The sequence below is a fragment of the Falco punctatus genome (assembly GCF_963210335.1).
Source record: "Falco punctatus genome assembly, chromosome: Z".
Classification (NCBI taxonomy): Eukaryota; Metazoa; Chordata; class Aves; order Falconiformes; family Falconidae; genus Falco; species Falco punctatus.
Window position 1 is genome coordinate 85,115,824 of NC_137586.1, and position 59,810 is coordinate 85,175,633.

General features: G+C 49.7%; 3 protein-coding genes across 12 annotated transcripts; 2 read left to right on the forward strand and 1 right to left on the reverse strand.

Moving 5' to 3' along the window:
- Positions 1-636: 636 nt before the first annotated feature.
- GRHPR (glyoxylate and hydroxypyruvate reductase) lies at positions 637-17,909 on the forward strand. Of its 5 annotated transcripts, none has more exons than XM_080371506.1 (10): positions 637-780; positions 865-995; positions 1,114-1,186; positions 1,572-1,688; positions 2,193-2,281; positions 2,631-2,735; positions 3,911-4,046; positions 4,729-4,859; positions 7,189-7,234; positions 7,503-17,909. In XM_080371506.1, exons 1-10 carry the CDS (start codon positions 716-718, stop codon positions 7,759-7,761), a joined length of 1,152 nt encoding a protein of 383 aa, XP_080227632.1. In that variant the 5' UTR covers positions 637-715; the 3' UTR covers positions 7,762-17,909. The 5 variants fall into 5 exon arrangements, with proteins under 5 accessions (XP_080227632.1, XP_080227634.1, XP_080227633.1 ...); XM_080371508.1 differs by having other exon boundaries at positions 7,375-7,646; XM_080371507.1 differs by lacking the exon at positions 7,189-7,234.
- ZBTB5 (zinc finger and BTB domain containing 5) lies at positions 15,404-33,515 on the reverse strand. Of its 6 annotated transcripts, XR_013924779.1 has the most exons (4): positions 33,331-33,515; positions 23,834-23,911; positions 22,869-23,038; positions 20,395-22,282 (listed from the first exon to the last, which is right to left on the reverse strand). XR_013924779.1 is itself a non-coding variant. In XM_080371503.1 (3 exons), exon 3 carries the CDS (start codon positions 20,382-20,384, stop codon positions 18,360-18,362), a length of 2,025 nt encoding a protein of 674 aa, XP_080227629.1. In that variant the 5' UTR covers positions 20,385-20,388; positions 23,834-23,911; positions 33,331-33,515; the 3' UTR covers positions 15,404-18,359. The 6 variants fall into 6 exon arrangements, 5 of the variants coding, with proteins under 5 accessions (XP_080227629.1, XP_080227630.1, XP_080227628.1 ...); XM_080371503.1 differs by lacking the exons at positions 20,395-22,282; positions 22,869-23,038 and adding an exon at positions 15,404-20,388; XM_080371504.1 differs by lacking the exons at positions 23,834-23,911; positions 33,331-33,515 and adding an exon at positions 15,404-20,388 and having other exon boundaries at positions 21,998-22,282.
- A 113-nt stretch (positions 33,516-33,628) lies between these two features.
- POLR1E (RNA polymerase I subunit E) lies at positions 33,629-49,262 on the forward strand. Its single transcript, XM_080371511.1, has 12 exons — positions 33,629-33,841; positions 33,926-34,029; positions 35,709-35,785; positions 37,945-38,030; positions 38,752-38,807; positions 39,199-39,343; positions 40,923-41,030; positions 41,475-41,571; positions 42,607-42,740; positions 43,909-43,990; positions 45,433-45,564; positions 48,864-49,262. The coding sequence occupies exons 1-12, from the start codon at positions 33,781-33,783 to the stop codon at positions 49,021-49,023; spliced, it is 1,242 nt and encodes a 413-aa protein (XP_080227637.1). The 5' UTR covers positions 33,629-33,780; the 3' UTR covers positions 49,024-49,262.
- Positions 49,263-59,810: the final 10,548 nt, after the last annotated feature.

Here is a 59,810-nt window from a genome sequence, read left to right on the forward strand (position 1 = left end):
TCAGTGATGCCTCAGGAGATAGAAGTGAAAGAGATCAGAGCTGAAAAAAATAAAATTCCTGATGAGGGATGAGGTTGGGTGACCACAGCAAAACAGAACCTGGGAGGACCCATCACCCTGTACGCGGTCTGGAAACCCAGCAGCTCCAAGCAAAAGTGGTATAGGTCATCACCAACCTCTTTAATGACCTTGGCACAAAGCCGTGGCTAAAAGCTGGTTGACGTAGTAGTTCCTACCCCACCTTGCTTACTGATCGGTGATGATATTAGACAGCGTTACACCTTATAGCATTACAGCAGTACTTCTCCTACAAAGGCATGAAGGTGTCACCATGCTGATGGACCCAGTTCGGTGTCACAGTTTGCGATATTTGGTATGGCCTCTCTGCCAGCTCTGGAGAAGACACCAGAAGGACAAGAAGACATGTCACCTTGATGTTGCAAGGAATCTGAAAAAAAAAAAAAAAAAGTCAAAAGGAACCCAAATCAATGGATGCAAACATATATACACATATATGGGTATGGGTATGAACGCACACACGCTCCCACCCGAGCCTCCCCGAGCGCGCCTGTTCCCGGCGGGGCGGGGCGGGGGGCGGGGCGCCGGGCCGGGGGGCGGGGCGCGGGGCGGGGCGCGGGGCGTGGCGTGGCGTGGCGCGGCGGCCGCCCGGGGTCGCTGCGGCGGCGGCGGCGGCGGGCGGGCGCGCGGCGTGGCCATGGCGGTGTTCGTGACGCGGCGGATCCCGGCCGAGGGGCTGCGGGTCCTGTCGCAGGCCGGCGGGTGAGCGCGGGGCCGGGTGCGGGGCCGGGTGCGGGGCCGGGTGCGGGACAGGCGGCGGGGTGACGGGCCGCGCTCCCGCCGCAGGTGCCTCGTCCAGCAGTGGGACTCGGAGGAGCCGGTGCCGCGGGCAGAGCTGCTGGCCGGCGTGGCGGGGAAGCGCGGGCTGCTCTGCCTCCTCTCCGACCGCATCGACCGCGAGGTGCTGGAGGCCGCCGGTGGGTGCGGGCTGCGGCCCCGAACCCCCCCCAATACCAGCACGTTCCCCCCAACCCGTCCGCGGTCCCGCCGTCCCGGGGCGACGCTGGGCAGCCGCGTGCTGGTGGTATCTTGCAGGACCTGGCCTGAAAGTCATCAGCACCATGTCCGTGGGCTTTGACCACCTCTCCCTGGACGAAATCAAGAAGCGGTAACTAACCCTCCGGGGGGGGGTGGGGGGGCAGCGGGGAGGGAGGCGAAGCTCGGAGTTACTGATGGGGCGTTGGCACGGCCTGGACCTGCACCTCCCTCTTGCTAGGTTGGGGTTGGGGTCACCCCCGACCCGCCTGAGGTCACCCCCGACCTGGCTGGTGTCGCAGGAGCCTTTGGATGCTAGGGAAGGGCTAGGCTGACCCAACCGCAATCGGGAAGAGTCTTGAGAAGGAGGAAGGGCTGAGGGGCCAAAACGGGGGTTCTTTTGCTCGTGGTGCTGCAGGTACCTAGAAGGAGGTACAGCTTCAGCAACCTGCCCAGAAACCTGTCGGTAGCACCACGAGGCTGGCGGCGTTGCCCCCGAAACCTTCCTTGCCTTGCAGAGGGATCCGGGTGGGGTACACCCCCGACGTCCTGACCGATGCCACTGCAGAACTCTCGGTGGCTTTGCTTCTGGCTGCGTGCCGCCGGCTGCCGGAGGCAGCGGAGCAGGTAAAGAAGTGAGTATCAGCAGCTGCCAGCTGGAGCAAGGGCCTGGCTTCTGAGCCTCCCGGTTGAGAGCTGCAGGAGAAAGCATGCCACACCAGACAGGTGAAGGCCAGAGTTTCACCCGGCTTGCACCAAAACATCTTGCAGGCCCAGGCTGAGTCCCCTGCAGTTCTGTGACACTTTGGAGATGCGCTCTGTGGGGGCTGTGAGAGGTGCAGAACTCCCCCTCTCTATGCTAGGTTAGCGGACCTGTGGCAGACAGCACCCAAAGCCACCACAGATCCCTCAAGGAGGACACACGTGGAAGGTCTGGCCATAGCTTCTAGGGCTGTGGTTAGTGGTGCCTAAAGTTGGCCCCAAGGTGGCTGCTGTGCGCCCAAGGTCCAAACAGGTTCCTGCAGGAGACCACCGAGGTCACAAAACGGGAACCTGAGAGAATGTGGCTGGACAAGGCTATGAGCAGGCTCTCCCCTGCTGCTGTCTGACGTTTGTTTCCGTCTCACGCTCTCTGCCAGTGGTGGCTGGACAACGTGGAAGCCCTTATGGATGTGCGGCTATGGTCTGTCTGGTAGTACGGTGGGCATCATAGGTCTGGGGAGAATCGGTAAGTGCAGGTTGGGCTCAAGGTTCGTGTGTTGCTGTGGTGGCAGGGGGGGTGGGAGATTCCGCTGAGGCAGTGGCCCTGGCACTCGCCTCTAAAATCCAGGAGAACAAGGGGAGATGTGTAGGGCCTCCTCTGAACAGCGATCTTGACTCACCAGGCCCAAACCTTAAAAGTTTAAAGCGTTCAGACATGTCTGCTACCTGAACGCTACAGCAAACTGGACATCGTCCTCTCGATTTTTAGTTAAACGAATGCCCTGAACAAAGTCCAAGGTGACGTGCCTGTCATCCGTTCCGTTGTGAACTTTGTCAGCCGATGGCTTGTGTCTTTCCTTCTTTCTTGCTCCTAGGACAGGCAGTTGCCCGCCGCCTAAAGCCGTTTGGGGTCAAGAAGTTTTTGTACGCTGGCACTTGTCCGAAATCAGAGTGCGCTGCGGAGTTTGCGGCTGAGTTTGGTAAGGAGGGCGGCAGAAGCGGGGGCGGCTGTCGGGCAGCGGCGGCAGGGCAGCGCGGAGCACTGTGGCTGGGTTGGCTCCGGGGGAAGTGTCACCCCACCAGGGCTGGCCCGCTGCACAGGGAGGGGCGAGCAGGAGGTTCTGGGGGGCTCCCTGGTGTAGCTGGTGTGAACCACCGTGGTGGCAACAGGGGAGGGGATGGCAAATGGCAAACGTTCCCTGCGCAGCGTCGGGGAGGGGCACCTGCTGCCTTGAGCCGGGCAATTCCAGCCAGAAAGATGGACACACCTGGCCGCGAACTGGCTGCCCACCGTAATTGTGGGTTGTGGCCGTTCCTGCTGCTTTTGCATTTCATCTTCCCCTTGTGTCCATCTGTGTGTGACCCCCAGTTTTATCCCCGCAAGGAAGTGGAATGGAACAGACAGGGAGGGGACAGTGGCAGCTGCCCCTGGGAGGAAGGGAAGGGTCTTGTGGACACACACCCCCATCCCCCACGCGAGATGGGTACCGAGACATCTGTCCTGCACGGAGGAGGGGACAGGCTGAGGCTGACCACAGTTCTTTACTGAGATGCTGGCTGCTGGAAACAAACGTCAACTCTAACCTCCTGCTTTAACATTCGTGTTAAATTGATGTCCGGCCAAGCCTGGGAATGTCTCTTAGCTGCGGAATGGGACTTTTCCATGGCCCTGTTAAAGAGTCCCAAAACTTGCATCAAGTGCTAATTTTCACTCCAAAGCCAGTGCATTTCCAGTTGGTACTTTTTTGCATGAAATTATTGGCAGAACTTGTCTGTCTCCTTGCACTTTTCCTCTTGCTTCCAGGAATGAAAGAGAGATTTAATGCAGGTGCAAACTGCTGCTGCCTTATTTTGCTGTCTAAACATGAAATACATACCAGAGCCTCCTTCGGGCCAGACGGCTGAAGCATCACTCGTTTCCCCTTTGGCTCAATTTTAAATCAAAAGTGAAACAAAACACTGCAGTGCTATCTGCAGGAATGTGCATGGTTTCTCATGTTTTCTGGTCTTTGCGTCTCCCAGTCTGTGGAGGATGGTCAGCCAGGTCTCTTCAGAGCAGCACTTGCTTTCTGGTGAACCTTATGGACAAGAGGGTTGCTGAAGTGGGTTGGTGACATACCCGAGCAGAGCTGTGACCTCTTGTTTCTCCACTCAGTCCCACTCACGAGGCTGGCCGAAGAGTCGGACTTTGTTGTGGTGACTTGTGCTTTGACTCCGGCCACCCAGGGAATGTGCAACAAGGACTTTTTCGGCAGAATGAAGAAGACCTCTGTGTTCATCAACACGAGCAGGTAATTGCAACCTAGCTGCTGCACGGGGGGTGACTGCCACGCTGCCGACAGCTGTGGTTGCAGGGGAGAACTGGTAGGCTCTGAGGTGCGCTCCCGCTGGGACTCCAGACAGCCTGTACAGCCTTCATGGCTGCAGCTGCCGGAACCGTTTGTCCAGCACGTTGTCCATCCAGCCCAAGGTCTCTTGGGATCAAGGCAAAGGCATGGGAAGTTATTCAGGGGGCTGCAGCCTCTGTCTCCTCCCCAGGGCCCCGTGTCCCACCCCGGTGAGGTGGACGGGCGGTGACAGTTGGGTGATGTGGGGCTGAGGGCTTGTGCAAGAGACAGATGCAACCGCCAGAAGCCTTGCATTTGAGGTGGAGGCAGCTGCAACAGGACTCCTTGGTGGGGTCTGGCAGTAGCCTCCCGTTCCCGTTGCCTCCCACCGTGGCTGCCCTGGGGTCATCCTGTGCTCCAGCACCCAGCTCTTCTCCCTGCTGGTGGGCAGCCTGGAGCAGGAGCAGCTCATTGCAGTGGGAGGTTCAGGTGCATCCCAGAGAGGGTCTGACCTCTGCTCAGGCCGCCCTGGGGACCTGGGGGCCGGTGCCCAGGCTGTCTTACGTGACCCAAGCCCTGGCCACGCACTCCTGGGAGCCCACGGGACCCCTCAGCAGCAGCTTGGGCCTCCCTCTCTTTTTTCCAGGGGGGCCGTGGTGAACCAGGATGACCTGTACGATGCGCTGGCCCACGGGCAGATTGCAGCAGCAGGCCTGGATGTCACGACACCGGAGCCACTGCCCACTGCCCACCCCCTGCTCTCCCTCAAGAACTGTGGTAAGTGGGCAGCAAGGCCCCCAGTGTGCTCCAGCAGCCTGTGCTTGGGGCGCCTTGGGTGCCCACGGCTGGGGACCCACTAGCTGGTGTGACGAGGATTCTCTGTCCCCGTTAGCCTGCCAGTGCAAGCATACGCTAAAATGCAGAAGGACAGAAAGGTCAAGTGTATTTGAGCAGACTGTGCCCACTGTACAATGCAGGGAGCTGCCAGAGGGGAAGATCTCACCAATGTGATGTCAAACTAGTACGGGAAGTATTATAATTCTCCAGAAAGCAGTTGAGATCAGCTCGTTTTTTAGCACCTTCCTGATGGATCTCCATTCAGGGGGCCGAGGCATGGGGTGAAATTCCTGAAGGGGTCTGATACCAGCAGGTGCCTGAATGGGAAAGCAAATGCCTGCTGGTGGCCTGCCAAGTTCTGTTATTCTGTAAACTCCTGGGCATATACTCGGTTAGAAAAGCTTCCCATGCGGCTAAACAGCTGGGTGCTGAATCTACCTAGAGGAACCTTGGCCTTCGGAGCGCTGCAGCCACTGCAGGGCTCGCCCGTTAGCCCACCCGCTGTGAGCCTGGTAGGGGATGAGCAAGGGTTTCTTTGCAGGTGGGCTAGCTGCATCCCCTGGACAGCCCGAGGCAACTTTCACAACAAGGCATCAGGCCGCTGGGAAGGTGCTGGTCCCAGGACTAGTGCGTGTCTTCTCCAGAGGAGGTTAGGTCGGAGGAGAAAGGCTGGTTAGGAAGGGGCTTGCTCAGCTGCTCTTGTGCTTCAGCATCGCCAAACCGCTGGAGGCAGGAGCACCTTCAGCCAGGGGCCAGTAGCTGATCGCCGCTTGATTCACCAGTGCTTTCCCGAGACCTTGCTGAGAGCTGCTGTGTGGGGCAGGATGATATTTTGGGGCAGGACGATATTTTAGCGCAGGACGTTGGCAAAACCCTCAGTCTTAGTTCCTGGGATCCTCGTTGGTGAAGGGTGAAGGGGCTGTGCTGGGGGCTGCTTCTCATGGCCTTGCCACGTACCAGCACAGTTCCATCCTCACAGGCATCACAGGCTGGCCAGCAGCCTGGGACAAGTTAGGGATAGCTCCTGGTGTGTTCACTGCCTTCCCTGGTGTGGCCTTCAGTGAGTATCTTGGCCTGTCCCCTGTAAAGCCGGAGCAGGAGCTTTCCTCCTCCACAGGCTCGCAGGTATCCCTTGAGGCAGAAAAAAAACAAAGACAGAAATGCAACACCGAGCAGGCAGTGCTTTCTAGTTAGAAAGTAACCATCTTGTGATTGTCTGCTACCCCGTCACTGGTGCAGGGGCAGGGTGCCTGTTCCTACCCGGGTGCTGGGCTGTGCTGGGGTGGCCAGCCCTGCTGAGAGCTGATGGCACCAGGTGGGCCAGAGCAGCTCCCTCTTGCACGATCGAGTGCCTTGGCTGCTCAAGCTGCCCCCAAAGCGTGCGAGCCAGCGCGTGCATCTTCACTTGCACGGGCAAAGTACTGGAGTGGCTGTGCAGGATGTTCTCTCTCCAGGAAGGAGGGTTTTGGAGTAGGAAAAGGCTGTTTCAAAAAAAAAAAAAAAAAAAAAAAACCAAAAAACAAACCATAGAGGCACGCATGACGATTGGGGATGGCCTGTGGCCAAGCGTTCGTTTCTGAAAAACAGGTTCATAGCTGTTGCTCTGGTTATCTTTTTGCTAAAGAATATTTTTTATTTGTTTGCTTTGGTCCCCATAGTAGACAGTGTGAGAAACTATAAAAGCAGAGACTTTCTGGAAATACTTACAGGGCTTCTGAGATCTTAGGAATATCACCAAGCAAGGGAAAAGCAAATACATACGTATTCACGGAAATGAGGCTTTGATAATTCTGAAACTATTCGCAGCTTTCACCCAAACCTGCCAGATAGTTTCAGCAGCTGGAGGAGCACGGAACCCAGGCTGGTGGCCTCACAGTCCTTCTTGGGAAGGCCTTCTCTCCCCGGGGCAGCAGCCTGTCAGGTTTCTGCATTGTCGGTAGATGCTCTCTGTTAGAAAACAACCAGGGACTGCAGTGCAAGTACCACCCGCTACTAATGTTATAATAATTTATGACTAAAGCAGCTTTGGCTTGGTCCTTTCTACTGCCCTGACCGTGCCACAGCATGCCAGCTCTGTTCAGCAAGGGCAGTTTGCCTCCACACGTGCCTCTCCCGTGCACCCAGGGGTCTGTAAACCACAATGTTTCACAACAGTATTCAGGTCCTTGCCCGCAGAGGTGCTGGTTCGTGCTCGTCCATGAGCAAAACCTCCTAAAGCTGTGTGGGAGTCAGGTGGCAGCGTGCAATTTTCAGTGCGTGCTTGTTGCAGGGATGGTATCTGACATCTACTGCCAACTCTCAGTCCGTGCGGGAAGGTAAGTACCAAGCCTGAACGCAGAAAGGAGGACCCACTCTTGGCTGACTGTTTTTTTGCCTGAAGGACTTAAAAAATAGCTTAGTCAGCCGTTTATCAGATGTTTTTTCCAGTCCTCAGTGGCTGATGATTTTCTTTCAGGCTCTATGGCTGATGTAATCCCGGTGTAGCTGTGGGGGGCGCAGGATGCAGGTTGCCCCCCATGGGAAGACCCCTGTAAGAGGTCAGCAAAGGTAAGAAATGAGCAAGGAACTCCCTGTCCCCTGCAGTGATTCTGCCGCACATCGGGAGTGCCACGTATGCCACGAGAAGCACCATGGCAGTGCTGGCAGCCAACAACCTGCTGGCCGGGCTGCGAGGAGAGCCCATGCCCCACGAGCTGCTGCTGTGACGGCCAGAGCCCCGCTCCCTCAGAGCAGCAGGACTTGGCGTTCCCTTCCCTGGAGAAGCCTCATGGACCAGTCCTGTGCCTCCTCGCCTCTGCAGCAGCATGCCAGTGGTGCCTGCGGTGAGGGAACCGCGCTGTAGCCATTAAAGAGAAGCAGTGACCGCGTTGTGCTCATTTCATTTGATAACAGGGCGCGGGGCAGAGCGCACAGCGCTGCGGGGTCTGCAGGTCCATCCATCAAGGCGATGGATGGGGTTTGGCCCCAGCTTGGAAAAACACTCTCCAGCTCCAGGAAGGGCAGAGAGGCAGGTCTCGGCACAGCCCACGGCCGAGGATGTCTTGCTGAATTGGTGCCAAGGTGTGATGCTTCTGTTCCGCAGGTGTCTAAAGAAAAGCAAAAAAGCTTGCGTGCCCCCCCCCAGCATCGCCAGCTCTGTCTTTTGTATCTCTTAACTAATTCTGGGCATGGCTCCGAAGGGAATTGCAAACTGCAATTCATGCTGGGAGGTTCTGCAGCCCCACACTGGTTCCTCCCCTCCCCAGTTCATTTTTTTTCCCCAGACACGTGTTAGTGCAAAGGAAAAGCTGAGCGGGGTGCCAAGCCTCTAGCTGCCAGGAGAGGCCTGGCTGAGCACATCTGAGCCCATTTCAGGGGCTTTTGAGGGTTCTGTCCCTCCTGCAACAATTGTGCCGCTTCTGTAAATGGGGGTTGGAACCCATCTCTCGCTGGTAGTCCTCCCCAGCAAGCTTCTGCTCCAGCTGGTGAAACAACTGGTGAGGCGTGCCCCTTGGATTGCACCTGCACGCTCTTTACCATGTCCTGTTTGAGGGATGCGTGCTCCGATGACGTTTCCTTAAGGAAAAGATAGGTGGCTGTGACATTGCATTGCAGCAGCAGGAGAAATGTTAACACATTGAAATCTGGTCAGAAATCCTGCTTTCAACGCGTGTGTGTTGAGTGTGATCCCCCAGCATCTTCCCGCTGCAAGGGTGGAAAGGGTCAAGGAAGTTTTCCAGTTTTGTACGGGGCGTGCCCATAAGCTGTCTGCAGCAGGATAAAAGGCAAGGATTTGACGTATAGGATTGTTGCATTTGGAAATAAACACCGAAGTGGGTTAAACAAGCAGTCACGTTACTTTGCTGGAGTTCTACCAGAGGCTTGTCGTGCGCCCAGTCTTGCAGTGACAGCGCTGCCACAGCTGGACACAGCTGCAAATTGTGAACTTGTGTTCCCATGTGTGATGAGGGAGTCCGTTAAATTGAACTTCTCACGTTCTACCTCTGTAGAGTGGTCGGGGAGCCTTGGCAAGGGCAGTCTGCTCGGGCTGGTGCGGGGGGACGAGACCTGGGTCTGGTCCATCCCTGCCTGGCGGTGGTGAAGCTGCTTGGAGGCAAATGTCGACCTCACCGTGGTCCCATCCCTTTGCGCCCTCCTGGCACCTACGGCCACAGGACAGAGGGGACAGCCCTGCCGATCACGGTCACGGCCGCTCCGGCCAGCTCCGTGGGTGCCCTCACTGCATGGTGTGGAGATGGCTCTCACCCATTTCAGACCAGTCTCCTCCCAGCTCCGTGTGCTCCCAGTCATGCTGGGGAACAAGGTGAAAAGTGGACCTTGACTCGAGTCCCCTTTGAGCTGTACTCTCGGTCAGGCCCCCTCCTCTCCCAGCCTCATTGCTCTTCTGCTCAGGTTTCAACATTCAGAGCAGCGTATGAAACCGGGACAGTCTTGTTTCCAAGGCTGCAAGAGGCGTGGAGAGGAGGAGGAGGTGAGTGAACATTTCAGTTCACTTGATCCCAGGGGAGTTCCATCCCCCCAGACACAAAACACAAGGCGTGCCCAGTGTGTTCAGCCAGGGCAGGTGCGGAAGGTGCGGAGCAGCGATGAGCTCTGCTGGCAGCAGAGCACCTGCACCAGCCAACCAGCTGCTACCAGGTCATCTCCACCCTGTGTTTCCTCCAGAGGCAAGACTGGACCAGTTCGGTTGGCCTCACGGGCACGGGAACCACAGCGCAACATGTAAGCGTAACCCAGGAGCTCGTGGCTTTGGAGGAGCCGCCTTCAGTCAGGATTAAACATGACTAGAGACGGTGCCTTGCAGCTTGAAGCAAGGTTGAAAAGCTGTCCCTCATCCCCGGGCAAAGAACTGGGATTTCTGCTTGGTGCGTGGGATGGATGAGCATGGGCACCCTGCTTCCAAGCCATGTGGGCTCCAACGTGATCTCCAGACCAGCCCCCTCTCTCATCCCCCCAGCTCTGCTTCTCTGTAGGCATTGGCTTGGCTGTTGCATTGGATTTTGGTTTAGCGGAGTGATAACAGCAACGCACCGCAACGGCAGGGCAAACACAGTACCGCGATTCCAATACATGGTGGGATCGCAGCAGCAAAGTGATGACCACCACCAGTCTCTGGATGCTCCACTGTCACCGTGCTGGGCAAGCACGTGCCCTGGAGCCAGCTCAAGGCTGTTGCTCTCTTCTTGCTGTTTAGTGCTTGTGCTGGGCTGAGCCAGGTGAACCTCCCTGTGGTGGCCAGGCTCATGCAGGAGGACACCCGGGCTCCTTCTGTGGTGGCCAGGGTGAATGGTGGCACAAGTGGCTGATCCACCCAGCTGAGAGGTGTGTTTGTACAGCAAGGGCTGCTCAGCTGTGGCCACCCGTGCCCTCTCCTCTGCGCCTTCACCTTTGCAGGCGTTTGCCAACGTGCTTTTGCACCGCGGAAGGGGAGGTGTGGGCTCGGTATTGTCCCCACTCGTGCCCCCCCATTCCCAGAACCAAGTGATTCTGCAGCCAGGCAAATGCCTCTGGGCTGAACATACGTCCCGGCTGAGGTTTACCAAGTCTCAGCAAACGTCAGCCTTCAGCAGTAAACCGGGGTGAAGCTCAGCCACCGGACCATGACCCAGCCTCCCCACCAGCCATCCCCGCTGTGTCTGTCCTGGGAGCAGCTGCCCTGACAGCATAGCATCGGTCTCACCGACCCAGCCACCTCTCCCTGTCCAGCAGAGCGAAGGTCTGAGCACCAGAGACAGCCCACTCCTCCCCACCAGCCAGCTGCCTCCTTTTTAATAGCCACTGAAGATGCCAGATGGGATCTTCAGCTGGTACAGACCATGGTGCCTACCTGCTGTGGCTCTGCCTGGCCATGCCACACGCCCAGGGAGGAAAGACCCTTCCTCCTATGGTCTGAAGGCCCCCAGCACACTTGAGGTCTTGCTGAGAGCTGCTTTGCTCATGCCTGTAGAAATCACCCTGAAAAAGAGAGACACAAAGCCTCAGCTGCTTGACTGATGCAAAACCAGCACTGAAATGCTGGTGCAAGGGGAGGGGGCTGCACAGGCAGGAAGGGAAGCGTCTCCTTCCCAGCTCAGGAGCTTGCTGCTGATGCTCCCAGCAGCGATGCTGACAGCCCCTCTCCACTGAGCTCCAGGAGCCAGGAGGAAGAGCCTCGTGGTTCCCCACACAGGGAGGCTGCCGCCCAGCCAAACCTCTGCTGGCAGGTGCCCAGTGCCCAGCACAGCTTCCCCGCTGCCATCCCAGCCAGCCAGCCCAGTCTGCACTGTGTTTTCCAGCTCTCAGCCCATATAAAAGCTGAGCAGGGTGCTGCAGAATAGTCCAAAATACTTCTGAGGGGTTGAGAGGGGACGGCAGCAGCTGCCAGTGTCCTAAGCCTGGTGCAGGGAGGGAGCTGAAACACACAGAGAAAAGCCTGTGCTTGGGAATTAAAGTTCATCTGCTCCTCTTTCTGTCCCATGGCAAGTGTTCTTGCTAAATTCCCAGCTTGATTTCCTCTTGATTACTACGATAGGAATGGTAGCTATTGAAATATGTTCATTAATGAGTTGCCGGTGCTGGCTAGTTAAAGGAAGACTTTTGCTTCATGCCTCAGAGAGTCTCTGACATGTTTATCAACGTGTTTTGATTCACAAGCCCTGCTGATCACTGTATGCCCACACATCAGAAACGGAAAGTGTCTGGGAAGTTTTTAATGAGAACTCTGCTGACCAAGGAAAGGCTTGTGGCCGTGGTGGTAGGGAGGAAGGACTGGGCTCCCAAACATCTCAACTGGCTGGAAATTTTCCAATTGATGTAACAGAAATCAGAAGGATTTACTTCGATGTGAAAGTCTTGGCTGTATTACATGGGCGCAAGCCCGTCAGGTGAGTTTGTTGGTCTGTATGCCTTTTCAGTTTTGATACTGAAGATTCTGGTATTAGCGAAGTTACTGTAACGCTGAAGGTTATTGACTAAATATTCAGCAGGTTATCGTGACCCCTAACAATGTGAGAAATAGTTAAGCGCAAATGAAACGGTATCTGAGCACTTGTATTAGATCCCCCGATTACGTTAAGAAATAAGATACAAGCTTGTAAATAAGGCTGCCAGAGTGACTGGAGCACATCTCAGGTGTCACATCTTAAAGAGTACCTTCTGCAGCTGTCTATCATTTTGCCAGGCACAGAAATTAGATATTAGGATTATCAGGAAGAAATTCTTCCCTGTGAGGGTGGTAAGACCCTGGCCCAGGCTGCCCGGAGCAGCTGTGGGTGCCCCATCCCTGGGGGGGGCTCAAGGCCAGGCTGGACGGGGCTGGGGGCAGCCTGGGCTGGGGGGGTGTCCGTGCCCATGGCAGGGGGTTGGAATTAAGACAGTCTTTGAAGTCCCTTCAAGTCCAAGGTGTTCTGTGATTCTACGAGAAAGCATCGATAAGCCCTTTCTGAAAAGATTTTGTTTTCTAGAAATACTTAAAACCCTGTAGGTAATAAAATGTTAACCTTATCACTCTGCTCCTGCTTAAAGGAACCTGTAGTTTTTTAGGCAAGTCCGAGCGTGGCTGGTCAGAGCTGAATGTACTGACAGCAAAGTATGAGTAAGTCTTGTCCGTCCAAGAGGAAACACCTCTTGACAAGATTTCTTGCTCAGTAAGTTCTGGAAATACTCCATACCAGCAGTCACTAGTCAAAACTTTGTGCCACCAGCAGCTAAATAGCTAGCCAGTGTGGCGAGCTGCAGCAGCTCCCAGGGCAGAGCAGCATCAACATCTTCCCACAAGGAATTCAGAGAGCAACAATGACAACAGATTATGGATTTTACAGATGCTGCATAGATACTAATGCTATTTCAGCTTTTACAAAAAGCATATTCTACTAGGGCAAAATTCTTACTGAGTGACGTACAGGCTTTTACAACTAGCTTTTGCTAGAACAAGTATTTCTTTACAGGTTGATATGAAGAGTAATTATCATTTTGACCGTGCCTTTCAAGCAGCCTGTTCTGGTGGTTATTTGGCTGATGGTGCTGATGAGATTCACGCTCACCCTGCCATGGGGGAAGGAGCTTTTCACACCAGCAGGGCAGCTGCTGCTTTCACCACACGCTCACAGCAGAAGGAAGAGCCTAGGGAAGAGGCGCAGGAACGCAGTCCCTCTGGACAGGTGGCCGGTGGTCATGCTCGCTCTTTCGAGCTGCTGGCAAGGGTCAGCCCCCAGCATGTAACCCAGAAGCAGTAAAAGGTGGTAAAACTGCCACAGAAGCAAGAGGATTTGCTGCAGCAGTTCGGCACTTGAAGTACATAATGATGTTTTAAACAACCATTGCCAGGGGACTTCCTGAACAGAAATATTCTTGCTGGGGTTTGGTAGCATTTTACGAGGCTGAATTATGAGCAAAGGGATGCTTGTGGACTGACCTAGTGAGATTGCAGCATCCTGCTGGAAGTCGCCGACGCGAGTGAACAGCGCTGGCTGCCCGCAGACGCAGCTGGCAGAGGCCAGAGCAAACAACCTAGCCTCTGTGGAAGTTTTCCAACAGGAAATTTGGCCACAGTCTTCCCAAGACTTATTTTCTCTGGCAGGAACAGCAAACCTTCAAAAGTGGTTCCACAGCGCAAGCAAACACAAGGCTCCAGCTAAGCGTGCGCTCCTACAGTTACGCAGATGCGATGTTGTTGTGTGGCTTCTACCGACTGACGTCTTCCATTAGTTCAGTCATTCCTTTTCATAGGAAGCTCCAGGCTGAATATTTTCACGTAATATTAAGAAAAAATTAAGGGAGTGCAGTATAGCATTTAAATTGCAGACTGCTACTTTTATGCCTTTTCAAAATCTGTTTAACTACCCTGAATGACATGAATGATGCCATCATGTCATGCAATTTGGTCCCGGCGGCACTAGTACATTGTGTTAAGCAAGTCACCAAACCAGCCTTTGTTAGTTGCCTTATGCGGCAGATCTGGAAGGTCACCAATGAGAATTTAGATGTTGTCACCAAAAAATAATCGCCCCATTACCTAGCCCCTTAGCCTTGCTACCTTGCCAGCACGAGCACCTGCACGGTCACAAAATGACCTTGTCAGGGAACTGATACTGCTAGGAAAATAATGTCTGTAATTTCCATGCACAAGTGGGGATGCTCCCAGGATCCCAAGGCTTTCCAGCCTTCATCTGGTGAGGGAGAGGCAAGCAACGTGCCCCTTCCCATCAAGGCTGCGGCAGGAGCAAGAATCCCTTCAGGGAGGTCAGCCAGCCATCGGACGTCTCAAATGGTGCACATGAAACATTTTTAATGCCGCTTTCAGAGCAGAGAACTAGCCAGAAGACAGCCCACCGCACCGGGACGGTGGTTCCATGAGACACGAAACCAAAGCCACCACGGTGAAGTCCAGCCACACTCTCCTGGTTTGGACTAGCTCACAAAGCATCGATGGGACAACACGGAACTTCAAGACTTCATACTGGCTCAAATGTGGACCCACTTCACATTGATTAGCTACGACATCATGATGTCCTTCTATGAGACGATGACCTGCCTAGTGGATGATGGAAAGGCAGTGAGTGGTGCCTACCTGGACCTTAGTACAGCCTTGGACACAGTCTCCTACAGCATTCTCCTGGGGAAACTGCCTGCTCATGGCTGGGACGGGTGTGCTCTGCGCTGGGTTAAAAGCTGCCTGGATGGCTTGAGGAGCGGTGGTGAACGGAGCTACATCCCGTGGTGGCCACTCACATGTGGTGTCCTCTGGGCTCTCCGTGCTGGGGCCAGCCCTGGGTAACGTTGTTATCAACGATCCGGACAAGGAGATAAGAGTGCGCCCTCAGTTTGCAGATGACACCAAGCTGGGGGTGAGGGAAGAGTGTTAACGTGCTACAGGGCAGGAGGCTCTGCCGAGGGATCGGGGCAGGCTGGGCTGATGGGCCAAGGCCGATCGTACACGGTTGAACAAGGCTCACTGCCTGGTCCTACACGTGGGTGACACCAGTCCCTCAGGGCTGGGCCCCCTGCTGCAGGAGGCTGGATACTAGGATATTTTTTTTTTTTCTTCTTCATTTCTTCACGGAAAGGGTGGTCAAGCATTGCCACAGGCTGCCCAGGGAGGTGGTGGAGTCACCATCCCTGGGGGAGTTTAAAAAAACCACGCAGATGCGGCGCCTGGGGACATGGTTTGGTGTGGGCTTGGTAGTCCTGGGCTAACGGTCGGATCTTTTGATCTTAAAGGTCTTTTGCAACCTCAGTGATTCTATGATTCAACGTGTCCTCTCAGAACTGGCACAGCCACAGCACAAAGCAGGCGGGCAGCCGCGGGCAGCAGCGTGTGCTTGGCCTCGTCGGACAAAAATGCCTACGTGCGTGCCTAGATACCAACAGTGGATCATTTTGCACTGCCAAGTGATCTAGTAAGATCTCACCAAGAGCCAAATCAGTTAATACACAAGCATTACTTGTTTATAGTCAATCCATTGTACGGTTTTGGCAAACACACCAGGATAACATAAACAAGTAAATCAAGTCAGACACAGCAGCACAAAAACGTAGGGTTTATTTTCACGTTTCGTAATACTAACATAACTGACTGCTTCACATGAGCTCTCACTGTAGCATTTGAAAGTTAAATTCTGAACAAAACTCAAGAGCGATAAGCTCTTTGACAGCGTTACCAGGCTTTGAGATGAGATACTCTCAGTTTACAACAGGGGATAGCTAAGTGGAGATGCCACTCTGAGATATTGCTTCATATTGGAAGACCAGGAAAGCGACAAGCCAGCCACAGGCTCCTAGGTTTGCAGTGTGCTCCTCCAGCTGCACTAGATGGCAATGAATAATGGAATTGAAAGTTGCTACTTCCAAAAATGCTCCCAGTTGATTTTTTTTTCTTAAAGACATGAGTCCTCCTGCACAAGGTCTGATATTTCCTAATAACATTACAATTTTAATTTCATTCAAAAGGTACAGTTAAATATGTTCATCTGCTCGTATTCGTTCTCAGTTACTCTAATCTCCTCATTTGCGTAGATGTTTTATCCCTATGTGTTGTAAGAATTCAAAGAATTCAGATGTGCTATAGGAAACAGAAAATGTAATAAAAAAAACCCTATTTTTAAAACTACATGCTAGAAATGCAAGGAAGATGAAACCATCAGAATGTCACTAATAAGGCAACACAAGAAAATATTAAAGTATAAAATACTGCATTTTATTGACATTTCAGTGAGATTGTTTAGTATAGCTCAATGCTGTTAGTCCCCTGATATCAAAATCATTATAAAACAAATTGTGGCATATCCTAATGCTTTAAAAAAATGCAGCACATTTCCTTAATGCCTATAAAATCAAGAGCTAGAAATATGACCATTAAATAAATCCTGTAACAAAATCTTAACATTTTAAAGGAATTAATCCATTCACTATGTTTCCATGTTCCTGTTTACCTTGTACGCTCGAGGCGCAAGTAACACATTGACAGACATTTGGCTTTTTTTTTTTTTTTTTCCATGTGAAGCACTGTAATTAGAGATGAAGACACATTTCTTCATTAGTGGATTACTGTTTCACATAAAGCCAAGTACAGAAAAATTTCCGTATTTCCTTTGGTCTGACAATGACTGTTTGGTTTCTATGCTTCCACAGTTTTGATAGTTCATCCCGCTAAATGACCTACAGAACTATGGATAAGGATTTTATTTTCAGTTTATCCAAATATAAATCCAAGACGTTTAAGAAGGCAAACTATTAGGTAGCACAAACTCCATAAAACTGCTGAATGTCATCACACAAAATGCATTTGCTATACAGAATAAAATAAAAGAGGGGAAGGTTTGCAATTTATTTTTTTTTGTATTAACGGAAAGCTGTTGTTCTGTGACTTAAGATACCAGGAAATGCAAATCCTCTGTCTCTCCTAAGCAGCAGACATGCTGCAGCCTTGACCCAACTCCTATATGGTACAGCAACATTTATCAGCACAAGTGCTCCAAAATTTTATTCAGAAACCCAACATGCTGAACACCAGTAGTTAATTCATTTGCATCTTAAAAAAAGACCGCAGACAGTACTAGTTACAATGGTATCAAAGAAGAGGAAATTAAAATAAGGTTTACACAATTCACTTGAAGAATAACAATCACTGATTTTTTGCCATACAAAGTGCTATTTTTTAAAATTAAATTTATGCGCTTTTTTTTTAATTTATGTGAAAAAGTACATTTGTGACACTAAGTGGAAAGAGTGTGTTTAACAACTACATTTTATAGCGGCATAAATAAATATGGCAAATAAGGATCATTCCTGACTGGTTCGATACGAGGAACAATCTATAGTTGTGAAGGAAATTAAGTAAGTGTACAGAGGAGGAAATTAAAGCCAGAAGGTAAGCGTGTCCGAAAAGGACAATATGCTTATGCAATATCGGGGATCAGATTGACTATCAGCATCTGGAAACAGCAAGAGACTATCTTACACAGTAAAAAAAGCCATCACAAATTCTCTCTCTCCTTCAAAATAACAAAACAGACAAAGACAAGCTCTTTTTCAGACTTCTGTGGATAGATAATTTTAACATAGGAGATACAAATCGGTTAAAATACTGCTAAGAATAGCACAAACAAGAAACAGTACTTCACTTACCACTTAATACAAGTTTCTACAGAAAAAAAAAAAAAAAAAATCAAACATCCAGATCTTGCTGTATTCGAAGTATCTATATACATTTGGCAGTCCAAAAGTTACTTGTCTGGGATTTAATTTAAGCACCTTCCTTACACAGTGTCCTTTACTACAAAAGAGCCTAACATACATTCATAACCCTAGAACTATTTTTATAATTAGCATATTTTAAAGCATTATGTCAAGACGGGTGCATCCAAAGTTGTTCTTCTCTTTTAAAGATATGCACTCTGCGTTAGTTCCAGTTAACAGCTCTGCCACTACTGTCCATACATAATGCAGCAACTTGTTTTACAGGTCATTTTTTAAAATGATTTCACTTTTACAAAATACTTTGGGGGGGGGGGGGGGGGAGAAAAAAAAAAAAAAAAGAGGAAATTTGCACTTCAGTTTCTCGTTGTTGAAAACGTGCTACTTCATGAGATAACTACTACGTTCTCACCCCTCTGCCCTGCAAAGGAACTGCTTAGCTTTAGGGATTGTATCCCCAGCAGCCCAAGGCCTGAATGTACGTCGTAGCCAACACTTCACCCACCTACAGTGCGACTTCTGAAGATCTCCAGGTTCTTTGCTTTACAGCTGCTTAAGCCTCACAACACCCCTGTGAGGTAGGTAAAGTAATATCCCCAACTGACAGACCCAAGACTTCTGTGTGTGTGGCACAATCACACGGGAAGCGTTCACGGACCGACAAGAGCAGCCTCCGAGCCTGCAGCCTCGAAGAAAATAGTGTTCACGCTCCTGTGGTGCTTCAGGGAACTAGACTGGCATTTTCCTTTGGGCCTGCGGTGGAGAAGATTAAAGCAAAGTGCTAGGCAGATTGCTGCTCTGCCACCTCAGGCAGGTTGTCTTGGAGTGTTTGTAGAGGTGGCTGGACTGGCTGAACCGCTTGCCACACTTCAGGCAGGCGTAAGGCTTCTCTCCCGTGTGCACACGGATGTGTTTCTTGCAGTCCGTCAAGGTCAAAAACGTCTTGCAGCAGATCTTGCACGCATACTTGCGTGCACCTTCTACAACCAAGACATTATGCTCAGATAAGGCCTTCTTGCATTTTGAAAGGACATCTGCGGATGCCCTTGTCAGCTGTGGCGGACCAGGTTGTGATGGATGCCCGTTTTCAAAAGAAGTGGTCCCATTCATAATCAGCTGGGAACTGGATGAGTTATCTTGCAGCTGGGAGCTCCTGACTGAAGTGACCACAGGCATTTTGGGGGCTATGCGGCGGTACCCAGGAAAGCTGCTAGCTCCACCTCTGACTGAGCCCATCATTGCCCTTGACAAGGAGTGCAAGCCCAAGCCTGACCGCGGAAAATCCATGCCGAACTGTTCTGCTGCTCGGTACCCAGATGTTTGTACACAGGGGAGCCCCATCACATCCTGCATTGGTCTAACAAAATGAGAGTCTGCAGGTTCACTAAATGGGTTCTCAACATGGGAGACTGTGGCAGATGAATGGCCGCCAGCGGGCCCCGACTCTGGACTCATCAGATAAGAGGCATCACTGTCCATTCTGCAGTCACTGGTGGTATTTGGAATGTTATCATCACTGTTTTGACTAGCGCTGAAGCCACCACCTCTGCTTTTATTTAGAAAATTAGAGATACTGAAAGTAGACTTGTGTTCCAGGTTATTTGACACCTCCATAATATGGATGTCTCCCACCCTATCAGTACTGGATTGCGGGTCAGAAAAGCTACGATCACTGCTCTCGGGACTCAGTTCTATCTTCTCTGCACTCACTACTCCTCCCTCCACTTCAACAGACTCGCTGCCCTCTGCTTGGGAAGTGACATCGCTCACCTCGTCTTGAGGCTCTGGGGAACTCAAAGGTTCGGACTTCACCACCACCCTCATGTGCTCTTTTTCATTCAGACTGACCTCTGGGTTCTCACATGGGAAGTTGTTCTTCTCAGAAGCAGCCTCCTGGTCAAAGCTGGTTTCTACCTGTGTTGCCTGGGATGCCATGGACATCTGTGCAATGTTGCCTCCGCTGTTGTCAGACTGGCTGGGCACTTGAGCATCTTCCTGAGCACTGAAAGACTGATCAAACATAATAGTATTATCCTCCTGGTTATCAGCAACAGCATCGGCCTTAGAGTTGTCCACAATCTTCAGTGAATCTGGTGAGAAGAAATCTTCCCGTGAATGAACTACTGACTGCCCACTCTCTGCAGTCACGTCAGAAACAGACTCGTCCATGGCAGGCCTGATGCGCTGTCTGGCCCGATCTTCAGAAGACTGTTTACGTTTGTGGAGACGACGGATAGGAAAAGTAGTGCGCTGCTCAATGTTACTTCTCATCGAGGAGCTCATAGTATTTGGCTGCTCCTCTGCACTCTGAGTGGAATTTAAAGCAGAGCTCACAATGCTCAGTCCAAGCTGCTGGAGCATGAAAGACCTCTGCATGCGTGCATTTTGCTCTTGAACTCGATCACTCGGTGGAGACATTGGCAGCGTCCTGGTAGTAAGGTAGTGTTTGCATGCTTTCACAACAGAGTTCAAATGTAAGTGAGAAGCAGCCAGCAAGACGTCCATAACGTTGCTCTCCCCAAGCATTAGTGTGGAAGTATACATCATGTCTATCAGAGCAGCAAAAGCTTCTGCTGTCACCACTTCGCTGTCCAGCTGAATCATGTTCATAGTCTGATCTCCTTCTGCTACAGTAAACAGAGCTCGGAAATGCGTGCTACATGCTGCCAAAACAGAGCGATGGGCTTTGAAATGCCTGTTGCCCACCACAATGACACAGTCGCAAAGCTGGCCATGAAGCCTCTGGTAGTTGAGCTGCTGAAAGATTTGCTCAAAATGTCCTGGAAAATCCATGATCCTATAAAACAAAAGAGAAGAAACTATAATACTAAAAACGGCTGAAGCACCATTCAGACCACAAGAAAACCAGGTTTAAAAATGAAAGATGACAGCCGAAAGACAGATAAAACAATAACTGATCTTAATTTACCACTGCCACATTGGTACTGTATCAAAGCTGACAATCTTGTGGAGGACGACAAGGAAGAAAATACAGGTTCTGCCATGGAGCTGACCTAGCGCAACAGTCACATCAGCATCAGATGTGTCACAGGGAGCTCTGCTGTAAACTGAATAACGCAGGTCATTTCACCTGTCCAAACTAAACCACACTCTTTAGTAAAACATTTAATCCTGTGGGTGGTTTTTTTTAAAAAAAAATTGTGAATAATTTACTGCAGCCTTTGATAAATGGCTCACGTTATTAGATAACCCCCCCCCCACTGAAAAGTCTGAACTTTAATTCTCATCTCACGTAATCCAATTTCACCTTCTGCAAAAGAATTTCTGCACGCTTTCTCAGCTACTGTGCAGAACTGTCATTCAAGTACCTGCTTTCAACACAGACACCCAGAAAAGAAGAGTTAATGGAAAAGAAGGGAGACACTTCTGCACTGGAACGAACGGTCAGCTCTTAACGCAAACTGCCACTAGCTATCAAAAGTGCAATACAATTTTCTTATTGACTATGGTTTATCAGCTAGGATACACTAAAAGTCCTCAGTTTTTCCCACAAAATAAACCCCATTTCTTATTTTATTTTGCAGTGAGACAGAAAAGTCTGTCAACGTTAAAAGCCGTCTCCATACCTTTATTTTGAAGAAGTTTCTTACAAACCTTCTTGGTCTGTGCAAAGTCACAAGCTATGTGAATAATCTGCATACAAGGTTTCCCATAGTCATGCTGGACCAGGAAAGAATGGTTCGCTCAGAAATAACATTTTCTTTCAAACTCTTCCCAGGTGTTTTGCTTTACACACCAGCTTTGCTCAGAAGGTATGCTCAGGCCAGAGACAAGGGCTGCCAAGCACGCACATTCATTCAGAGGAAAGCAGGTACAGCTGTTGATGTAGATTGTTCATTACTTTGGAATTTTGTTCACCTGGAGGGCTGTCTATTAACTATTTACTTGGAAGGATCAGCAGAAAAAGCAAAACCTCAGCTATCGAGATGGCAGGGATGGAGGAGCAGCAGCAGCACGTGGCCACTAAGGCTCCCTCAGCCTGCAGGAACTCAAGGCTCTGTACTCTGCTGCGCCGCAAGGCAAAAAAAGGCAGGGAGGGAGGCAAGGCGTGCTGGTAAGGGCCAAAAAGCCAAGCAATACACACGAGATCACACCAGATTTACACATTTCCGCATATGCAAGCTGGCAGCTGCAGAATTAGAGGAGATCCCTTGGCTTCTGGCAGCAACTCCGCTCAAAGGAGGGAAGTAACTCTGCAATCTTCCCCTGCCTCGCATTATCACCACTAGCATGTCAAGTGCTAGGAAAGCAGGACAGTTCTTGATCCTCTGTTATGAAGAAGACACTTCTTTGGAACTTGTTCAGGAGTTATTCTGCAAGCAGCACGAGGTTAGGTTTTTGCATTTGGAAATGAAGTAAACCCATGCGGCGTGTGCCCTCACTACCTGTGTGTCCTGGTTTCAGCTGGGATGGAGTTAATTTTCTTCTTAGTAGTTAGTACAGTGATGTGTTTTGGCTCTGATGGGAGAACAGCGTTGACAGGACAGTGACGGTTTTAGTTGTTGCTGGGTGATGTTTATACTAAATCAAGGGCTTTTCAGTTTCCTGGGCCCTGCCAGCCAGAGGGCTGGGGGGGCACGGGACATGGGGAGGGGACACAGCCAGGACAGGTGACCCAAGCCAGCCGGAGAGGGATTCCATACCGTGGGACGTCACGCTGAGTATATACACTGGGGGAAGGAGAAGGAAGGGAGGACATTTGGCATTATGGCGTTTGTCTCCCCGAGTACCCGTTACGTGATGGAGCCCGGCTGCCCTGGGATGGCTGAGCCTGCCTGCCCGTGGGGTGTGGGGAAAGAATTCCCTGCTTGCTTTTGCTTTACCTATTAAATTGTTCTTATCTCAACCCTTGAGTTTTCCATTCCTTTCCCATTCTCTTCCCCATCCCTCTGGGTGAGGGGGAGAGAGAGCAAGTGGCTGCGTGGCTGCTGGCCGGGGTTAAACCACGACACTGCACACCAACCCCACTTGCTCCCTCTCCACAGCCTGTCAGACCGAATCCCCCCCCCCCCCCCAGACCCCAGAAGAAGCTCAGGCTGGGCCTGGGGTGGAGTGACGTTTCCCAGTCACACCATCCACTGGCAGAGAGTGGGACAAGCACGAGCTGAACACATGCTGGGTAACTATCAGAGCAGCAAAAAGCAAAAAAAAAAGTAACAGTAAGGTTACAAAGCCAGGCTCCCCCCTTTTCTAGCAGGCCCACAGCTATAACCAGTGCTGGACTTAAAATACTTAACCTCCTCACTCAAAACTTACCAGTGCCTCCAATAGCTATGGAAGGGGTGGCCAGAGCAACACTTCTTGTCATCAACACGTACTTTGCAGCTCTTTGCCAGAAAAAGATTTAACCACCTAGTCCACTGCACAAAGACCCCTGCCCCCTCTCCAAAGGATACAGGCTCGTGAAGAAGAGTTTTACCTAAACGCTGAAAAGGCAAAAAATTCTGCTGGCAAAAATCTGTAATTAGTTCCTGTGTATTTTAAAAAGACGAAATAAATAAATAAATTACAGTTTATGCCTTCCAGCAATGGTGAGGGTTCCGGCTTACCAGCAGCATCAAAAATCCTGTAATTTGGCAGCACTAAGGCTATGATGCCTGAAATAAGCACCATAAATAGATTAAATACATCTTCCTTATCTCTATATAGTTATGTAATAAAACAGAAGAATTTGAGCTTGCCACTTTTTTTAAAAAGAACAAATACCAATACAGATAACAGGTGATTTTATTTATCTTTCAATACCAATGTGTATTTGACATGAAAAATAAGATGACATTTTCAAACAAAAATATGTTAAGCAAGACAAAACCTTGGAACTGCGGAGTTATTATTTCTACGCATTTTCTCCAAGAGAAACGCAACACGAGGGAAAGTGAGGAAATGCTTCTTGGTGTCGTAGGAGAAGGGAGGCACAAACTGAAACTCGGTGACCTCAGGCAGGCAGGCAGACAAAAGGAAGACGGGGAACCTGTGACAACAGCCACAAGTCCCGGCAGGAAGCATCTGGAATGTGGCAGAGGCCAGGGCTGTTTTGTGAACAGTGCTGCCACATCGCTGTCTGACTTCTCAGCTCCGGCACACCTGGTTAAAAATACTCCTGGCCTCCTTCGTTCCAGCAAGCACCGTGCAGGGATGACCTCCTCTGCGAGGAAAGCTTCCTCTCAGCCGGCCGTTTCTGGAAAGTTGAGAGGAGACTGCCGAACAATTCTTTCGCTCACCTCTGAGATGGGCCAGGTGTTATGTGAGTGATAACACTTTGTCCTTGGCTTCACAGGAAAGGGACTAAACCACAGCACCTAGGGGGAATGTGGAGACAGGAGGAGGAGGAGATGGGGGATAGGGGCAACGGTTGCCAGAGCAACAAAGAAACTCTTGCTCCGTTCACAGTACCATCACTATAGCATCAGTGAGCTCTTGTGGGGCCTGGATGCTGGTCAACTTTCTTTTCACTTCATTCTCAAGACAAGATCAACAGCTCCAAAGAACCATTTCACACTTGCACGGCTACCCGTAGAGCAGATCTGCACAGCATACAATGCTACAGCCCGCTGGCAGACACCCCAGAAAATGCCAGGCACCCACCACACCAGGAGAGGCAAGGGATCTCCTTTCCCTAAGGAGCAGAACTGGCAGACGCCGTGGTACTACTTTCCAAAACGTGTCAGTGCTGAACCATTAGCACCACCAGCTAAAAGGCAGGTCAGTAAATCTCCATCCTGCGGAAAAAAGCACAGGGCCCAGCAGAGACCGTTCCAGCTTCAAGGGTTGTCAAGAAGCAAGCTGTTCACGAGCACCCCAGCAGTTCCCAGTCTGTGCGCTGCTTTAGGTCATTCTAGGAAATGCACCGTAAAGGATTATCAAATACTCGAGAGCTCGCTCATGCCTTGCCCCTATCGAGCCAATCCCAGGAGGTGGTAATACAAAGGTATTACAAAATGCTTTGTAACAAAGCCTTTGAACCAATGCCCAGAGAAGACTGGAGGTGGAAAATGCTGAACATGAGGACAGGATCTCACATCAGCAAGAAGATTGAGCCAGACTCCTAGAAAGGAAGCTAGGTTACAGGGATGGTCCGATGTCTTCTTGCCCACACAGCAACGTGTACCCGAACCCGAGAAAACAGCCAAACCTCATTCTTTTGAGCAATGATTAGGGACTTTAGAACTCAAAGAGTACTGGCTTACAGTCACCAAAAGCGAGTGCATCCTTCATGCACCTGAAACAAGACAAACCCCACTTTTGCTTCAAATAACATTAATTTGGCTTGGTATTTAACTTTTACTACACTATAAAGGCTGAAGTCCTTGAACCAGAATCAACAAACGGACCGCAGAGTGGAGCTGAGATCTTGCACAAGATCAATTAAAAGTTATAAAACTAGGCTGAGCGGTATATACTACATTATATCCACAGACCACATTCGGTGAGATATCAGCTGCTTCAGGTTACTAAATACATGCAACGCACCTAAGTCAGTATCAAAATAAAGGGGTGGCGTATTTCTGGAGATGCAGATTCAGTCTGTCTTTCCCTCCTGCTTCAGTGATAGCCCGTCTTTCAGCAAGAGCTGGCCATAAAGACTCCGCTGAACCACCTGTGGGCTGCACATCCTCATCACTCCCCTTTCAAACAACCCAACACCTCCAGCACATGATGGGTGACATCCCATCTCACAGGTGTGTGAAAGCCCATTCAGATGAAAGACAAGAGATGCTCCCAGTTGAGCAGTGAGTGGTTTCAGCGGCCAGCGTGCAGCTTTTGTGAGGCTCACAACCAGCTCCAGTTCACATCCTGGGGACCCAGGGAATGTTAGATGAAACCTTCTGCTGAATCAGACCCAGTCAGTGCGACTCAGGGGAGGCATCAGTGGTACAAACGGCAGACACTGAGTCCCAGCAGCCTTTTGAAGAGCAGCGGGAGAGGGAACAGCTTAGTTTTATAATCAAATTACCACAAACAAAAAGAAACTACACCAAATTGTTTAGTGGCAAGTAGTTTTCCTACAAATACAATTAGTCATGAGCCAGGAAAATTTTAAGGGCAAGCAATGAAAAACCATCTACGAAATACTGACTGGAAAACAACTGTTCTGCCTCTTCTTGGACTAAGGCTTAAGAAATTAAATCAGCAAGGTCAGAACCAAAGAAACACTCCTCCACGTAACACAGTAAAGCGACAAAACTCTTCGCCATGGGCAAGTACACGTGAATACATAGAGTCACTGAAGAAAAATTAATTGAGAGCTATTAAATATTCAGACACCACCTCTACCTGGGAAGGCACTAAACCACAAGTCACCGGAGGCATGGTTTTATATACACGAGGTTTACCTGAGAGGCTTTCTATTTGACAGTTTGCTTTGGTAATTTCAGTAGAGTTTGACAAAGGAACAACAGATTTTTTTTAATGTAACATTAATTGGCTAGAAAACAAGTAAAGCAGCGTTTTCTCCCTAGCATTTGGATTACATGCTTAAAAAGGTAATTAAACTTTGATAAAAAGCGTGCTCAATAGATACTGAAACCGCTAGTGGAAATCGTATCACAGCAAATCAAACAGCCCATGAGAGGCGAGGCTGCTGCTGCTGCTAAATATCCCCAGGTCCCAGCAGGAGAAGACAGCAGGAGAGCAGGAGAAGACGCATCCCCAGCAGGCACAAATGCACAGAGCACATGTACACACTCCAAGAGACGCTCGCACTCACACACGGGCAGAACCAGAGGCCTCGTTCAGCTTCCCTCTCTGCCTGGGCAGGGTGGAAGTCCACCAGTGCGAACATCCATACAGGCATACGAGGTAGACCCCCTCCGGCAGTTGGCCCTCCCAGTAGCTGCCCGCTGGGCCCCAGTCTCCCCATCCCTAGCCTGCAGGCAGGCAACAACCTGGCTCCAGTTGCTGGTATGGACTGTCACAAGTCCACAGAGCCAGCCAAGACTCCTCTGGCCCCACAACTGACCCCACCATGGTGCTGTCCCTGTAGACACAGGCACTCTCACACCCAGTGCTGCCCTTAGGGATCCATGGACACCTCCCCCTTTGCTCCCAGGCCACTTCACCGGCTCATCCAGGTTGAGCTTCACTGGCCATCAGACACCCGCACAGCTGCACTTGCTCCAGTCAATACCCCACGGACAAAGGGACCCTCTGCCTTGTGGCTGTGCTCGTATCGGGCAGAGAGACCTCACCCAGGACACAACCAGGAAGGAATTTGATAAGGAGCAGGACAGACAGCACTGACCAGGTGCAGGACATGGCCAGGCAAGTGCACTGACGAGCCAACTGCCTACACGCAACGCGACCTGCCCTTTTTATTGCTTTACCCCTCTCTATTTCCACACCTGTTCCTCCCCAAATCCCTTAACTCCTCTTTTCCCTCACTTTTGGTTTCACCCCTAACCATCCTGCGGGATCCCAACCTGGCGTTCCCCGCAGCCCATCTGTCCTGACAGCAGGCAGCATCTCCCTTAGCACAACAGGACACTGGGCAGAGGCTGTGCTGGGACTGCCCTGGCAGGGGCTTGAACAACGTGCTCCTTTTCTCCCTTTCTCAGGGGGGGATCCCACCTGTGCCAGTGCTCCTCTGGGCTAGCAGAGATGGGCCTGTGACGGGCTAGCTCCAGGAATGGGCTTACAAGCAGCCCCACGGGGCTCCCACTCCTGTCCTTGTGTTTTCAAGCTCCTTTGGGGCTGTGCAGAGGAGCTAGAGCCCCGTAACCAAACATTCCTGGTGGCACATTCCTCATGTATGCAGATGGAGATAGTTTAAGAAATCTAAGCCCTAAGATTTCCATGTTAAGAAAGCATCAGGATTAAAAATACCTAATGGGGAAGATGATGTGCAAGCGTTCTCAAATTCTAGGGAAAAAAAAAAAAAAAAGACCTACGCTTTACAATCACACAGCCGGTTCATTAATTTTCCATTAGATATTAACCTCTGGGTCTGTCTGTCAACTCCAACCAATTTTACAAAGTGGAGACTAGGTGCTGAATTCCCTTCTTTTTTTTGCGGAAGTTGGTGTCTGGTTACAGAAGCAGCCAAATTTATAAGGACTGCTTTTCAGCGAGTCATGCTTAATTCCCTTATTCTCTTAAACAACACAAAACACCCAAAACCAAATTCAGCCAGCTGGCCAGTTTGCACACACAGCCCAGGCAGGCAGGTAGGCGACACAAGGGACAGCTGGTAACAAAACCACGTGGCAGGAGAGAAGGGACACTATCGATTTCTCCAGCAGAATTCCAGGTTTTATTAGCACATATTTCTACTACTTTTAATAGTAATTGTTTCTTCCTATGATTTCTTTTTATTTCTTGAATGATGAGCACTGACAGTACTATGCAGACTTACAGTCCCTTTTCCCAGCAAATCCCCCTGCTCTAATACTTAAGCTGCAGCAAGAGGAGACACGGCAAGTATTTAAGTACACCTGCACTGAAACTACTGCAGAATCAAAAACTTTTTCTCTCATTTCTTTAAAAAAAGTTAAACTCACTATAAAACGGTGTGAAAAACAGCAACTCTGTACAATTATCTATTTAAGTGTTTTTTACTATGTCCCATACTAAAGGGCACGGTTTAGATTACACTGCAATCCTGAGACACTGTCAAGAAGTCAAACAAACAAAAAATTCAAAGAGAACCTCAAGTTGCTCCCTAAAGAAGCTTTTAAAAGTCTGTGGAGCAATTCATTTTGTGTGATTAAACCCAACAATAAAAGCTGCCTCAGATATACCATTCAGCAGAATGGTATCAGAAGAAATCTTACATACAAACACAGTACTGCAGACTTTGGACTAGGCATTTGGGTTTTCCTTATCAGATAAATGAAGGGCAATTTATTACTTGCACCTCAAACCTCATTTCCAACAACCTGTATTTAAACGCATTCGATATTGTAGGTACTAAGCCTGCAAGAATCCTTGGCATATAGTCAAAACCTGAGAGTACGCCAATATAATATTAGTAACTGCTTGCCTCTTCGCTTAAATTACATTTTACAAAATGTTACAATATACTTGTACTGTGTTTAACCATTGTGCTTGGAATAAAAAAAATCTTTAAAAAAGCTCCGCTGAAGACTGAAAAAACAAACATAAATCTAGATAGGAGTCAGCGATACAAATGTTCCTTTTGAAAACTTTATATCGGTTCTATGCGTTTTTTTAACAAGTCAGCGGGACAGTGGGAGAGTAGAGGAAGGAAGAAATGTAAATCTTCGCTTTCTTTGACACCTCCAGCAAGTTTTGTCACTTTGAAACACGCAGTGTGTGCATTCTCTGCTGTAAGAGTGTTTTCAAGCCAAACATACGGTGGAATTTTAGTTAACAGTCAAAACGATTTCTGGATTTGCCCCATACAACTGAAGTAGGCTTCAGTGTTACACTGCTTTCATGCATGTGACAATGTTGAGTGCCAGCCATGAAAGGCATTTTTTGTGTGCGTCTGATGAGACACATCTGCAACTAGTGACTTTCTTGACTGACACTGAGCTTACAGTATCTCATTTTAGGCATTTCCTTAGCCAGGTTTTATATATAGTTTAACTCACACAGTTTATCTCTCTATTTATTGTCAGGGACAATGAGTTACAACTCATGTAAGAATCAGAAAGGATAAACTGCACTGCAAATGCCGCTGCAAGTTGCATCAGCCCTCCAGAGAACAGCAAGAGATTAGCACATGGCTTAGTATTTTCTCATCATCCGAATGGTACTGTAAATAGACAGTCAAACTCATGGCAACGCTAACTCATTAACAAAGAGTAACAGCACAGCTTGCCAGTTGCAAAGAGCATCTTTGAAAGGAGCAACAAAAAAAAGGAGCTTCCTAAAAAAAACGACGAGTTTTCTTGGACACCTAGTTACGTGAAGAAAGGGACACCACCTGTGACAGGGCATCCTCCTGCTTCCTGACATTTCCACTCACCTCCTCCCAGCCCTGTGACGCATCTCTCTGCATCCAGATCCCACAGCACAGTGTGATACTTCGGAGAAGACACACAGGAGGAAAGTGAAACACCCCACTCCTGCATTTTGATGTGCCATCTCAGCTTGTCACCAGGGGGGCTGTTTCTCTGTTGTAGTTCCACTATTTAACACACCTGTAATGCTGTATATTCAGAACAGACTGAACACTTGTTCCCTTTTAATTCCTGGCGAATTCCCTTCACCAATTGGACTTCAGGGTCAGTACCATAGCTTTCACAGGCATCGGTCTCTCTTAAAAAGGGCTGACATGCTTTTCTGGTCAACTTATAAAAAAGCAGTGTTTTCTAGGTATCATTAAGAAACAGTTCATGGATTCTGTCCTTGACCTTAGGAAGTTAAAAACCTGCGTCTAATATGAGACAATTCCCAAGAGCAACACAGGTTTTTAGGCATCGCACAGTGAAACACCTGAAGAAAGCTGTTTAGGCAATATCCCTATTTGATTTATTTACAAAGGGAAAAGCAGAGAATGCTGCTTCACAGAACTGGCAGTAAAGCCATTTAAGGGTACGGGAAGGTGAACTACCACCACCAAGGACTGATCTAAACTCACAGTTACGTTATCAGTTCAGAAAACCTCTCCTGAGGTTCATGACACCACGTCAGTCTCTGCAACTGTCATCGTCCTTTCGCAAGAATGGCCAGCACTGCAAAGGAAAGACATCTGCCAGCTGCTTCTGCCTGCCATCACCCCCCATTCAAGAATCAAACCACAAACACCACGCAGAACCAAATGTGTGCAGGCAAGGATGCCACAAGAAAGGGCAGCTACAGACAGCTCAGTGCCAGCATGCCGTCTTCTTGCTCAATACAGCGATGATTTCTAAATCTAGCTCTTCAACTTCACTATGTACCAGAGATTCAAGAATTTTAAACAACTCGATCCAGCCATGCTCCTTGGTGACTCCTTTGCCTAAGATTTTAACCCCAATGAAGCTAGGGTTAACTGCGCAATGAATACATCTATTTTTGCCAGGAAATGTTTTAGATTGAAGTAACAAATATTAGTTTGCCATGACCACAATGGATTCATTAGTATTACATATCTTCAGCTTAAGCAAATAACTCTATCCACACAACTGATTCAGTAGGTGACTACTGCATTTCAAATGAGACCTGTTGAATTATCCGCTTCTGATCTTCCCAACCTCATTTAAAAACCTCATTTTCTAACATTATCCTTTTACCCTCGGAAGGGAAAATATCTACACAGAGGCACCGCACAGTTGTGTTTTGACATTGCGGAGGGCTGATCAGACACCCACCCAGTCACTCTCTCGCTCCCTTTCCCCAGCAAGACAGTGGAGAAAGTAAGATGAAAATCTTCCAGGCTGAGATAAGGACAGGGAGAGCACTCACCAATTACCATCCGAAACACTCTACTTGGGAAAGATTAATTTTATTTATTGCTGATAAATACCAGAGTAGGATAGAAAGAACAACAAAACTAAACGCACCTTCTCCCTCCACCCTTCTTTCTGAGCTCAGCTTCACTCCCAACTCTTTTTATCTCCTCCCCCTGAGCACCACAGTGGGGGTTGCGGTCAGTTTGTAACACTTGATCTCTGTCGCTCCATCCTCCTCACAGTCTTCCCCTGCTCCGGCATGGGGGCCTTCCCATGGGAAAGTGTCCTTCACAAACCTCTCCAGTGCGAGTCCTTCCCACAGGCTGCAGTTCTTCACCAACTGCTCCAGCGTGGGTCCTTTCCATGGGGTGCAGCCCCTCAGGCACAGCCTGCTCCAGTGTGGGTCCCCACGGTTTCACAAGTCCTGCCAGCAAACCTGCTCCAGCCCGGGTTCCTTTCTCCACGGGACCACAGGTCCTGCCAGGAGCCCACTCCAGCGTGGGCTGCCCATGGGTCACAGCCTCCTTCGAGCATCCCTCTGCTCTGGTGGGGGGCCCTCTCCGGCTGCAGGTGGGGATCTGCTCCACTGTGGGCCTCCACGGCCTGAGGGTGGACAGCCTACCTCACACCGTGGGCTTCACCACAGGCTGCTGGAAAATCTCTGCTCCAGTGCCTGGAGCACCTCATGGCCTCCTGCGCAGACCTGAGTGTCTGCAGAGTTGTTCTCCTCGCATATTCTCACTCATCTCTCTGGCTGCAATTTGTTGCACAGGCTCTCCCCCCCCCCCCCCCCCCCCTCCTTAAATACGTTATCCCAGAGGCACTACCACTGTTGCTGGTGGGCTTTGGGTTGGCCTTGGCCAGCAGTGGATCAGCCTTGGAGCCAACTGGCACTGGCTCCATCGTAAAAGCCATGGGGAAAGCTTCTAGGTGCTTCTCACAGAAGCCATTCCTGTAGCTCCCCTGCTACCAAAACCACGCCATGCAAACCCAATACAAGCAGAGACGAATGAATGTCAAAAACCACCACCTTAATCACTGCTTAAAAGTCACGCTAAAGGATAACAATTTCTGTGATTTGAACATATCACGCTAAATTAACTAAATTACTGCCGAGTAATTTTTGAAAGATGAAGGAAAAAATGAAGCTGCTTTTTATCAAGTTCCAAGGTGGTGATTTCCTTCTCCAATTCCACACAGACGCCACTTCAGGTCTACCGTTTCTTTATAACATATGGGTTTACAGCACAGTGCAACACAAGCTCCAGTCTGACCACCGACCCCCGCGGAGTTTTGCCTTCACTAGCACAACCATGAGAAAAACTGGAAGCTAGTGAAGTCAACACCACAGAGACAAGACATCCATTCCAGGGCAGCAACCGGCGCACACGGAACTTTTGTACACCAACAGTACGTGTAACGCCACTCCATCTGTATGCTGTCCTCCACAAAGATGAGCTACGAGTCAGTAATTACACCAAGCGCAAGAAAGTAAACCCCAATTTATAACATGTCATCTGAACATGCTTCTCTGAAAATTCCAGAACATGAAGTTAACAGACAGATAAGAAATGCTGTTGTTCCTGCACAGAATCCTGAATGCATGGGACGCACTGCTCTGAAAAACTGAGTTATGCCTTTTTTTTTTTTTTTTTTTTTTTTTGATATTATCACCTGGGATCTCCAACATTACGCCCCTCTCAAGACTGGCATCTCAGCATCTGCGCCCCATCCTTGCATCCCCAGCTGTTAAAACCACATTTCACGTATTTCATTTCTTATCTTATGCGGGCATCGCCGTGAACACAAGGTGGCCCTCCAGGGATTCCCTGCCGAACGCAGCATCTCGCACTCCGCCACGCGGTTTGGCGTGCCGTGACCAGGCCGGGGCCAACGAGTCCCGAGGCAGAGGCCAGGCTCCAGCTCCGTTCCACCGGCTCCTGGTGGAAGGCCCGAGCGACCACCGCCGGGCTCTTCACGGGACGGCCCGGCCCTGCCCGCCGCAAGCCCACGCCTGAACAAGCCCCACTGAAACCTCCAGTGCCCGGCAGGCGGAAACCCCGCGAAGGGAACCGGGGGCCCGGGAGAAGCGCCGCCGCCACCGGTTCGCATGCTGTCCGCCGGCCTCCCCCCCAACACAGCACAGCCGCGCTCCCCGCCCCGGGCCGATCTCCTGCACGCACCGGGGCGGCGGGCAGCCCGCCTCCACCCTCCCGCGGGGCTCCCAGGTGGCTCGGGGCGGCGCGGCGGAAGCCGGCAAGGGGCAGCGAGGGCTCCCCGCTCCGCCCGGCCCGGCCGCCCACGTCACCCGCCGCGCCCCCCGACCGCCCCCCCGGTGTCTTGCGCCGTCGCCCGCCAGGCCCGGCAGCGGCCCCACTCACCTGCGGTGCCCGCCCCTCCCCGCTGCCTCTTCTCTCTGGGCGGGAAGGGCCGGGCAGGGCCGGGCGCAGCCGTCGTCCTCGGCCCTGCAGCCCCGTCCCCCGCTCCCGCGGCTCCGCCCCCACGGGCCCTACGCTGCTGCGGCGGCCGCGCCGGCGGCCGGAAGTGACGCCATCGCGCAGCAGCCCACCCGGCGCCGCGACCCCGCCCACCCGACCGCCAACCAATCAGCGGTCTCATTACTGATAAGCGACGGCACCGCCCTCCCACACTCCTCCCTTCACGACTCGGCAGTAACTATAGCCGTGATTGGGCAGCACTGCGGCCGCTGGAGCGGAGCGGGCCCGGTGGCGGCAGGGAGCAGGCCGCGGCCTGCTGTGGGCGCCGGGCCTCACGTACAGAGCCACTCGGGGAGGCAAGGCGGCCCGGGCCGCGAGAGAGCTCCCTCCGCTATGGCCGCCGCCACCTGGTGCTACCACGGGGACCCCGAGCCGGAGCAGCCGGCGGTGCTGGGTGAGGCGGGCGCTGGGCTGGGCTGGGCCGGGCGGGAGCCACGGACTGGAGCGGGACTTACGGCCTCTCCCCTCCGCCTTGCAGTGCAGTTCTCCAACGGCAGGGTGCGGCAGGCCGACTCCATACGGTTCACCGTCTACCGAAACAAGGACACGGCCCATCCCCGGAAGAAACACCGGAGGATCCTGGTAAGGGCCCGCCAGGGAAGCAGGCTGCCTGCGGCCGGTGCTTCGTGTTGGCAGCGTCGGCACCTCCGCTAAGGGTGGCCGCGGGGAGCCCGGCGCTGCGCCTGCCCCAAACCGGGCCGTGACATCGGTGCGGCTCCGACACCTGCCCGCTTTCCGTGTGCGTGGAGCACCCCGCTGCAGCACGGAGGGAGCGGCGCCTGGGAGGCTGCGGGGCCTGCCAGAGACCGGCGTGAGACCAGCACCCCGAGGCATGCCGGCAACGCTACCCACCTCAGCTAGTGACGAAGGGTTTGCGCTTCTTCTGATCTCGCTCCCGCCTTTTATGTCTGTGGCCGTGGCCGCTCCTGCAAGTAGGGATTGGGAACCTGGGTCAGGCATGCAGGCCCTGTGGTCCCGTTTCAGGGAGACTGCTGTTGCCCTCAAACAGCTGCCCTGCTCCAGCTGCCCTCCTTACTGTACAATGAACAAAGCTCGGAAAATCTGCATGGAGTTTTTTCTTTGTAGCAAATGTATATATAAATAACTAGAGTTTAACCCCAGCCTCTGTCAAACGTTTCGATTGATACATGGTTACGTATTCTCAGATGAAGGTTCATTCATTTACTGAAGTTCTGTGTGTTATTGATTTATTTTAATAACCTAAAGGGAAATAATGTTTGAAAGTGACATTACTTAACAACTAGTCAGGTCTTCATGATCACAAAATCTGGTGTGTTATGTTTACATAGTGAACACAGTGAATTCTTCACCCAGATTTTTGTTAAATTACATTACGAGGAGATTTCTGCTTCTTTCAGTGAAGAGGGAACCACGATTAAAGTCAGGAGATGCTTTCTGCTGGTATTGTTAAGTCTTACAGCTGCTTGCATGCATGATTTACTCAAGGAATAAATTACTTCAGTACGTTTTCCCTGAGGCTTTTGTCTGAAGTACAGTAGAAACACAAAGTTTTGAAGTACATCTAGGTGATTGAGCCATTCCTGATAGTGCTAGCTCTTTGGGTTTGTTGGTTTGGTTTTGGTGGGATTTTTTTTTTTTTTCAATGAATTGCGGTCACTTGGAGCTTTGAGCGGATCATTAGAAATTATATCTTAAACAGTTCCCCTTGTCTGTAGTAGTGACTCTGATCAGTGTTTGCCTCTGGCCCAGGCTGAAATCTGTAAGGTTTGTCCTGGTTGGAAGCTTTAGAGAAGCTTTGAGCGGCTGTGTTAAGGACCCTAAAGCATTGGGAATAGTATCTTAAATTCTCTGGCAGAGAGGCCTGATCTCTATTCACTGGCAACTTTGTGACTAAACCTATTACTTTCACAAAGTTGCTTCTGGACTAAAGTACAGCAGTAAAGACTGCATGATGTTTTAAGTGTAGTGGCACCCAACTGCTACAGTGATAAAATCTAAATTCAAATTATGATGCTCATCATTTCTTTGCAATGGTTCCTCATCTTCTGGCCCAGTGAAAGCTGAAGTAGAATCATGGGTAGTTTAAGCTTCAAGAAGTGCTGTCTTTTAAAGATTTTGACTTGCTGCAACACATACCCAAGTTGGGCAGTGAAGTTTGTATACACGACTAGTGTCTGATGCCTGGGAATGTAGAGCTTTGTGGCATCAGGGATAATAAAGCAGATGCAGAGAAGGTTATTTACAGCCCTGTACTCAGGTAATTTTTCTTTGTTTTTCAGGTCTCGGAAACTGAAAGGCTTTCATATGTGGGGAATAACTTCAGCAGCGAAGTTAGGAAATGTAACTCCCTATGCAGGTATGGGTTGCAGGCAAAGTGGGGGCAGGAACATGGAGGTGGACACAGAGGAATTACTCAGATACAAAGTTCCTGGTAGACTTTCTTAAAGCTGGCTCAGAAGTCCCCACAGAGGCTGTGATTTTAATCAAGAAGATTTTGACAGGAGGCTCTAGCACCTAGCAGCTGCGTTGTTTGTGTGTTGCGTCCCTTTGGAAGTTGTGATGTTACATACAGATAGAGCGTATTTGTAAAGATCTTGTGAAGGGAAGGGTGAGAAAGTGGTTTGATGTAGCTGCAACCTAGGAATAACAGCTTTGTTATTAAGAAACTAAAAGATAAAGAATTTTCAAGATCATCTGCTGCTGCCCAGGAAACCCCTGGGTCATTAATCATCCTTTAACTTCAGGGCCACAGCATGATGCTGCTATATGAACTGATAAGGTGTCTGTGCCATGCACTATAAAAGGAAGTGTCGGTGAAATCATCAGCCTTTACATGTCCTAGTTTAAGAATATGACCTTTGTGGCACTGGCGCAGATCCCACGGTCCTCCTAAGGAGTGTTTTATATGGGAGATCTGTCTCGTTCTGGAATACAAGAACCGCCAAATGGGTGGAGAGCTAACGTGAAATTTGCAAATAGTCTATCAAAACATGCTAATACTAATAATCTTTGTTCTTTCTGAGAAGTGAAACCAGGAGCACTGGACCGTCAGATATAACAGCCTTCAGTTTTAAGATGCTGTAGCGGAAAAAAAATGAACCAAGGGGCTTTTTCTTCCTTACTTCGGAGAGATAAATTTAGTTTAATGAATGTATGATACAGGTATTGCAGTGTTATTTCTAGGGCGATTTAGTGCTCTTATCTCTGAACATTAAATAAGAGATGATTTTAGCGGCTTAAGTGGTTCTTGCCTGCACCTCTGGAGATTCTGAGCTGTGGTAACTAACAGGGCAAGCTAACCGCTGATATACATTCAGCTTCAAATACTAGTTTTGCATTAGGTGTGCATATGCCTCAGGATCTCCAGAGATGCGGGCAAGAATTAATAAATTAATTTCTTGCTTTTCTTTCAAGTTTTCCTACCCTTTCCTTCTGTCCCTTTCTTCCTACGTGTGCTTCAGCTACATGTGTGAGGATTTCCTACAGTGGATCCATTCCCGTTGCTCGTGGCAGCTGTCAGCCTAAAACTGTGCACTCGTAACGGCTATTGTTGGTATAACACGGAGCAGAAACCACCTCTGAACAAACAGTCCAGTTTTTTTTCTGAGTCGATGAGTTCAGCAAACCTCTGGGCTTTCTGGAACAGCAGGAACTGCCAAGAGATCCTTTCCTGACCAGCGAAGTATGGTCATTTGCGCTGTACTTGGGCAGTAGTTGCATGGTGTGTTGCTCCCACTGCAGCAGGCATCCTGTTGTGCTGGTGGATTTTGTCTTCAGGGAGCGTGTCCTGAGTTTTAGGAAGATGTGTTGTGGAGGAGAGCAAGTTTGGGCGCTAGTCAGAAGGGATGATGTGGAACGAACTCTTCTGGCCAGATAAAAAACTGGTGCTGTTGATACCCCTGATCAACTTCAGACGAGGGTGCTCTGTTCCTGTTTCTGGTGGGTCATGAGGCACAGTGAGGAGCAGTACAAACCATTTGGGCTTGCCCCACTGAAATGCGGGCTGAAAAGGAATTTACCTGAGAGAAATTACCCTGTTCTAGAGACAGCAAAGTCATGTTTCTGAGAAGCTCTGAGGACTTGGTGACTTGTACTGAGCAGAGAACTGGCTGCAGGGAACCCAAGGTTTAAAAACACAGGAAACTGCATAGAAGCACTGAGAAACCAAGGGTCTTGGTGCATCAAAAAAGACAGAGTAGCAGCTAGCACTCCAGCACCTAGGCTTCAACTGTGCGTTTTGGAGTTAATTTGGTTGTCTTAAGGCTTCTACGTTTACTTAGAGCAACAAGTCTTTAGATATATATATATTCACACACTTGTGTGTGTGAACTATGTGTGCGTGCCCTGAAGATAGCTTGTTTTATTTTGACGTCCTGAAAGCACTTGGAAGACTTGTATTCGCAAGGCAGAGGGTTGGCAGGGAGTGGGGAGTACACGTGGCTCTGCACCATATATTTTAAAACATCACTTCCACTGATCTGTCTCTCACTAACCACTTGCTCCTGTTCTTCCCAGGTATTTTGTCGGCGTGTTAGACAAGGACTCTGGGCAAATGCAAGTCTATAATGCTGAAATATTCAGCCTGCAGCCCTTACTGTCAGGTAGGAAGATACTGTGTGTAACTCCAGCACCAGAGTCACAGTGTGCTAGACCTACGTACTCGTTGAATTATGGACTGCTTGGTTGCTGACAGCAGTGGTCTCTGTTGTCTCCCTGGCTGCTTTACTCCTCGTTTTTGCTTTATTCCCTCAGCATCATCTTCCAAGGCACTACATGATGCGAAAAATGGAGAAGGAAGCAAGGTGAAATTTAGGGTGGAGGATAAGCAGAGAGTGTTATGGATGGGAGGCTGGAAGTGCTGGAGTCAGTAACAAAGCTGTCACTGTTCAGAATAAGCGCAGCCTTGTCTAGGTGCTCTCGACTGAGGGAAACCTGGAAATTGTCAGGTCGAGGGACTGGATCACTGAAAAACAAAACCAGTTTTCTTCAGCAGAACTGCTTTTTGTTACTGACCTCAGGAGGATAATCCAAAGTCTTTGGGGAGTTTATTTTTAACCTGTGCAGCAGGAGCCAGGTATTGCTGCAATCCACGCAATTAACACTTGTTCGCTTTATAGCAAAAATTGGCCTGCCTTTCCTTTTTTTGTTTACGGTACATACTCTTGTGTATTCAGTGTTTTGTTTAATTGACCAGCTCCTGTGGAGGAGATCTCAAGTGATGTGCCAAGTCTTTCAGTGATGCATTAGAGCTTCAGGAATACGGAGTATGTGTGCTCTCCTGGCTGCTGCAAGCCAAGCATGCTAACTTTTGTTCTTTTATAGATAACTTAATACCTGATGACACAAAGGATTATCAGAAAAAATCCTACAGGGAGAAGGTAAAGTTGAAAGCCCATATCATGTTCTTCTGTGATTATACAGCTAACAGTGGCAGATGATACTTGTTTGAGACTGTGAGGTTTGGTTTACTGCAGGGTGTACGTGCAGGTTCAGCACTGTCTCTGTGCTTTGGAGGTCCGTGAGACAGTGCATTTTCAGTGCCTGACTTGGCATTACTTTCACAATTATTTTAGGCTTGATTACAATCCCAGTTACCTCCTGCCCCTTTGTGCAGATCAGTTCTTGTTGCGTGGTTGACTTGGGCCCAGGGAAATGTTTAAAGTTTTTTTAGGGAGTGTGAATGTGGAACAGGTGGTGGTTAGCAGCTGAGTTTTCTCTTGGATGCAAAGTGTCTTCAGTGTGTTTTAATCTCTTGTCTACCTTGCACAGATGGATTTGTGCATTGAGACCTTTGGTACCAGCAAGCAGAAACGAGCTCTGAACTCTCGGCGAATGAATGCAGTGGGCAATGATATTCTGAATACAGCTGTGACAGAAGCAGCAGCAAACATAATAGATGCAAAGGGAGTAACAGGTAAGTATTGTCTCAGAGTTTAATTAATGTCATCACAAGTACCTTTTTCTGTCTGTTACTTGCCGAGTATGGTAGGAAGAAGAAAGGGCTTTGCTTTTCTTCAAGGAAGCAGCTGGTCTAACAGCTGAGAAGGGTGCAGGTGGAGGAACTTGCAGATCTTTCTGGTGGAAAGGGAACTGCTTCCTTCTGATCCTGCTAGACTTAGTGTCAGAGTTGCCTGAATTAGGGAAGGTCCCTGTGGCACCACTGTCCTTCCCTGCCCGTTGTTAGGAGCTCCTCTGGGGGTCTCTAGATACCACTTTATTGGGATGAAGGTGGTACATTCACCTGGTCTGAACTGAAATGCTGAATGTTCATTAAGGTGAACTTGTACCCTGGCTTCACAGTGGCATGGCTGTGGAAAATGGTCCGTGCCCTAAACCAGGTCACAGCCCCATCAAGTGCCATCCCCGGTGCCGTTGTGAACCAGGCTGATGGACTTAGGCTACAGGGAACGTTCACTCTCCGAGGCATCACAGTGAAGTGGTGTTTCAAGGACAGTTGGCGACCCCACTACTGAGTGCCCTTGAGGCTGCATCTGTACTGTGTTGTCGTGCCTCTGCCGCCCCCCCTGCACCCTTGCCCTGATCAAGAAGGAGGTAAAAAAATGACAGAGGAGGATCTAACAGCAGCCCCACCGCTACCTGAAAAGGCAGTCGGAGCCAAAGCCGCCTCAGCAGTGCCAGCAAGGGGTCAACAGCACAAGTGGCAGCGGTCGCCCCACCTTGGGAGGCCCAGGTGGGAGGCTGGGGGAACCTTCTTGCCTCGGAGGGTGGTGCGGCCCTGGGACAGGTCACAGAGGTGTAGGGTCACCGTTCTTGGGGGGGTTTCCAAGCTTTGGAGGACAAAGCCAGGGTTGCCCTGATCTGGTGCTGGAGACAGTCCTACTTTGGGCAGGAGGTTGCACAGTAGACCTCCAGAGTTTCTTTTCACCTCCATTTCTGGGATTCTGAGCTTCATTGGCTATGAATGGAGGAGATACCTGTTGTCAGGCTTTCATGCATTCTCTTCTGGGTTGGATATTGCTCTCAGAGCTGCTTTGTACCATAGGCTGCCAAAGCCATCTTCTGCCCGTCCTGCAAGCAACAGGTAGGTGCAGCAGGGAGCAGTTTGTCTTGGTGCGCTTCTTTCCTCGGTTTTTCTTTAGTCTGGAGTGACTTTTCTAAATCTTAAGGAACACAAAGTTTTTGGTAGAACTGATGGCACCAGGTTAAAACCCAGCATGCTGATCACGTAGCAGGCGTATCAGAAACTCCTGGCCTTTCTGTGCATACTGGAATGTTTTCGACGTCAGCACCTACGTGTGGCAGTAACAAACAAAACGGGGAAGAGCGGTAGCCTTTTCCTTACTACTGGCCCAAGTGAGACAAACTGGAGTTCTAAAACTTTAAAACTCCCAACTGTGACTGAACTGGTGTTGACAAAAGAACCACCATTAAGTAGACTTGCGTTTAAAGGAAGGATTTGGGTTGGGGTCATGTTCTCTGTGGTTTTGTTTGCGTGGTCCAAATACTGTCGTCTTTTTTGCTTCCTTCCAAAGCTTTGATCCAGGATATGGTCCAAGATGATGTACAGAACATCTCCATCTTCCTCCCACCGTGTAATGAAGATGCTGACAAACCAGAAGATGTTTACAAGTTTGAGGACAGTATCTTTTTCTGTGGTGGAGTGGTTTCCCACACCTCTAAGCCTTTGGTGTCAATGGTCTGGCACATGGGTGTGAGTGCTGGCAGGTGTGTGAATGAGCTGAACCTCATCCCCTCGCAAGCCAAAAACTGAGAGCAGGGAGATGCTTTGTTGAGGTGGTTTTTTGTTTGGTTGGTTTTTTTTTTTTTTTGCCTGCAGTTTGACTGGGAATAGTAATGAGGTCAGAGCCATGTAGGAGAAGTGACTTGGGGTCAAACCACAGTCCTTTGTTACTGACTGGCTTCCAAGTTGTGGTGTTATGTCCTACCTATTTCGAGTTTCTTTCCCTACTTCCCTACCCCGTGCTTCCTAAAGTGAGAGTGGATGGGGCGTATCTCACTGTGGGCCCTTCAGTCTGGAAGGGTGAGCAAAGGCACACTTGTTCTTTTCTTGAAAATCCTTCCAGTTCTGTCCCCAGCAGAGTATGAAGCGTTGCGGGTTCCAGCAGCGGTCTTTGTTAACATCACTGCGGAAGAAATCGCCAAGAAAACGGAAGATAAAAGGTAATGGCTGCTGCAAACAGCCTTGTAATAGTGAAGGTGGGCCCTGTGAAACTGTAGTTTTTCTGTGGGGCAGGTTGGCTACTGCTGCCAGCTCCGCTGTACCCAGGCTGATTTTTTCAGTACAGAGGGAGGTTATTTGATCCAAGCGTGGCTGAGCTGCACCTACCTTGTGGACCACGGGGTTTAGTTGTGTACAGGTGAGGAAGCTGCATGCAGAGCAGCACGGCTGCCCTTTGGGGAGCCAATTGGCAGAGGAAGAGCATGGAGAAATCCAGAGTGGGCTCTGAAGGCACGTGCCTAGAAGGTACACCACAGAACTGTGCTGAGCACAGTGTGCCCATGGCTGGGGACTGTCACAGAATCGTATCACAGAATGGTTTGGGTTTGAAGGGACCTTAAAGACTATCTAGTTCCAGCCCCCCCCCCCCCCCCCCCCCCCCAGCCATGAGCAGGGACACCTTCCACCAGCCCAGGTTGCTTAAAGCCCCGTCCAGGAACACTGCCAGGGATGGGGCACCCACAGCTGCTCTGGGCAACCTGGGCCAGTGGCTTTACCACCTGCACAGTAAAGAATTTCTTCCTAATATCTAATCTAAATCTACCTTAAATGTCCCAGCCAAGTACTGACTTGCTGCAGAGGTTGCTCTAGCCTGGCAAGCTGGCAGGGACATACACTTAGAGCTGTCAAGCCTTTGTGCTGGGGGGGCTGAAGTGAGCAGGAAAAGCACCGTGCCTCACTCCCTGTACTTCGTGGCAGCCTGTGCTGAAGCAGAAGTGTGTCTGAGTGCCGCGTTGAGAGCCTGCGGTGTGGGGACCTTCTTAGCCACACACTGAAACGGGGCTGGCTGAACGTGGGCGATGTTGACAGGAAAGTGTGCTCACGAAGCAGCCTCCTGAGCTATCCTTTCCTAGGTGTCCAGGGGACTCTCCTCAAACAGCTGAGCACTGAGGTTAAAGGTGTGTCTTCTTCTGAAGATGTAAACTAGTTCCTAGTTCTTTGAGCCTCATCCTCTCCCTCTGTCTCCTTTGTTTTAGCCATTGCTCCTTTGTTTTAGAGGAGCTGAAGTTCCTGCCTGCTGATGAGAAGAGTAGAGATCACAAAGCCCGCTGCCTCTGGTTCCTGGACACCCTTATTAAGTTCAGCTACCTGAAAATGATCAAGAAGAAGCGTAAGAGAGTTTTAAGCTACCTGCTGAGACTTGGTTTGTAATTCCTACAGTGGAAAAGAGTAAAGCTGCCCAGAATGAGCTGTGTGGTCAGGCAGCTAGCTGCAGCAGTTGCTTTCAGCCTGTACCATGCTGAAGTTGAGGATCTCCGCGTTGCTGAGGGTTGTTAGCTCTGTGTCTGCTGAAGATGTATGCCTCATCCTTTTCAGTCTCTTTGTAACTGCTGTGCATCAGGATGGCACCGTGACATCCTCTTGATAGAAGATAAGGTAGCTTAGATTGAAAATGTTGAGGTTCTTTCTAGTCTATTGATAGTACTGTGCTTACAAACATGGTTTATATTTTCACTTTAGGCCTAAGCCGAGAGGCTGGAAACTGTCAGCTCTCACTATCCAGCCTCCATATTCCAGGTGCAAGAGGCGTACAGTGTGTGATACATCCTTTGTGTCTCTTTTTGTGCTTTTGAGAATGTTTTCATCCTCCTTTGCTTATTAGCTCAACGTGTGAATCGCAATAATCCTGTGTTCAGGATCTTGCTTTTAGAATGGCAGGAACTGCTGTTCTCGAAAGCACTGCACAAAAGATTTTCCTGAAGAATTCTGGGATTTGCTGTCTCCTATAGAACTTGCATACCTTGAGTCTTGTCAGTGATGAAAATGTCGCTGTTAGCATTTTCAGTGACTGGGGGGGTGGGTGGGTGATGGAGGAGATGGCAAGCCTGGCTGTAAATATTGTCCTGCGTTGCTGGAGACACAGGAGTCGCCCTGCAGGATTTGGTCAAGGAGGATGTGGAAATGACCAGTCTTGGTGCTAGCATGAATTTGTTAGTGTGGTTTCGGTTCTAATACTACTTTGTGACAGGACCATCGATTGAAAGGCAGGTATCTATTAGGAGAAACAGGCATAGACACACACATGCGTTGCCAGTTGTGTTGTGTTGAAGTGAGAGATCCCATTTATAAAGAAAATAAAAGCTGTTAGGAGCCTCTCTGACCTGAAAAATTATGAGACCTAGAAATGAAGTGCCCAGGCTCCTTCTAGGTTCTCAGTATTCCTGGAAAGAGGCACTAAATGTCCTGGTAGCAGACGTGCTATTGTGACGGCTGGAGGTGGGCAGTACGAGAAAGAGTATGTGTTTCTCATTCCACTGCAAAACCCCTTTCTGTCCTAGATCCGATGGGTCCTGAATGCCCACACATTATTAGCAGGAAACTCATGAAGAATTTCACTTCACTGACCTACAACAATGGCAGGTAAGGAACCATGTGTGTTTTGAATGTCCTTGAGGCAGAGAGATGCCCGATTCAGCTTGAAGGGCCGTGAGCACATTATCTATCGGGAAACTTCCTACCAGAATGGAAGGTAGCTTCCTTGCTTCACACCCCCAGCCCTTTAGAACACTGAGTTGTGGCTGGTGATGGTCCATTTTAGACAGTGCAAGTCTAAAATCTCACTTGGAGAGACAGGATCATGTGTGCAAACGCAAGCCTGCACCTATGGATATAAGCTGGCTTGACGAAATGGGGTGCCCAGCCGTCTGCCTGATGGTTTCTGGATGGAGGATGGCAGAATGGGTGCTGGCTTTGCAGCTGAACAGGCAAATGTCCACGCGTATATTTTCACTGTGAACTGAGGCAGCTCACGGATGCGTCGTCTCTTCACCGTCCCAGAATGCGTCAGGATGGAGGTGGTGCAGTGGCTGAATAGTGGTGCTTTTTTTCACACTTGCATAGTTTTATTAGCCGAACAGGGGTGCTTTTACATCAACTTTTAGGCATGACTTATTTGAATTCTCTGGTGAAACCTACACAGACAAAACTGTGTAAAGATTTGCACTAGTTAACTTACCCTGGGCTGAGACCCACACCAGGAGAAGCTGCCATTCCGTGACTGGAGCGGAGGCTGGGAAGTTCCTGCAGGTCCTTTCCAGCAGTGTCAGGGCCACTTGTGGGATGCTGAGTGCTGCCTTACTGCAGTGAGGGCCTTGGGCAGCTGGTGGAGGTGCCTTTGACCGGGTGGCCCTTGGCTGCAGCCTTCAGATGGATGCCACATACATCTGAGTGGCTAGAAATCTGAATAAATACGCATTATTCAGCCATCCCGATGAGTGGAAGCACCAAATTACAGGCAAGGGTGAAGAGTATCCTCACTCTTGCCAGAGTGCCTTCCCCACACTCCAGGAGCCATCAGCCTCTCCACCTAGAAGCAGCGTATAATGCTGATGCTCCGCTAGCACAGCTGCACCACCACTGTTGATGTGGTGGGAGCAGAGAACTTGAGCCCAAACGGGCCAGCTTTTGTCTGAAGTCTCAAACCAGTGACGAACAGTGAAATGCTCCCAGAGGATCACCAGCTAGCTGTCTGCTTTGTCTGGATTATGTGTTTGAGGTGCCATTACTAGTTAGGCCAAATGCGCTTGGAACAGCTTCCCTTTGTTTCCTCTCGCAAGGGAGCAGCGTGCCAAAGAGACTGAAGTGGCGTTAGTTGGTGGTTGTACCTCTGAACAGATATGGGCATGTGAGGGCAGAGGAACCTGTTAGGTCCCCGTGCTCGGAGGTCTGTGTTGCTTCTTTGGTGGCTAGGAAAAGTCAAGTCCTGTTTAACTGGGGCTCCGGTTCTGTCTGTGCCTTGTGCGGGTTGTGTTCTGCGTTCATTGACTCTCCGGATCTCATATGTTCTCCCTCCTGCCATCCAGTGTCCAGAATTTAATCTCTGCGTCCATGAAGGCTAAAATCACAGCGTATGTCATTGCATTGGCTCTGCACATCAACAACTTCCAAACGGACCTCACTGTTCTGCAGAATGACGTGAAGCTCAAAGAAAGCAGGTGAGTTGCTGCATGTGTTCGTGCTTGCTGTGATCCTCCTGAGGAGAGAGCTGGGGAGCTTCTCCGGCCCCTGGGTGGCATAGTAATACCTACTAGTTGTAAGTGGACTCTTGCCTTTTGTGTGTCGAAGCTTTATTTTGAAGCCTTGGCGTTCATAAAGGAGGGGTGGTTACACATCTCAAAAGACCCTCAGGTGCATCAAGAGGCTCTTCAGCTATTCTGCAGGAAAAGAAGCAGAGGCAGGCAGCACTGAAATGGCCAGCTGGGGCAGATGGCAGGATGGTCTATCCACTGCCGCCCAGCTGTGTTTCTTGCCTGACAAGTCACATCACTTTTCACCTTCCTGTCCCCTGTATCCCTTTTTCCTGCAGAGCTGGAAGGTACCTGTTAGGTACCAGTCTGGCTGTAAGTGCAGGTTTGTAGCCGACTGTAACAGGCAAACTAGAAACAAGAGGGGTTTGTTCTTACAGTCACACTGTGGGCATATAGGTGGTGTTTACATGGAAGAATCCCAGCCCCCTGAAATTATTTACTCTGCCCTTGGCTTCTTGGTTCTTGTTTCTGAAAAACTGATGAACCTGGGGACTTAACAGCAAAGCTTCACGGGGAGAGGTTGTAGGCAGAACTGCTGGCCCCAGGATTTGAAATACAGATTTGTCACATCCGGGTTGGTGGTGGTGAATGGGTTGCAAATTCCCAGATTGAAAAGAGATTGCAAAATAAACTTCAGGGCAAACGACCCTCGCTCCGTTAGCTTTTGGGGGCGGTTGCTCCCTGGACTTTTAATTTTCCGTGGAAAACTGTGTACAGAAGCATCGTGCACCTGCTGCTAGCTGCAAGGCATGCCTTTCCCAGCAGGTGTCAGCTAGATCCTGCTGCCAGCTCCTCTGGCACTTCTTCCACTGCAGCTTGTGCTGTACTGTCTCTCTGCCTCTCCCCCCCCCTCCCCCCCCCCGGTAAAATAAATCAGGAATTGATCAGAACTGCTTGAGCAGCCCACTGTGCTGTCTGGGGAGTCTCCCAGCAAGCAGACATCGACTCAGCAGGCAGCTTCTTAATCCTGGCTGGGAAGGGATCAGGTGGCCCCGTTTGTGACTGTCCAGCCGTGCTTATTAACATCTCTTTCCTGCCCTGTCCTGTTCTGTGAGTGATGCTGATGCCAAGGACATGTCCTTCATAACTCGGTCACCTTGGTCTTTCTTAACGGGATTATTTAGTAGTCGCGTGGCTGAGCGGGAGCCGTGGAGGGACACAAACCCTTCGCTGCAACCGAGAAGAACGTTGTGGACTATCCTAGGGTTTCTTTCTGAGAGCTTTATGTTAAGGTCTGGTCATAACTGGAAGTTATCAGAGCCCTTAGTCACCTCTTGGTTTTGCAAGCTCCCTTATCAGCCTTGCTGCAATTATTTCTGATTTTGCCCCCAGTTATGCTCTTTACTCTTTGATGGGTAGTAGTGGGTTTAACAGCAGTGTTTGCTATTGGTTTCTATCCCATTTTTATTTAGGGTTTGGTGTTTTTTTTTTTTTTTTCCTTCTTTTCCTTTCGGGACTAAGCTTTTTAGGGTATCCACATAGATTTTTGCTCCCGGGTTTTGTTCTTGTGTACTGGAGCTAGGAACGTGGGCCATAGGATGCTGTTGAGAAAAGGGGGGAGGAGGCTGGGACCTGTTAGAAAAATTGAGGAGATACACATAGCCCTGGGCCACTTCATGGAATAATTCTTTCCTGGAGTGGGAGGTTTGACTGAAGAACCCTTCCCAACTGAATTTTTTTAGATTTCAAAGATAATAAAAGTCAGCTGGAAGGATTCTGGGATTTGTGTGTTCTCAGGACCCCACCTGAGGCTGGGACACTGTCGTGTTAAGAAGTGGGAGTTTCCTTGAACCATTTATATTTGATCAGCCCGTCGGTTTCCCGAGAAAGATGAGACCCTTGCATCCAACCAGCCTACCCGCTGCCTGCGTTGGAGGGTGATTCAACCAACCTATTCGGGGACCCCCGTTGACAGAGTCACTGAGTCAAATCCCTTTTATCAACTACTCAGATCTCTGGAGACTTACACAAAAGGGACTTCAGCTGAGGATTTTTGTTACATAAAATACAGGTTTGTGACAGAATGAGGTTCAAAGATTGCTGGTGTTAATACACTGACTGCAAAGCAAACTTAAAACAATACAGGTACTAACAGCTAGCATGAGTTAAGCATAGGACAAAGTTTTTTACCCAGGAGGTGTCCCTACAGGGGAGAAGACAGTTTGGCCTGTCAGCTGATCCCAGAGGTTACAATGAAGTCATCCCTAACTTCTCCCCTCATTCGTCCACGTTTTATACTTTGCAGTACATTGCATATTCATTTATCATACACGGGATCAGTTACAAGTTTCTCGTTTTGAATGCAAATTAGTATGCGTCCTCAGACAGCGCTACTGCAGTTCTTTACTGACTCTGGATGCTCCCCAAGCAGGGTTTTGCCCTTTTTCGGGGGGGCTGTTTTGAGTCTGAGGTCGTGCTCTCCCACTACCGCTGTTACCTTTGGCCTGTTTTCAACTAATTTTCTCTTTATGTCAGTGGACTGCAACACCTTATCAGCCTGTCTCCTCTTGTAGACAGAACTTTCCTCACTTGAAGGCTTCTTTCTGCGTAACTTAGATAATGGTGTTCCTTTTTCACTATCTGTTCTTTATTTCTCATCCTTCCCAAGGCTGACCCCATTGATTAGAAGCCCTTTCATTCATAGAGGGTGGGTCATCCTGACCTAACCTTATGCACGGATTTATATATAATTCAACACTAAATCAGAGTTTGGTAATTTAGGAGTTTAGACAACAATTCCCACCCCCTCCCCCACCTTTGGACTTATTTCAGTCCAGGGCTAGTCTGTTTTCTTGTACATTTAGGTGGAGCTTGAGTGACTCCAGTCATACGTTATTTTGTTCTCCCTAACTGGTATTGCGTGCTGCCAGCAGCAGCAGCTGGACACAAATAATGCCTGTTCTGCTCTTTGGAGGGAAGTGGAGAGCAGCATTATTATTTCTCAAGGCAGCTGGCCACCGAGTAAGGCAACAAGGGTTCATAACGCTCTCTGAGGTGGGGGTGCACAGCTCGGTAGCGTTCTGTAGCCTTTGAAGACTTCCAGCTTCTGTCTCCATGGTATCCTTGAGATGCAGAGAACGCATCCTGCTTGCTGGTGTCTCCTGCCTTCTCCCCTGAGGCAAAAGGCTGTTGATCTCTTTGTGCAGTATTGTGGTACAGGCGGCTTGTGCTCCCCACTGACATAGTGTTCCTCTGCTGTTTTCAAGGATGATGGATATCGCAAAGGCCATGCGGCTGAAGGTCTCCAAGGCAAAGGGGCTGCCAGGACTTGAGAACGATCAGAACCACAAGCTGGGCACTCTCTCTCTCCCCTTGCCTGCACAGAAGGCATCAGGGAACCAACGGAAGCGCAAGAAAATGAACTAAAATGGCTCAGAGGTCTGAGCAGGGGCAAAGGAATTCCTTTCTCAACTGCCACTCTGCACACAGACCAGCACAGGGATGCTTCCGTCTGTCTGTTGGATTTGGCTGTCTAACATCAGCACGTGACCCTGTTGAAACCCTGTCTTGAGGCTGGCTTACAACAGATGTTCACTCATTAAACTGCTGCTTTTTTTGATTTATGTGAAAAAAGCTACAATAAAACCTTTTCTTTTTTTTTTTTTTTTTTTTTTTTCTCCTGTCTACAGGTGGAGAGAAATACGTAGGATGTGCTGCTGTACAGGATCATGGTTTGAAACTGCAGGTCCTCCACCGACTACGGTCTGGTTCTAGGAGTGACCTCGTGGGCCGTGGCCCGTTCTACCCCTTTTTCACACGTGCAGGGTAGAAAGCGCAGAAAGAGACACTGAGCAAAGAGTTACTTACAACTTTTTGGCTCTGTGTGTGTCTGTTTCACTGGAGGTTCAGTGTAGTTCTGTGGTCAAAAAGTATAAGGATGCAACACAAACAAAGTATTTCTACCACTTTTCCTGTCCTGGAGGGAGGAGGGAGAATTGTGGTGTCTTAGAGCTAGTGTCGCCTTCAGAAAGGGTGAAAAGCTGAGGGTCACATCCAAGAGAAAAAGCTTATGTGAAACAGGAGCATGGGATGGCAAGAGCAATCTTCTCTTTCAGATGTCTTTGTTTCAGATGGTAACCGGGGTTTAGTACATCATTTAGGGATTTAAGAGTAACTCCTTGCACACCCTCATGCCCCACTATTCATAGCTTTCGTTAGAACTGACACAAAAAATCCAGTTTTCTGGGTGGAGGATAATTAATGCCAGGGAATTACAGGCTGCAGATAATGCGTAGGAATGTTTTTATTACAGAACGGTTGCGGTTGGAAGGGGCTTCTGCAGGTCACCTTGTCCAGTACCCCTGCTCAAACAAGGCCACCCAGAGCCAGGTGCCCAGCACTGCGACTATTTCCAGTGACAGAAACCACAGCTTCCCTGAGCAACCTATGCTAGTATGTGGTCACGTGGTAAGAGAAAAAGTGTTTCCTGATGTTCAGAGGGAGCCGGTATGTGCCCGTGGCCTCTGGTCCTGTCACTGGGCACCACTGGGAAGAGCCTGGCTTGTTCTCTTGGCACCTTCCCTTTGAGTATTTATAGATATGGATGAGATTCCCCCAGAGCTTTCTCTGTGTAGTCGCAGCTCCCTCAGCCTTTCCTCGTAGGAGTGATGCTCCAGTCCTTTCAGCGTCTTGGGCGCCCTTTGCTGGATTCTCCAGTATGTCTGTGTCTCTTTGATACTGGAGAGCCCAGAACAGGACACACCACTCCAGATGTGGCCTCACCGGTGCTGAGCCGAGGCAAGGGATCACCTCCCTCGACCTGCTGGAGATGGTCCTAATTCCGCTGAGACAGCGTTAGCCTCTGCTGCAAGCTCGTGTTCAGCTTGGTGCCCACCAGGACCCCCAGGTCCGTTTCTGCCGAGCTGTTTTCCAGCTGAGCAGCCCCCAACATGTCCTGGTGCCTGGGGCTGCTCCTCCCCAAGTGCAGGATTCCGTGTTTCCCCCTTTTGTCCTTTGGAAGCCCCTGACTTACCCGGGCCTCATCTCTCGAGTCTTTGGTACAGTGAAATAATGCTCAGGGAGCTCCTCTGGCTGTAGCCACTTTTGTGAGTTTTTGTAATTCTCCTTGGGATCTGGTCTTCTACATAGCAGAGCCAGCAGCTCTGACTTAAGACTGGTATGAAACTGTATTCGGAGATACACCAGTAGTTTACCCTCTTTATCTGAGGTCTAGCTTGTTGCTGCTGTTTCGGGGAGTCGATACAGGGCGTGAGGAGGGGAGCAGATGTGGATTGCCCTGACAGCATCATGGGTTCTTGGATGAAAAAATCAATTGCTTTTGCAAAGCTGCTTCTAAGCTGCGGCAAAGGCAAGCAGAGGAGTAGAAAGCGCAGGTGGTTGCCTGAACAACCGAGCAAGAAGTGATGCTCTTTTCCGTAATACGGAGCCACTTGCAGCAGAGATGAGAATGTTAATTGTATCTCTTGACATCAGTGCTGTGTGCATCAGAGCCTGTCGGACTGTGTCTGAGAGCAGCACCGCTGATTCGGGGGAAAATGAGTGCTAATTTAGTCCGAGTGGGTGAATGACTCATCTGCGGCGTATGTCACCGTTCGCTCTTGCGCTTTGCAAAGCAGCTGTTCACCTTGGCGATAACGCAGTAGAATCCTTTGCTTGAGGGAAAGAAGTCCCAAGGCAGTGATAATGGCAGTGGGGGAAGGGGACCGGAGATCCCATCTTGGGGTTGGAGATGAGACACGCAGCCCCCACTGAGGGAGACAGGACAGGGTCGCAGGGAGGTCCCGCGGAGGGGGCACTCGCCAGGTGGGAACACAACGAGGTGTGGGTGGCCAAGAGGGACTCGGAGCCCCCAGTCAAGCGTGCCTGTCGCTGGCCACATCGCGGAGTAGCCGGGTTGCCCCCTGGGCCACCGACGCGCAAAGTGAAAAGAAGAAATCCAGCAGCGGTGGGAAAGATGCCTTGCTGGAAATGAGGTTCGCTAAGACGCTGCTCAGCTTTCTGGGTCACCTCACTCGAGGGGACATCCTGGACACTTGAGGGTGCAGGAGGGGCTGGGAGAGGCAACACGTTTTCTCTCTCAAGGCGCTCGTGCGGGTTTGCCCAGCGGGAGACTGACGGGCACGGCAGCTGCTGGTTGGAGAATGCTAGCCCTCGCCAGACGGGCTGCCTGGGAGCAGGAGGGTCATGGCCAACATTTTTCTTGGACTCCCACTTGACCGCAGCTGCCCACAACTGCTGCCTTAGCAAGCACACGCAGTACCCGGGCAGCATGGGCACGCCTGAGCCAGCACAGGAGATGAGGCAGGACCTGAAGATGGGTTGCATCATCGTCCTTGTTCCCACGGGAGCAGGGTGGCACCCACAGGTGCCTGCTTTGAAGGTGACCAGAAGATCGCCTTGCTGCTCCTCTGCCGCCACCCCAAGATTGCTCTAGTGCTTTGGGAGCATACAAATGGCATTATAGTCCTCTTGAGGAGGTGGCTGGCCACCAGGTGTAAAGGTTCTGGGAAACAGGCTGGGCACGGGCTCATTCTCGCATCTAAGCGCACAGGGCTCTGTAGGACAGTGTTGGGTTGGAGTCAGCTTCTCTTGGCGATGTTGGCATATTGTCTCACAACAGGAGCAGGACAGGCAGAGCAGCAGCGAGGCCCTCAGCTTTCGCCAGTGCTGCTTTTCTGGAAACGATGAGCTCTAATTAACTGACAAGCAGACAAACCACCCTCTTTGAACAAAGCAAAACGCAAGGTCTGTGCTGTGCAGGGAAGTGGGTGTGCAGGTCATGGGTGTGCGTTAGCTTTGTACAATGTTCAGGTGGTGAAAAAGCCAACAGAGCTGCAGATTGTGGCCTCAGCAAGCCTGCGGGTCAGGGGGCCTGGGGGCTGTCACACGCTGTGTCACGTTCAGCACTGGAGTTGGGGGTTTGCATGGGTACAGCTGCACCCCATGCCACAACAGGTTCTTGGTAAGTGACTAAATTTTGAAATCCTAGCGAAGTGGTACAAAGGATTGGCCGTGCACCTGTAATGTTGTAGCTAGAAACCGTTGGCCAAGCGTGGGGCTAAGTCTGGATACATCCGCGCCGAAACTCCCCTCTGAGAAGGATTCCAGAATGCAGGGGTGTCCTTTCTGAACCTCGTGACTCAGCGGGAGGGTCTCCCGACGGTCTTCTCTGGCTCTGTCCTCTGTGCAGTAAATAATCAAGTGTACCTTGTCACTGAATCTTGCTAAACCACCATGGCATTTGCTATCAAACTTTGTTAAATCTCCGTTTTCTACCAATAAACGTACCACTGCTTCTCCTTATGAGTGAAGTGTGTCGCTCCATCCATGACAGGCTGACGGGATTCAGAAGCCTCTGTGAAGTGCTTGAACTGAGAGATATTCTCCGAAATCCCGGAGTTCAGGCCACTGCAGGCAGCCCCAGGCGTTGCATCTTATTTTTGAGCTTCTCCGCATTGCTTTAACGTGTGCAAGTTTAGCCCGCTCCAGCCAGTAACCACTGCTGTGAATAGTCGGAGCAAGAGCACGTCTATTGCAGTTGTGCTCTTTATTTCCCTAACAGGCTTTCTCATAGTGGTACCGAGCATTTCCAGGTGCTTCCGCAAGCATGCCAGCCTTCTGGCAGCTTCCACTTGGAAACACCCTGCCGTGACCTTTTACTGTCTGTGCCAGCAGCCTGGCTCTGTCCTGCCTCACGTACAGGTCACTAAAGGTTCCCCAAAGTCCCAGGCCCCTCCACACATCAGAGCTGTGGATCCATGTCTTTGTGCGTGGGAGAGTCAGTGCTGCAGAGGCAGCTACGGAGAGTCTGGGACTTCAAGTTCCTGCCCTACAGCTTGAGTTTGGCTTCTTGCATCCTTCCCACAGAGCCGTCCCTCTTACCCACCTGTGCGTTCGTTCTTCTCCTGCTGCTCGTCTCCCGCTACCGTTGCCGGCTGCTTCTACTGCTTGACTCTACCCCTGCCCCAGGACCATCTGTCAAGCAAAGCAACGCCGTTATCAGCTGCAGGGTCTCAGCTAGGAGCTACATCTTTCCCTGAAGTCTCCTCCTGCGTGGGACCACCACAGCAGGGGCTGCTCTGCAATGCCCCAGTGGGGCTCGTCTACTTCATCTCAAGTGAACTCCGCTACTCGGCTCTCCTGGTGCTGTGTGCACTTCCTCCCAGTCTGCCCAGGGAACGGTGAGCAGCATTTCCTGGTGGATGTGCTGGTCTCCGAAGGCTTGTGCTAAGCTGCCTTTGCCGTTATCCTGTGGCAAACTGGGCCTTTAGATGATCTCACTGACCACAGAGATTGGAATGCTGTTGCTCACCTCTGGTTTTAAACCTGCTCTTGAGCTTGTGAAACCCTCCAGGCTTTGGCACAGGCTGTGGGCTTGCCCAGTGCCTGTCCCTGCCAGGTGGCCGTGACCACATCCCATAGCCTTGCAGTGTGACGAGCTTCAGAAAGGGCCCCCCCAAAAGCCACTCTGGAAAATGTCACTTAGTTTGGAAAGCAGCTCCGTTACTAAATTAGAGACACCTTTTAAAAGATAGCATTTTATTTGTGGCAGTTTCCCTTTTTTTAAACAGAAGAGATGGGCTCTTCTTACAGAATTGCTTTGTGGAGAAACAGCAGATGACATCAGACTGTGCAACACAGTTACGCCAAAGTGTACCTGAGAAGAAACCTATGTGGACACTTTGTTACATGAACAAGACAGAGAAAATCCAGCTGGAAACTGACCGCTGGTTTCAGGCAGGGGGATGAGAAGGCAGAACTTGCTAGCAGCTCATGCGAGGTTACAGCACGCAAGCCTCCACCTGCCCACGGTAACAGCCCTGAGCCCCAGGAACCAATGGGGGACCCCTGATGACACGTTCAGACGGGTGAGCCCCTGCTCAGCTCCTCCCAGTCCCAGGGGAACTCAGCCCCACAGGCTGGGGGACACCTGCCCTCTCCCCAGCCCCTCACGGACCCAGGGGTCTCTGCCAGGGGTATGGGACACGCTACAGCGGGCAGGGGAAGAGCATCCCAGGATTGCACAAAGCTTATTAACGGGATGCCCAGGGGAGGAACCAAATTGGGAATTGACGCAGTTCAGGCAGGATGAACATGTGAAAACAGAGGAGCGAGGCAATAAAAGCGTCTCACTGTGCGTAGAGAGGTGATTGGTGGCAAAGGACAGATGCAGTACCTGTATCTGCATGGGCTTGCTACCAACAAGGTGGTGAAGTGGTTTGGGAGCCCCATCGCCCCCTTGCGGCGAATGAAGAGACGGGACGCAGCTCGATGCAAGCAAATGTCAATTTATTGTACAGAAGCACGAGGTTTTATACACTTTCAGAAGCTGCGCGTTTTAAACAGATTGGTTCTTGAAGCTAGGCACTGCATACTAGGCAATCCCTGATTGGTGGTTAACTACCAGCAATTAACAGCAAGCTGTTACCTTTCCTTGGCGCCATCCGTCTCCCACTCCCCTGTGCTCTGCAAACATGCCTCATCATGTTAATTGTTGTCGAGACAAGCTCGAGCACATTCCCCTCAGCTAGCTGATTGCCACGCATGGTCCGAGTGTCCAGCCCGCTCCTGCATCTCCCTCTTCCTGTTGCACAAAAAGAACCTTTGAAACCGAACGAGTAAAAACAAGGTAATACAACAAATAAAAAAGCAACTGAGACATATTATCAGTGTCAAAATAACCCACTGTCTCTGTTCCGTACAATTTTACAGTTTCCCCTTTTTTGTTTTTGAACAGCTAGTACCAGGTTTGCCATGTTCTGCAGGGCCCTTGCAAACATGACAGCAACCAAGGTAATAGCAAACAATACTGCCAATTGAGTGAATGGATGCCAAAAAGGCTGACATGTTCTCAGGTTTTGATAACATGTTGCTGCAATGGGGCGCCTAAAATCCATTCAGCACATACCATCAAAATCCTCACAGCCATGTCCTTGAGCCAACAACAAAAAGCAGTGGCAATTTTGACTCACATTCTTAACTGCCTAACAAACAAGGTGATTTAACTCTTTAATGCTTTCCCTGCTGTTACTCCGGGTAAGAGAAGAACCGCTGCGACATGTTCCCATCATAGCCTCCTACTACATTAGCATCTACAGAAAGACAATTATCGACATTCAAAGTGTAAACAATATCATCTTTTGGATTAACATTATACATAGGTGGAAGGGCACACCAAACAAGAACTGGTTCAGTCAAAAAGTTCAAAACATCACATGCCTTCTCTGAACATACCTCTGGGGTCATTCCCTTCGTTCCCTCTTTTTTTATGCAAAGGCAAACACTTTTACCATAACAGAGAAGCCCCTATTTACATCTCTGAGCCCGGACACAAACCGCAGCTGTATGCTCCACCAGGCTATATATCACTACAAGCATGCAGACACCTATTAAACACTAGATAACCATGTTTATCTTTCCTATTCCCCTTCACAATACCCAGCTGTTCTCTCATCTCTTGTTAGGTCAAATAATTCTCCAGCTTCCTCTCCTATCTCTCTCTTCACACATTCTCTATCCTCCCCTTTTTTGCTTGTTAATTGCGACAAGGCAAAGGTTGTGTGTAGCTGGGTGACCATGACCTGGTTTATGTTACAATCAACTAAACACTGAATACAGGAAAAAAAAGCATGGGAGACATAAGGCAAACATCAATAAGGTGGTTAAAGATAATTATAATAAAACCTGTAATACTTTTGAGTCATGGCCCAAAGTTTCCCAGCCGTGAGAAGAGACCAAAGGCATCCCGCCCCTGGCTCTGTTGCAGATCTTTGTTTCAAGGCTTCTGAGTTTTGGATACTTTTGTAAATTAATTCAGAGTGGTCACTCAGATTCACGTAACACATCCTATCAAAGTCTTCACACTTTTGTCCCTGTGCTAATAATAAAAATCAATAGCAACTCGGTTCTGTAGCAACATATGATGGACAGAATCAACATCTGTTAATAAGCCAGAGAAAAAAAAAATAATAGTCTTTGTAGTATTACTTTGTTTAGCAAGCTAGCAGCCTAATTTACTAAGCAAGTTAAAAGCGTGTACTATTCTTACAGAAGAGATTAGAGAAGCAAAAATCTGTTATGCTGCATTCCAGAACTCAGCCTGAGAGTTACAGTCTGCTGTGAGTTCTGCGTTACAATCATTTGACACATGTTGGGGTTGCGATTGTGAAAGTTGCCCGTTTACAATTTTCATTGGCATTATCACAGCTAGTTGTTTTAAAAGCAACCCTTGAGCTTCCTGATGTTCGACTTGTTGCAAAATATTCTGAAGCCAATCAATCAAGTTAGTATTACAGTTAGTGACTCTCTAGGACCCTGCAAGACTGTGGCAAGACTCCTGCATCCTGACTGCCTTAATAGCCATCTCATTCAGTTGCAAATCGTTCTCCCTGGGATACCCTGTCTGAGTCACAGAATCGGCACAATTATTTTCTCCAGCCAACAGCTCATAGTTAACAGCAATTCCCCGATTAAGGTTTTCAATCAAGGCCACTACACATAGCTCACAAAAATCAGATAACCACATCATATACTGTATCAGTTAGTACCATACAAAGCAATGGCTTCCAATCATGCAGTGTGAGTGTATAAGGTTCTGCCATCACTTCAAGAAGGGACATAGCAAATGTATGATGAATCCTCCCTTCCCGCACGGCTTTGCTTAACCCTTTAACAGCCTCGTATTGCACAGGCTGCCACTCTGCAGGTTGATTTGTCTGACAAAATACTGAACATGCCATAGCGACTCCCAAAACCCATCACTGAAGTGTTTCCCGCTTGCATTCCTGCCACCAATCCCTCAGATCCCCTTTCACCCTCCCCAAAAATACAATCAATGCATCAGGAGAGACAAGGGGGTGGGGGAAAGGTCTAGCTCCTTTTCCAGATCTATAGGACCTGGATCAAAAGGTTTATCAGTGTCAATAAAATCATTGTCCGAGTTGTCCTGTTCCCGTGCTTGCTCCTGTGTTGTGAGCGTCGCTGCAATCAGTGACAGAAGCTTTGGGGGCAGAGGAGGTGTGGACAGAATCGCCATCGCTGACTGTGTCTTGAGAAGAGTCGCGCTGTCGGTGGAATTTACAGCTTCCTCTGGTTTAGCACCGTTAGCAGAATTAGTCCACACTTGGCAAAGAGTAGTCAGAATTTGCCACCAAGGTGCTAAATGCATTCCCGACACGGAGCTCCCCTCCGCGGCAGCATCATACAATTGGCTGCTGTATGTGCACACTTTCATTTCTTTCAAAGTCTCTAAAGTTTCTTGGCTGCTCGCCTGTCTCGATGAATACAGGTGTTATCCTTGGGGTTTAGGTTGTCCGCCTGGTCCAGACAGCAAGACGATCGTTCAGCCAAGCCGTCTCCTCTGGAACGCAGCCCTCTTCCACAAGCTGTCTTTTTTATCGACCAGCTCCGTCCTTATTCTTCCAAGGCTTCGGAACACCACCATAGGGGTCACCGTTTGAGGAGACTGAGGCACGGACTCCCTGATCTGACTAGAAGACCCTTCATGAGTCCATATCCGTCTCTTTCTGGGGACGAACCCTGATTCCCCGTTACGGATTTCCCACAGCTCACCTCTCAACTCCGGAGGGATTTCTGGCCGGCTCCTGCTTCCTTTCAGCAGATCATTCAAAGTTCTGTGGGATTCGCTGCATGTCGCTCAGATAGGCGACTCGAGAGCCCTTCACGTCAGATCCTTAAACGCATCACGTCGGGGTCACCAATTTGCGGCGAATGAAGAGACGGTGATATGGAGAAATAGTGTGAAATGGGGACAATGGACATCGATTGTGATTGTATATGTCTGCTCAAGGAATGTGGGTATGGTGACTGGTCATGGGTGCGGTGTCTGGTCACATAGGCACACAGCTCTGAGGAGACAACTACAGTTTTTGAGGAGACGCCTGCCCCTCTTCCTCTAACAAAGGGGAGACGGGGAGACGCCTGCCCTTCTTCCTCTAACAAAGGGGCTATTTAAAAAAGAATGAGAAAAGGATGAGAGATATTCCAATGCTATCTAGAGGGAGGGAGTGCTAAGTTTCCTTGCTGAAGAAGATCGGATGGTCACAAGAACATGAATCACCTACAAACCTGCAAGACCACCACATTCCAGGAAACGGACTGATAAGCTAATTAACATACGAAGCGGGGTTTAGGTAACAAATATGTATAGGCGTTAATTGAATATTCATTTGTTTCATTGTATAAATGTGGGATGGTTCGTCACTTCGGGTATGCACGCTTGTGGAGGAGCGATCCCCTGTGCATCTGCGCGCAATAAACATACCTACTTTATAACTTTCGAGTTATAGAGTCTAATTCCGCACGTCAGTTTGGCGAGCCAGGCAGGAGGATTTCTGCTCGGCTGAGGGACCAGCTGCGGAGCGGACGCTCCTAGGCGCGCCCCGGGAGATTTCCTCGGAGGAGCCTCCTCTTCTCAGCTGTTCACCCGGGAGCAGAAGAGAACCCCTGGATCCGCGGATAAAACGGTATGTTTAGTAACGGGGCGGCTGGTGAGACGCACGGAGACGTCCGGCGCGCAGCGTAGTCCCCAGGAGGAAAGGTACCTTGGGAGGGGGTTTGCTGACCAAGGGGTGGCCGCTAGCGATCTTGAGGGCAGATCGAGCAAACCCGAGGTTACTGCCATTCCTAAAAGCCCGGAGGCCTCGTGACGGAAAGCGGGGGGCGGGACGGAATAAGGCGGAATCTCACAGGAACAAGAGGGACCTCTTAGCAAAAGTAAAAGGGAAACTTTTGCGTAGGAAAAAGAAAAAGGGGGAAGCTAAAAACTTCCATTGGGTTGTCTTAAGAATTGGGGAATTCCTAGAATATAACAACTGAAATAGCGCTCTGTGTCTTGTTTGTTCTATGTGTTGTCTTGTTACATGTTCAAAACTTGGAGTTATGAAATGTATGTTGAAAAATAATAATATTCTGGTAATTCGTGGCAAATAGCGGAAAACTTAACACTCTGCTTAAGACCAGGAAAAATGTGGTTTTTTGTTTGTTGTTTGTTTTTTGGCAATTGTTCATTGAAATGCATACTTTGTGAACTGTCAGTGTTCCTAAAAGTTGTACATAAGTGCACGGTACCGTATAGCATACTGCTTGTGTGACTGAGGGCTGCCCGGAGAGTGTGAATGGTGTGATTGAGATGCGCATTTTGATTTTCCGTGTATGGCTTAATTATTTTGACT

What these genes read in the sequence shown, in the direction of transcription:
- GRHPR (XM_080371506.1), top strand. Translation starts at nt 716, where the DNA reads ATGGCGGTGTTCGTGACGCGGCGGATCCCGGCCGAGGGGCTGCGGGTC. An exon ending in CGAGGTGCTGGAGGCCGCCG is followed by an intron (nt 996 to 1,113) that starts GTGGGTGCGGGC and finishes GGTATCTTGCAG; the next exon opens with GACCTGGCCTGAAAGTCATC. An exon ending in GCTCTCCCTCAAGAACTGTG is followed by an intron (nt 4,860 to 7,188) that starts GTAAGTGGGCAG and finishes TGCTTGTTGCAG; the next exon opens with GGATGGTATCTGACATCTAC.
- POLR1E (XM_080371511.1), top strand. Translation starts at nt 33,781, where the DNA reads ATGGCCGCCGCCACCTGGTGCTACCACGGGGACCCCGAGCCGGAGCAG. An exon ending in AAATGTAACTCCCTATGCAG is followed by an intron (nt 35,786 to 37,944) that starts GTATGGGTTGCA and finishes TGTTCTTCCCAG; the next exon opens with GTATTTTGTCGGCGTGTTAG. An exon ending in AAAAATCCTACAGGGAGAAG is followed by an intron (nt 38,808 to 39,198) that starts GTAAAGTTGAAA and finishes TACCTTGCACAG; the next exon opens with ATGGATTTGTGCATTGAGAC.